General features: G+C 35.8%; 1 protein-coding gene across 1 annotated transcript; it reads right to left on the bottom strand.

The window, feature by feature from the left end:
* Positions 1–17,645: 17,645 nt before the first annotated feature.
* LOC133338849 (actin nucleation-promoting factor WASL) lies at positions 17,646–47,727 on the bottom strand. Its single transcript, XM_061546958.1, has 7 exons — positions 47,524–47,727; positions 27,143–27,370; positions 26,961–27,060; positions 22,406–22,923; positions 22,148–22,333; positions 21,884–22,075; positions 17,646–17,903 (listed from the first exon to the last, which is right to left on the bottom strand). The coding sequence occupies exons 1-7, from the start codon at positions 47,656–47,658 to the stop codon at positions 17,646–17,648; spliced, it is 1,617 nt and encodes a 538-aa protein (XP_061402942.1). The 5' UTR covers positions 47,659–47,727.
* Between the last annotated feature and the right edge of the window lie 24,362 nt (positions 47,728–72,089).

Below are 72,089 nucleotides of genomic sequence, written 5' to 3'. Positions count from 1 at the left end.
TGAATCCATTTAAATTGAAAACTTAATAATAATTTAAAGGGAAAGCCAAAAATATTTAATGCAATAATAACTTCCGAATATTGTTTTAATTTCAATATCCACAAGTAGTCGTGAAGTAATTACCCGAAACATGAAACATATGAAGGAAAAAGAAGCCAAGGAAGCTATCAAAGAAGATGCCAAGAAGGATACAATTGTCAAGGAAGAAAGGTAGGCTTAATTTTTTATAAGCGACTAAAGAACATTTCTGCAAAAGGTTTTTAGGATTTTTATTTGAGGTCTTAGTTCATATTTTCGTTTGCATTTAGAGTAGGGTATATAGATCGAAGAGGCGATTTATCTTATATGTAACCAATTTTTCGAATTTTATTATATAGCCGTGAAGTAATTACCCGAAAAATGAAACTTCTGAAGGAGAAAGAAGCAAAGGAAACGGTTAAAGAAGAAACAAAGGATACAGCTGTTAAAGAAGAAAGGTATATGCAACTTCCTATTTATTGTATTTTTATTGTTTAATATATAATTAATTCAGTTGATATTTAGCTGGGCATGAGATTTTGGATCATAGGGAACAAAGTTTTGTATATCTTCTACACAAACGAGCTTTAAATAACCGACCTGATTTTTCAGAAATTGTAGAAGCTTTGCTAGGGATATGTTTAGTTCGAACTGGTTCGATATTCTATGGGTAACTAACTTATTCGCAAACAAATATATTAATGGACCATGTTTTGATATGTTTTCCGTATACAGATTTCGCAAAACTTTAGATATTTTGACGGGTAAAAGTATGAAATGAGACATTTATGTTGAAAGAGGTTCAAGTCCATTTTAGGTTCTCCCAAAAAATTTTCCAGGAAAGTTTGCATGTTTAAGGGCACAAGGCTACAAACAAAATTAATACCACTTAACAATATTTTTGAAATAAATCAAACCCAAACGTTTGAATATATTAATATTTAAAAAAAGGACTTAAATTTTCAAAGGCATTGGGGACACCTTCTTGCAAAAATTGGCAATGTTGGTCCTAATTTGGGTATTTTGTAGTTTGAGAAGTTGAGCCCCCGAATTTTATAATTTTTTTTTTATTTATACAAAGTACGATAAAACATACAATTTAAAAATTTTTTCCAATCTCTTCTATGCAGCAAGGAAACAACGGCCACATCGAAAAAAGATAAAGAAAAATCTTTGCCGAAAAAAGATTACAAGGATAGTAGCAATAAGGATAAAGAACTTGCATGCACAAAGAAGGGAAAACATAAAGCCAAAGAGGCTAAAGAAGATGAGGTTGCTGTAAAAGATGAAATGTAAGGTTTGATTTTGTAGTTGTAGTACACCTCCAAAATATATTACTCAAATTCAAAATATGTATTTTTGTTTTCTCCATATATAGTAAAGAAGAAGTAAAAGAAGAGCCAACAGCATCAGCATCGACATCATCAACACCTACGGCAACCGGATCAAATGTTTCGAATATGGCAAATGCCACAGCAAAACTTAAACAAGGCTGTAACATTTGCTCAGAACGTTTTGCCACCAAAGGCAAGCTGGAGGCGCATTTACGTCTGCATCATATACCCAGGGTTGAGCGTTATGTCTGTACTGCCTGCAATGAAACCATAACGAAAAGTTTCGATATAAAAAATCATCAGCTGTGGCATAAACTTTCAAAGACACCCTATGTTTGTGGACTGTGTGGTGAATCGGTGGTCAGTACATATGCCTATGCAAGGTAGGTGTTTTTTTGTTGTTGTTACGAAGCGAATTTTGAAATAATTTCTCTTCTCCTCCCTCCAGACATTTACATGAACATAGCTTTGAAACACCACCAGCCTTTATGGTCTTTGATCGCGAATGTCCACAATGTCACATTACCTTTTCCACAAACTTCCTCTACAATACCCATTTGTGTGCTGTAAAAACAAGACGTTGTGCTGGTTGCAATCGTTTGCAGCGCTCTGAACATGAATATGTCAGACATTCCGCAATTTGTGCTAAAGCCTATCTCAACTATTCAAAACATATTGCACCGGCCGTTGAGGCCCAAGAAGATGAGGTGCGTATTAAAAATGAGAATGATGTTGAGGCGGCTGCTGAGGAAATGGCCCGTATCTCGGGTTTGCCATTGGAAATGTCGCCGGTGGTACAATTAACAAGGCTATCATCACCGTTATTATTGGCTGCTCATAATCATAGTATTAACGTGGCGAATTTCGAGGAATCGCCGACACCAAGTGGCAGTAAGAAATCGGGCAAAAAGGGCGTATCGAAGAAGGAATTGAAACGTGTAGATGAATTACTCAAATCAACATTGGATGCCTTGGTTAGTATAAAACATGAACCCGAAGTACATGTGGAATCTGAAACAGCTCCGGGTGTTGCCGCGACCAGTGATGATGATGGTGACGATGAAACAGCAGCCGGCGATCATCCAATGGATGATGATGGTGGAGGTTTTCAAAATGATTATCATCACAATGAGGATAGTGATGTGGATGGAAATGAAAGCAACGTTGCCGATGCGGGACACACGGTTCAAATTAAACAAGAAATTGAGGATAATATGGAATCTAGTGAATCCGCAGCAAACAAGTCCTCATGTGGGTTCGGTTTGAAGCTCAAAATACGCAAGGAACATGGCCAATTAAATTCCTCTATAATTGAACAAGAAGCTGTGGATAAGAAATCGGAAAAACGTAAAAAGAAAAAGAAACATAAAGACAAGGAAAAGGATAAACAAAAGGCACAGCAAAAGGAACACACGGCGGAGGAGCAAAATTCTCGTGATTCATTTAATACTCAAAATCATGCTGCTGATTTGGAGGTTGGTAAGGAAATGGCTGCAGTTCAAATTAAAACTGAACCTGTGGATGCCATGGAAACTGATGTAGCAACGACACCTGTGAATGCCCTGATGAATCGTCCCCAACCCGAGGCTACCATTATGACATCTATACCAATGATGCAGTTACAAATTTCCTGTATTTCCGAAGGTGTTGAATTTAGTGCGGCAAATGTTAGTAGTGGTAAAATTGAGGATCAACCGGCCACCACTATTAATGATCAGTCTCACAATTTATCGGAACCGGAAGATGTTAAACCCAATCGTGAAGAATTGGATCGAATGTTGAAAATATCACAAATTTCGGCTGGCAATGAAGATATGCCTACTTTACAAATTGCCAATGTTACGGGAGGCATTGCGATGGAAACTGATGATCCCAAAGATAATGAATCATCAGCCATGGAACATGATCACGATGAGAATGCCGAAGAAAATGAACATGGCGAAGAGGAAGAAAATGAACCGGACAATCAATTGCATAAGAAATTACATATAAAGAAAGTGATAACACCCAGTGAAAAATTACCCAATGTTAAGACAAAATTAACCCTTAAAGTGATCACTTCACCTTCGGTTAAAACATCAACACCGAATAAAAGTCGTAACAAAGCATGCAAGTCAACTGCCAAACCGAATAATCCTCCTCCTGCAATACCGCCAGTATTGCAAATATCTGCCGTACAAAGTGGTGTAGCAATGGCGGCGCCACCGCCAACAGCTGAACCCATGGAACAAAATGATTTTGTACCAATGTTTATAAAACCCGAACCACAGAATCGTGGCTATGCCGATGAAAATGTGGAAGAAGAAGAAGAGCAGATCGCATCTCCCGAGAGATCACCATCTCCAACGGCCTCGCCCGTTTCATCACCTGCCAGAGAACCAGTAGTCCAAACTTCTCAGCATTTTACGGCCGAAGAACAGGCCTATATATCAACTATAGATTTTAATAATATTACCATAAAACAAGAAAAGGATTTGGAAATTAATGATGTCCAAGTGAAACCCAAGAAATCATCGTCATCGTCCAGATCACGTAATTATTCTTCGGTGAATGGTATTAAGAAACGAAAGGTGAATGCAAATCGGGAAGAAGATGATGGACCGTCAGAGGAGGAAGAAGACCAAGAAGAAGAACCTGCAAGTGAAGCTGAGGAAGAGGATGCAGAAGACGAAGAGGAGGAGGAAGATGAAGAAGAAGAAGAGGAGGAGGACGAAGAAGAAGAACGAGAATATAGAGAACTTGAATATCCTCCCGAATTGGCACAAAAGAATGAGACACAAGAAGCCGAAGATGAAGACGAAACAGATATGAGTGATGATGATGACGAAAATAATACAAACATGGGTGAAGAAGAAGAACCAACATCTAATGAAACTCCAAGTAACATTGGGGACGATGAGGAGGATGCCGCCGAAGCTGAGGAGAATAGTAGGCATATAAGTGATAATGATGAGCCATCATCTACTAAAATTGGCAATAAACATCCTATTCCTTATATAAAAGAAGAAAAAGTAGAAACCAATGAAGAACCTGGAACTCAGCCTCCCTTTGTTATAGCAAATATATGCAGTAATATAACTGATCGGATCGTAAACGAAACATCAGATGCTACCGCACCCGAACCGATGATAACAATTAAACAAGAAATTGATAACGAAGATCCACAACAAAATGTTATGGAAGAGGCACACCAACATGGAGTAGCACCTATTTTAAAAATAGCTTCTATTGCGTCGGGATCATTAGATTTAAGTAAAATATTTCCTGTGGAAAGCACATCGGCAGCAGCAACAATAAATCCGAATAGCGTTGAAGCCCAAAGTCATGAACATGAACCTAATAATGACGTATTTAATGAAGGAGAAGAAGAGGAGGGAGTACAATACAATGCAATGGATACATCTACAACATCACATCAAGGTAACATAACAACAACAGCCATAAATCCTGATTTTAATCAACTACCAGGTGATGAATTCCATGCAACTCAATACTTTCCTCGCCAAGCTAGGGGAATTCCTATGGAAGTTTCGAATAATAGTATGCAAGTAGAATCAAATAATCATCATGCCATTCCTATGATTTTGGGAGATACAGCAGTGGCGATAAATGCCGACGATTTAAATCCTCCTCCATGTCAAAATTCCAATATGGAAATTAATGGTATTACACCTCAAAATTGTGATTTGAACAGAGGGACATCTATAGAAAATTCTCCACAAAATAAAAATTCATTAGCACATCTTCCCACCACTACGAAACAGGAAGGCGGTATTGAGATGGACTCGAACAAATCAATCCCTCAATATGCCGGAGAAGAGACGACGATTACAGGCGTGGTGGTTAGCCAAGGTGATAATCTGAAATTAGAAGCACGACCCACACCAGTTAATGTCTCATCCAACATAGCTTTAAATGAAATGGAAAGTAGTTCCACAACAGAGGTCGGAGGCGGCGAATACAATGAAACAAATATTGATGAGGAGGAGAGCACCGAAACCGATGACATGGAATTTGAAGATAACAACAGCTCACAACTTGCCACCAATATCGAAGAACAACAAAATCAACAAAATCTACAACAACAACAGCTTTCATCAACGTTGTCGTCAGCCGAATTGGAGACAGCAACAATGCGCCACACAGCAGCCTTAGCATTGCATCCCTATCTCGAAGACATTTCCTCAAGTAGTAATAGTTTTCTAAGTAATGCCCTATCCCAGACCCCGCCACCAGCTTCCAACAATTGTTCAGTGTTGGCCATGGACACGACAATGCCTGCAACACGTAATTTAAATACAACACTACAACAACAAAATAATGAAGAGACTGAAAATATTTTAAATGAATCAAATGATATGTTTAATCGTCGGGGTGGTGGTAGTGGCGGTGTCGGTTTAGGCTATGCTACTGCATCGACATCGTCGTTCCATCACCCACCACCAGCCGCCTTTAATTTTGATAATATTAATGAAATTGCTGAAAATAATAATAATGCCAATATTGAAAGAGAACAATTGCAAGACGATCAACAACAGCAACAAAGACACCAACAGCCACACACATTCGATGATGATGTGACGTAAAGCAATAAATTTACAATGTAAGACCTAACCCCTTAAAAACAGAAAGAGATAAACTCTGCAGCCGGTTTGTTTTTCTTTTAAAATAACACAGTTATTTTTTTTAAACGAGGTTCCGCCAACCCATCCCCAGCACATAACATACATATTTCAATACAACATAGATATAAGAAATTTAATGGCTAAACCATGATTGATTTTGCTATTTGTAAATTATTGTCCAACCATCGTATTTCTAAAGAAAAACTCAACAACACTCACACACACATACATTTACCTAATGTATAGATAAGTTATTTATATTAAAAAAATAAACACATACACAGCCTCTTCCCCATTTCATTTCATCACATCATTTTTGTTTTGTTAATAAATTTTGTTTTATAAAAAAAATACTTTAGAAGAAAAAAATCTCATTTCAGAAAAAAATCATGATTTTAAATTGTATAGTTTTTTTATATTAGAAATATTAATATATACGATTAGTTTACCCATCATCCCCATTTCGTAATATAGATTTCAATTCTATATATAAGTTTAAGTTTATATATCTGTAAATTGCATACAAAAAATGCATTATAATTCACACACACCCATAGATCTACCTAAATTAAACGTTTCATTTCATTATTAAATGAATTTCGAAAACAAAATCTTCTATATATAATTGCAATTTATATATTTAATTTTAAATTAAATTTTCACTATAAGATAAACATTTTTTTTATAAAAAAAGGAATCATTGTTCATATGAAAAAAAATATTTAAACAAAATATTTGTTAATAGAAAGTAAAAGAAAACAAAACTCTCGTAATATAGTACATGTGTAGAATATAAATAATAAAAAATACGAAAACAAATATATATATGAACACGATAATAAACCTAACAAATATATAAGGATACGGCTTAAATTTTAAACAACAAAAAATTTCCCTCAGATGTTTTATTTAAAGTTTGGTGGCGTGTGAATTTAACAATTATATTTTATAATAATTACAAACCAAATTAGTTTGTTTAGAGAATAGAACTTACTGAATAAGTGCTACTGCAAAAGTAACCAGGCCCAACTAATACCTGTCTCATCCTAATTGGTTTTTTTCTATATATTCGCTAATGAGAAATTTCCGTTTTTCACTTATACTACGGGGATGATGTGAGTTTTTTTACACTTCCCCTCAGAAGTTTCCTAATGTTCTGCTTCTCGCGTGAATTGAAAGTTTCGAACGAAAAATGACACTGCAATGTCTCACCCTAATTGGTCCTATTCTATATATTCGCTAATGAGGAATTTCCGCTTTTCACTTTCTCGACTTATACTATGCGTATGAGGTGAGTTACACTTCACACATACACTTCCCCTCAGAAGTTATCTCATGCTCTGCTTCTCAGGCGAATTGAAAGTTTCGAACGAAATATTACACTTTGTAATGTTTTTTTAGTATAAGTCGAAACCGGAGAGTGAGATAATTTTCGGGGAATTGACGTCAAGAATAATTCTGTGAATGTGTTGCAAAAAAAAAAAAAAAAATATTCATTCTTAAAGATCTTATAGAAGATATGCGAGCTGAGGTCGTCGTGAGAAGACTGACTGGCTCTTGGTGCAGTTGAAAAATAAATATATAAAAATCGAGAAAAGAAAAAGAAGATTCTTCAAACAATTTCAATGCAACCTCAACACCCCAACTCATCCAAGGAAAACTCTATAAACAACACCTGGAGTGAATACCAACTTTTGATCCTGACATTTTTATACCCTACACAACTATGTTGTCAGGGTATTATAGCTTTGTGCAGCCCCAAAAGTTTGTAACGCCGCGAAATATTGGTCCTAGACCCACCTTTAAGTATACCGATCGTCATATCTCGACTAGCTGAGTCGATCTAGACATGTGTGTCCGTCCGTCCGTCTGTCCATTATAATTTGTAAACACGATACAAGCCACAGTTATGGACCAATCTTCACGAAATTTTGCATGTAGGATGGGTTCTGGCCAATGAAGACCCCTATTGTTTTTGGAAAAGATCGGTTAATATTTAGGGGATGAAATGGACCAAAAACTTTATTTTGTTATGGCCCAAACACCGCGAATTTTTCATGGAGAAGGGGATCGGACCAAAGAATAAGCATGCCTGTTTTGATAAAGATCGGTCAATATTTAGCGGGTCAAATGGACCCTGACGTTTGTGTGAAAAATTACCAAATTTGTATTCTATAGCGTATATATTTATACCGAGAAGTAGACCCGAGAAGTTGATAGTATATCCAAGAGGAGTGGTTGACCTTTAAATTAATACCAATTATATTGTTGTATGTGCTCAGATGTGGGAGTTACACCTAAATATGTACATGTATATCCATATTCGTATATTATTTAGTAACCCATTATCACTCTAGAGAGCGGAACTATAGCGCTGATCGCTTTGAAATGTTCCATGAGGTTCTAGTTATGGTCAAGGTCAACGAATATAATTTTCGGTGATGATCAGATAATAATTTTGGAATGAAGTCGACCGAAAACTTAATTTTTTGTGTTACTTTCGAGTCGATCTATAGACCACAAGTTCGGTGAGTGTGAGGAAGAGGTGCTGTTTACCTCTAATCGGGCAAGAGGGTGCAAATATCACGAAATATTGCCCAAGCTCGGAATAAACATCCACAGAAAAATTGAGTTCCGTGGTAAATGTGTAGGGTATCGTATGGTCGGCCCCGTCCGACAACACCAGTTCCCTTGGTGTTGCCACCGTCCCTATGTACATGGCGAATCACTTTCTTTGTTATTGCTCGGGCGCCACTGTAGCCTAAGGGCAAACATATCGTTACGACATTTAGCGAATTTTCGCCTCGCAAACTGAGTCCCCTCCTAGATGGTTGGTCGAGTTTGTACATCCATCCACCAAAAGATCATTTGTTAGTTCGTTTACAACACCTCGAAATATTCACCGGAGTCATGTTAGTTATTTTATAGCTTCTCTTCCTATTCTATGGCTAGCACTCCGTCTAGCCATTCATCAAGTAGAATTCATTCTAGTGTTCCGACTAGTACTTCTTCATTTCAATTCCAACATCAAATGCTCAAAACTTCCCATCCAGACTACAGCGTTACAGGCAGGTTTTCTGTTCAATTTAATTGTAATGGTCTTAGGAATAAGGTAATTGAGATCACATTCCGACGATTCTGAAATTGAAATTGTCAATGTATATATTACGCCCGCCAACAGCATTTGGGCCAGTTATCATCCATCTGCTGCAGAGAGGTAATAAAATTGTTCTTGGCGATTTCAACGCTCACCATGAGAAAATCCCCGCTGACGACAGAAATCGCAGCTTAGCGCTAAAATAGATGCACTAGTCCTTGAAAACAAGCGCGATAAATGGTCAGAACACCTTCCACTGCATTATAAATTCTATGCTGTGGTCTACAATTAATAGTCTATCTGGTTCCAAAAGAAATAAAATCTCCCTGCTATTTCTTTCAATAACATCCAACATTCTGATGCCAAAACATGTGCATTGCAGTTCTGCCGCCAATTCATTGAGCATCCATCTTCGCAGAACAGAACCAAGCGAACAGCCACTATCATTTACATTCAGCGAGGTGGAGGCAATTATCTCCAAATCTAAGCCATCCAAAGTCATTGGTCCAGGCGGCATATCCATGTTAAAGAAGCTTGAAGCAATAAGGCTGGGCTATCTACTCGATGTCACAGTTGGTAATTCCAAGGTTCTAAAACCTGATACAAGTCGCTACAAATGGGAAATACTACCGCCCGATTTCTCTTCTGTCACCAGTAGCCAAGGTTTTAGAGTGTCTATTGCTTCCGTCCCCAAAGAAGCATTTCGTTCTTGCTACCGACCAACACGGTTTCAGGGAATCATATAGCACAACGAGGGAATCATAAAAAAAATTTACAACGATCGAAATGTTTCTCTATACGAAACAGAACACGATGACGAATTCGGTGATTTGACCCCTGATTTGGTACATAATTTGGTGTATCGACAATACTGGGATTATAAAAATACAGTGTTTTTTTGGTATATATCATTTTTCTTTATTTATTTTTTAATTTATTTTATATTACTATTACTATTTACTTACTATTTATTATACACCTAAATTTCCAAAAAATTAGGATATATATTTTTTATTTCATTTTTTTATTATTTAAATTTAATTATTCATTCATTACATTTGATTACAATTGAAAGAACATTTGTTATTATTATTAATAATTATAGTTAATTAATAAATAATACACTTTATACAATTGTATATCTACAAAACTTTTTTAAAAGACACACGCACACACAATTGTAAATTACGTTCTCAATTTTTTTTTTGCATAAAATTAACCAAAATTTATTATTTATTTTTTAATTCTTTGTAATGAGCACTAAAATTTAATAAATTTTTAATTTCTTTATGGAATCATATTTTTGTTTAGATTTATAATAATAATTTTGTTTAACATCACATAGGAGAGCGAAATTATTGTTTTTTTTTTAATTTTAGGTTAAATTATTTTTTTTGGTTTGCATTTAATGCACTTTCACTCGAAATGAAATATTTTGTTGTTGTTTTTTTTTTGTAAGGATGATTATGATGTTGATTGCAATGAAATGTTAAATGGAGATTAGAAAGACAGCGATTCCACTTATTTTAGATTTGTAATTGAATAAATAATTTTATGAAAATAAATATTTCTTTAATTTAGTTTTAATTTTTATATTTTTTCTTTATTTTATCTTTTTATAATTTGTTTCATTATAGAGTTGTGTTTTTTAATATAATTATTTTTAAAAATTGTTTCCACATGGTTTCCATCGAATAAATAGTTTCAACTCTATTTTTATTTTTCGTAATGATTCCCATTTATGTATGTATATATAAATTTGTATCATAAGATATTAAACATCCGAAATATACATATTTGTAAAAAACGAGTCTTTCATTTAAGAATTCTTTAATTTATTTTCCAAAAATACACATACCAAAGTCAATTTATTTACTCTCTCTCTCTCTCTCTTGTTTCAATATATATACTATATGTATGTAGGTCCATTATATTGTTTTATTTTCATTTATATTTCCAAAGAAAATTTTCGTATAGTTATTACTATATATAAAATGAATGGTCGTATTTATTTTTATAGGTTACTAGTTTTGTTTTTTTTTGGGGTTTTATTTTTATTTTCTGTAACAGTTTTAACAGTGAAAATGTTACATAGGCACATTTTCATACACACACACATATATATGAGTATATAGACATTTGATTTGCGGAATACAAAGTTTTATTAAGTACACGTTCAAAATTATTTAAAATGTCGTCAGGTTCGATAAGGCAGTACAAATTGACAGCTCCACGTTTTGCACGGTGAATGACGATGTCCCCACGGAATCACTATTGTGGTCTGATAAATGACGTAGTCTGGCAACCCGCCACTTCACTTGGTTCAGACCAACTCTCCATCATTGGGGAAATCGGGTACCACCCGATTTCATTAATCTGAGCGTCGAACTTTCCTGAACCATGTTAAATCTGATTGGCAAGGTTTCAGAGATGTAACCAATCGCCGCTTCAGAGCTGACCATTTCCTCAGATCTTCGGCTTGCTGCGAGGAATTTTCGTGCTGCAGCCGCTCGTCATATTCCTGCTTGTCGTATACCCGAAGTGAGACCAAACTTCCCAGCAGAGGCGACGGACATAAGTGGAAAAAGTGGCTAGACCACCTGAAGCTTTGCATCATTGGAGCAGCAACAAGTAAATTATGGGCAATGGTTAAGTCACTCTCAAATCCCATAAGGAAAGATGATAGAACGGCTGTCACGTTTAACGACGTAACGGTGACTGATCCGAAGAGGTGCGCGAATTTTTTCAATCAGCACTTCATAGAGCTCCACGAGAGTCACATGAGACACTTATAGAGCACCACGAGAGTGCCAAGGAGTGTGATTCGTCGTATTAAATCTTCCGAGCCGAGGGGGTGCCACCACAATTTACGAAGGATGATGTTGCAGATGTCATTCGAAAAGCTAAATCATCCAAAGCGTTGGGCCCGGATGGAATCTCAATGGTAATGCTGAAACAACAGGATGAACCTGGAGTAGAATACTTAACTGCTGTACTCAACCTGTCGTTAGCCACTCACATTATTCCTGAAGCCCGGAAAGTAGGCAGGGTGGGCCCGCTACTGAAGCCATGCAAGGATGCCAGCAGAGGTGAATCGTACATTCCGATTTTCCTTCTGTCTCCAGTACTTAACTGCTGTACTCAACCTGTCGTTAGCCAATCACATTGTTCCTGAAGCCTGGAAAGTAGGTAGGGTGGTCCCGCTACTGAAAGTCAGGCAAGGATGCCAGCAGAGGTGTATCGTACAGATCGATTTCCCTTCTGTCGCCAGTAGCAAAGATGCTTGAGTCACTACTCCTCCCTTTGATGAGAGGTAGGTTTCCAGTCACTCAACATCAGCATAAATTCCAGAGGATACACAGCATTACACGCCATAACCACACATCTAAGCAGAGGACTTAACCAGAACAGGCCGTTCGACAGAACAGTCTCAGTTGGCTCTTAAGTTATCGAATGCCTTCGATACTGTCAATAACGCCAAGCTTTTCGATGACATAGAGAAGACTAACCTTCGGCTTAGTTTGAAAGGTTGGATAATCAATTACATGTGTGGTCGCCAGTCATATGTGGAATTCAGAAACAAGAAGTCTAAAACCCGTGGAGTGAAACAGGCAGTTCCCCAAAATGGGGTCATATCTCCGGAACTATTTAACCTCTACCTTTCTGAAATTCCACAATCACCGGACGGCATGGAGATCGTAATGTATGCGGATGATCGTGCGATCATGACGTCGGGTACCGTTACCGATGACATTTTTGAAAGGTATCATATAAGAAAAATGGCATATAAGAAAGATTATTAAAAACACCGAGCTTATACTTTCTTATATCCGATAATTCTATATATGAAAAAAACGCATATAAGAATGAAATCTCCGTTTTTTTTTTGAGTTTCTTATATCCGATATCTACTGTATCTATATAGCAGATTTAGTAGTTCTTCCCTCTGAACATCATGGTCTTTGGTACATTAATTCCGATCACAAACTACCCCAAAATTGTGGGTGTATCGTTCGAAAGCTTATAAAAGTCGTCCGCGCAAGCCACCGCTATTTACGATAAGATGAGAAACAGGAACAAGGTCCTCAAGTTTTTTTTCCTGAAGCTTTTGGACTACTGATAAAGAGAACTTTTTGATCTCCTTCAAAGCAAAAGGTCGGTCGTTGGTAAGCTATGGGGCGCCAATGTGGTTCGCGATTGTAAGTGATACGCAGTGGATGAACATTTAAACATGTCAGAATGTTGCCCTGAGAACAGCGACAGGGTACTTCCTTAGGACACCAGAGGACCATTTACAAGAGAGGGCAATGATCTCATCCGTACATCGTCAAGACAGGATGTTGTTGAACCAGTACCTGCTTGGGTTTTATCAAAGGAATCATCCATGCCATCATCTTATGGTTAGATTTCCCACAACTCAGGCATGTAAGGAGAGACCTACATGATTTAGAGAGAGGTCCAACGGTATAAAAGAGAACGCCTAGATCAATAGGCTTATCGAGCAGGTATTACCAGGATTAAAACGGAAGCAGTAACCAGGCAATGGACCAATACCATGTGAATGAAGTACTTGAAGTCCACCCACCACCTATAGCAGCAAAAGAATGGCAGCTGCCTAGACAAACGAGAGTGTTTTTAGCCTAATTAAGATCAGGATGGTACAGGCGCCTCAATTCGTATTGGGCCCGAATTAACGGCGCCATACTAAACATATGCCTTGCGTGTGTACTTGGACCTCACGTTACGCTGCATATCTTTAATTGCCCTGCTAAACCACTAAGAAGGAGATTTAGATCTACTGAAAATTTAAGTCCAGTGGCAGAGTTGTGTAGGTTATCCAATGGTCGGCGGTCTCGTCTGAATAAATTGCTCCGGCTCACTGGTTTTTATTCTACATCGTTCTGACAAATTCAGAAGTTAAACAATTGTTCCAAAAACAGTATAAAAGTTCCATGTAAATTTGAAAAAAAAATTATCATTTCTTTATATAGTTTCTTCTTGCAATTTATTAATGTTAAAAATTGTTATTTTAAAAATAACATTATTATTATTATTATGTATGTTTTTTGTTGAAAAATACAATGAAAGGAATATTTATAGATTTTTTTTTTAAATACCTAATAAAACTTTGTTCCTATAACTTGTTAAGATATGAGTTTTAATAGTGGATTTTATTTGACTATTTTTTTATTTATACTATATAATATGATTCAAATTTTTATATATATGGACAAACTGTTACAATTAATCATATAATTTGTTGTTCCTTTGTTTCTCTTATATAAGATGTGATGTATAGTTGTTATAGTTTTTTTCTTTTAAATATATTGTTTTAGTAATGCTATAATTTTAATTTCTTTTGCTTAGTTATTTTAGTTTTTTTCTTTCTTTTGTATTTGGCACAATTGTTACTAATTTAAAATTAATAAAAAATATGGAAAGGAAAGAAACAGACATTATTATTTTAATTTGTATTCTGTATTATACATTTTACCTAAATATATATTGTAATTTTTGAAAATTGTATTATTTAAGTTTATTTTCTTTTATATTTTCTTTCAGATTTTTTTGAATTGCTGGGCAATGTTATAGTGATATATGTGTGTTATATATTTTTTGTCGTATTGTTTTCCATTTCGTATATTTTTTCCCTCATAATTGGTTTTTCTAATTGAGCCGAAGGAGGAAGTGGGGGGATATGCATGATTTTTTAATTTTGAAATTAATTAATTTCCAAAATCATATATACTCGGTATATATGAATGTTTATAAATTATTGGAGAATACAAGACCAATATTTTTAGGGTGTGTATATTTTCTTTTGTTGTTGTTGTTTTTTACACTATTACAATGAATACTTTATAAAAGACTAGAATTCTATTTAAAAAACTAATAAAACAAAATAGCGAAGAACAAGAAGAAGAAAAAATACATCAATTTTAAATACAATTATTAAAAAGCAAATTGATATAAAAAGTAATAAATATTTATTTATAGGCGGAACCACACAGTCAATGCCACAAATACTTCCAAAGAAATCTTGTCTCCAATGGAGGTGGTCTTTTTAAACCCTACACAACTCTGTTGCCAAGGAATATTGGTAATAGAACCACCCTTTAGTATACTGATCGTCATATCTCGACTCGGCTGAATTAATCAAGACATGTGTAACCGTCCTGCCACAAGTCCATTATAATTTGTAAACAAAGTAAAGGCCACAGGTATGAACCAATCTTCCCGAAATTGTGCATGTATATTCGGTTCTGGCCAAAGACGCTCGCAATTATTTTTGGTTGACGTTTAGGGGATCAAATGCACCACAAACTTTTTCCAGTTACTCTAGAGGTCAAAAATCGGGACATTACATTACGATATTTTACACGAAGAAGGAGATCCAACCAATGAATAAGTAATGCAGTTTTGATTCGGTTCTCGGCAAATGTCTTTGGTTAGGTTAGGCCAAATCACGAAATTTTACGCGGAAAAGGGGATCTGGCCAATGAATAAGTATGGCTATTTTGATGTGGTTAATGCCAATTTTTTTGGCAATAATCGGTTCATATTTAAGGGATCAAATGGACCAAAATAATATTTTTCTGATAGCTCTTGAGGCCGCAGTTATGACCCGAATGAATAAGTAATGCAGTTTTGATTCGGTTCTGGGCAAATGTTTTTGGTTAGGTTTTTAATGAATATCACCTTACGAAATTTTACACGGAAAAGGGTTATCTGGCCAATGAATAAGTATGGCTATTTTGTTCTGGATAAGGAAAATTTTTTTGGTAATGATCAGTTAATATTTATGGTATTAAATGGACCAAAAGAATTTTTTCCTCTGTTTTTCTGGTAGCTCTAGAGGCCCCAGTTATGACCCGAATATGACGAAATTTTTCACATAGAAGGGCATCTGACCAACCAGTATGGTGGTTTTGGTTCGATTCTGGGCAAATTTATTTGGGAATGATTGTTGAATATTTAGGGGATAAACCTTTTTTCACTTTTTTTGGTAGCCCTGTAGGCCATAATTATGATCTGTTTTTCTGGTAGCTTTAGAGGCCCCAGTTATGACCCGAACTAATGGTCTGTTGTTGTTTTGGGGATCAAAAAGGCCGCAAACTTTTTTCTGGTAGCTTGAGAGGCCACAATGACACGAACATAACATCATGAAATTTTACACGAAAAAGGAGATCGGACCAACGAATAACGATTGGTGTTTTGATTCGATTCTGGCTAAATTTTTGTATGTTTTTCTTGTAACTCTAGACGCCACAATTATGGCCCGAATTATACAACATTTTACACAGAGAACGGGATCTGACCAGAAGGAGTGAACTGATGGGTCCCATCTTCGGACATGGTTTAGACTTGGTAAAAGTATTACAATGTGTAAAGTTTGGGTCAAACCGGACATTGTATGCGCTTGGTACTTAATTAACAAATGTTCAAATGTTGTACAGTTATCATGCGCCCCAGCCAGATAGACGGACGGCCATTTGTAAATCGACTCCCAATTGTCTGAAACGGATTTGGTCTAAAGAAACATAGAGTCTAAAACCAAAATTTCGATGAGGCATATTTTGCCCTAAGGCTAAGTGTAGAAAGAGGGTTCTATTATTTCTAATATGTTTTTTTTTATTATTAGAAGTGAATCGAAATTTAGACCCACTCAAAATTTCAGTTCAGCTGTGGTTGTTTAGAATATCATATCGTCGTCCCTGTCCGTTGTTATTGCTCCTTTCACAGGTTATATTTGTAGCATTTTCTATATCAAATATGTGGTTCCACAAGTAAATAAATAATTTTTTCTTGTTATTTGGAAAATTTCTTAATTTTTGAATAATGAAATAAATTTCAAATAAATGCTTTGTCATTTAGGAAGTTGATGCGATATTAACTAAAGACTTTCGAATTATTTTAAATATTACATTTCATTTTCAGTACCATGGACTTTTTTAATTTAAATTGCATGCTCTTTATATAATTTTTTTCTTTTTGAATTTAAGATATTTAACATTGCTTTAACTTAAAAATATTAATATTAAATTAAATCCTCACAAAAGTGTAGAAGTTTGAAGAACATTTAAATCTTTTTCTGAGGGTAGACCTTCCACCCTTCTACACAAGAAATGCATTACAAAATTTACATGAAAATAATAAAAGAATAGTTTGTTTTTAGAATATCGAACTTAATTATGTATGTATATATGTCTTTGACGTACTCGCGCGCACTTATACAAAATTAAAATTGTAAAATATATATATAGTACACAAAAATATGTATTTATGTAATTAAATGAAATCATTTAATTTTTTTGTTGTTTTGTTTCATTTCTTATCATTGATTGATAGGAGGCAGCCATTTTTGTAAAATAATAATTTGGTATTAGTAATTTGGGGAAGAAAAAAAAAACATAATAAACGACATTATTACATTAAACACATACCCGACGACGAAGACTTACAAAAAAACCCCGTGTTTGCCCACCTTTGGTCATGCATTTTATTTTGTTGGTTTGTTTTGTTATTCCCTATAAAGTGGCTATGCCAAATAAAGATTATTATTATTAGAATTTAATCATCCCATTCATCATCATTGCCCGATGATTCGGATTCATCATCTGACGATTGCATAACACGACCACGATCTAATAATGCTCTTCTCAGAGCATCAGCTAAAGCATCAGTACCAGAAACAGGTTCATCGTTAGCACGACTTGAAGGAATTTCACGACTACTAGCCGGTTTAAGTTCAAAGCCCATACGAATTTCAGACATAAGATCACCATGGGAATCACCGCTGCCAGTGCTAAGGGCTGATGTATCCACTTTCTGTAAAGAAGGAAGAGAGAAAGAGAAAAATTAAAACAATTAAAAATATTGCTATAATAAGTGTTTGACAACGAAATGAAACATGGATCTGATTTTTTTTAAATATTTAACATAAAGCTTTTAAATTTTAAGCATAATTTCCTACTACACCTACGATGTTTGGTATTTGGGATATATGCCTCACAAAAAGGTATCTCGCAATATTTTGAATTTTGGGCTTCATTTCAATCCAATTGGCTGCAATTAGGTCTTTTGGGTTCTCGTCGGAAAGCAACCAAACCCTTTTTATTAAAAATGATCAAAATTGGTCCACTTTTTTGACACGATTTTATTTTAAAATTTGGATTTTCATTGATCCAAAAATTATCCACTTTTCGGGGTAGCCACAAATTAACTGAACTTCACAATACTTGTTCTTTTCTACATTTTTCAATCAAATAGGCTGCAATTAGGAATTTTGGGTTCTCATCGGATAACCAATTTTTTTATATCTTCGCTGAATTCCGAACACCATATAACGGTACCGATTTTTGTCGCATTTTCCAAACTAAACAATTTTTAATTTAAAAAAAAGTACCCTTGCAGAAAATCGATATGGTTATAAGTAGACCTCGGATTTTTGCATATTTTTTATGCTTTATCCGATTGGACTCAAATTTTGTATTTAGGCGTTTCATGCTTTAATTGATCGATATTTGGGGTAATGTCAAAAATATGCAAAATTTATGCAAAAAATATGCAAAATATATGCAAAAATATGCAAAATATGCAAAAAATATGCAAAATATGCAAAAATATGCAAAATATGCATAAAATATGCACGGTATGCTAGGTCGATATGCGATAAATATATGCAAAAAATATACAAAATATGCATTGTCGATATGCAAAATATGCAAAAAATGCAAAAATATGCAAAATATGCAAAAATATGCAAAATATGCAGACATATGCAAAATATATGCAAAATATGCAAACATATGCAAAATATGCAAAAATATGCAAAATATGCAAAAATATGCAAAATATGCAAACATATGCAAAAATATGCAAAATATGCAAAAATATGCAAAATATGCAAAAATATGCAAAATATGCAAAATATATGCAAAATATGCAAATATGCAAAAATATGCACGGTATGCTAGGTCGCAATATTAAAGATAGAACTTTGAAATTTTGCACATATATTATTATTACTCCTAGGATGTTTGGTATTGGAAATGGGATATATCGGTCCACGTTTTAGTATATCGCCATATAACGGTTATATATGTTTGCATGTTTTATACATATATTTAGCAAATTTTTCATAATGCCAAAAATCTAACAGTTGAACCATGAAACGCATACATACACAATTAGATATCTATAGGTTAAAAATAAAGAAAGCACACAAATTCGAAAACTACCATGAAAAAACTTTTTTTTTGATTAAAATGATTGCATATGTGAAATGTGTTGCTCATATTTGCACATATTTTGCATATTTTTGCCTATATTTTTCATATTTTTGCATATTTTGCTTATATATTGCATATTTTGCATATATTTTGCATATTTATTGCATATCGACCTAGCATACCGTGCATATTTTTGCATATATTTTGCATATTTATCGCATATCGACCTAGCATACCGTGCATATTTTTTGCATATTTTAGCATATATTTTGCATATTTTGCCTATATTTTGCATATATTTTGCATATTTATTGCATATCGACCTAGCATATTTTGCATATTTTTTGCATATCTCGTGCATATGCAAAATATGCAAATATGCAAAAAATTAAAAAATATGAACCCTTCAAATAATTCTAAATCCTTTGAAACGAATTTGTGTCCAATCAGAATTTCGATATCTTCATTATTAAAAAATATGCAAATATGCAAAATCCGAGGTCTAGTTATAAGGGTCCTGTTAAATTTTCGAAATTGTTAAATCCGGCATTTTCCAGTCGAAGTGGCTGTAATTGGTATTCGAAGTTCTTGGAAGGAGAACAAAATCTTTGCAGATAATAATAATGGGTCTATTTTTGGACATAGTTTCCATATGAGGGTCCTGCCCAAATTTTCGGAATTTTGCAAGTTTTCAGCAGTTTTCCTACGAAAGGTTCTGTAGTTTGGCTATCTGGATTCTTGGAGGGTAAAAAAATATTCGATATGGGTCCATATTTGGACATAGTTCGGCTTAAGTCTAGTTTAGGGCCTCCTCACTGATCGTTTTGAAATTTTTACCACATGTAGTCCTTGGGGCCCTGATTTCAGCAGTATACTTTTTTTCTTGTGGAAATCGGTATTTCCGGAGATATGGGCATCCAAGGTTCCGTTGGGACACTTGTATTTTCTCATAATTTTTTAAAATTCACTAAGACAATATGGGTATCATTTCAAAGCATTTGAAGCCCTGATTACAAAAATTTGATATTCCTATCAAATATGTCCATACTTTCTGAGATATGGGTCTCCAAATTTCGGTAAGTACTTTCCGTGTGTAATATTGGTCAAGGCAGTATGGGTATCATTTTAAAAGAAGGTGATACAATATTTATTAAGAGGAAATTAAGTAGCGTAGTCAGAGTAGCCATCTCTCCATAGGAGAAAGTCTTAAATCCCCGGCCGAAGGCCGGCTACCACCAAAAACTATTCCAATTAAAAGGAGATTCTGACGCGTAGCCGTAGTTACATTTTTGCAATTTGTGTTTCAGCCGCTTTTAATTGATACCCATGTTGTTTTTCAGAAGGATCGCGCGGAATTTTGGAGACCCATATCTCAGAAAATTTGGACTTATTTGATATGAATATTATATTCAAATGCTTTAAAATGATAACCATATTGCCTTAGTGGATTTTAAAAATTTATGAGAAAATACAAAGGGGGTCCCAACGGAACTTTGGAGGCCCTTATCTCCGGAAATACCGATTTCCGCAAGAAAAAAATTATACTGTTATAATCAGGGTCCCAAGGACTACGATCCGGGAGGGGGCCCTAGACTTGTTCCCATAGTTCATAAGGATTTAAGGTTTGCATTGATTTTTTTCGACTGAAGTTTCTGTAATTTGGCATTTTGGGTAATTGAAGGATTACAAACATATTTGCAAAAATTGCGATATAAACCGAAGTTTAGACATAGCGGTTCCGCACCATTTTGGAAATATTTAAGGTATTTGTCGCTTTTTCCGATCGAATGTACCTTGAGATTCTGGGTTCTTGAAGGGAGACAAACAGGTTTGCAACAAAAATTCCGATAAAGAAATAGACTCCATTCTTGGAGATTGAAAAACATATTTGGCATTTCGGGATCTTTGTGGTCGAAAAACATATATGGCCTCATGTTCAGACATAGCTCCGCCACAATTTCGGGATTTATCTCCGAAAGTGTCGTAAAAGTTGTCGTAGACCAATTCATTTAACTATGCAAAATTTCGGAAAGCACACGTCACTTCGGACAAAATTCAGTACTCTGTGAAAAATTGTTTATTATTCGGACAAACGGTGGTTGTTTGCGTATCATTAACCAGAGACAGTATTTGAATAAAACTTAGTTTAATCTCAATTCGGTACGCGGTGCAAAATTGCAGGTCAAGCGGGCAAACTGTGGGGGTTTGGTACATCATTAAAATGAAATCAGACAAAAATATGTATATGGCATCTATATCTAAATCATAACCGATTGAACAAAACATAACAAACAACATTATAGATTCAATGCTGCTTAAAATTCCATGTCAATCGCTTGAACTCCTTGTGTTAGGTGCAGCTTTGCGGGTAACCCCTTTTAATGGCAAATCAACACGGCTATATTAAATTTTCACGCCTGTTTTTCATTAAATATTTAGCCATTTATAGATGATTTATATATATGAAAGATGTAATAATTTACTTATTTGACAAATTTTTGACGGCCTCACAGTGATATATCGAATGTTATAGAAAAATATTTCACAATCAACTCGCGTTCACTGATAAGAACTTACCTTAAGTTGTACGCCTTTACGTATACTATCCATAAGTTCATTACGCGTATCTGATATTGGCGGTAGACTTGATGGAGCCTTAGTTTCAGTTTTAACATGGGTTGTTGTAATTGAGGGTACTTCTCCCATAGCCGGAGGTGGAGGCGGTGGTGGAGGTGCAAATGAAGCCGCTGGTGGTGGAGGAGGTGGTGGCTATGAAGTAAATAAGAAATAAAGATCAGTATATCACCATTAATTGCAATGTGGAAGCAATTGTTAACTTACCGGTGCTGTACTAGGAGCTGGAGGTGGTGGTGGTCTAGAGGGTGGCGCAGGAGCTCTTGATAGACCAGGCACTGTTGTAGGTACTGGTGGTGGAGGTTGTCTAGCTGGTGGAGGTGGTGCAGATCTTGGGGCTGATGGTGTTGTTGTTGCTGTCGTCGTAGTCGTGGTTGTATTGCCATTTTGGGCCTGTGAAACATTTGCAGATAAACAACAAATTAAATATTTTTCTTTTATTGCCTTTGTTAATCAGTAACTTACATGATGATGATGTCTGGTTGGTGGCGGTGGTGGTGGTGGAGCAGCTAACGTAGTTTTTGGTTTTTCCACATTTTCCTGTTTCACAATATCCAAAACATTTTTATTCTGTATAAAGTCATAGATGAACGCCCTTGTATCACGATCACTTAACTGATGTTTCGATACACCAGCCTTGGCGAAGAATTGCGTTAGAACTTCATCGTTTTCATCGCCCTGACAATCGAAGCCCTTATCATCATCCCAGCCGACATGTGAAACATGGCGGAAATTGGTTGGTGCACCAATATCACATTTATTGAATTTTCCCTTTTGTTTTTTATTATTGGAAGACGATGACAGCGAAGAGAATAGATGTTTCGATGTTGGCTGCTGAACCGGTGCAGGGGCTGGGGTAAAATTGATAGTGCCAATTTTGGAGGCATTATTACGTAACTGTACAGTGTTGGAATCAGGTTCTTTGGGCAATGGAGCTAATGGGGCGGATGGAGCCATTTGCGATTTTCGTTTATTGCGTTTTTCTGTAATGCGGAGGAGGAAGAAGAGAAAATCCAAAAGTAGAAATTAGAAAATTATTGTTTATACCTTAATTGCGACACAACTATAGCTATGATAAAAAAATGAGGCATCTAATATATGTATATTGCGATAATGGCTATGAACTTCATTAGACACACTAACAAACGATGTTTACAAGACACAAGTGATGTGGACTTAACTTTAAATGTTTTTTTTTAATGTTGTTCGCATTAATAATTTACATAACAAATTAACACATAGAGTAAAGCATTGCAGACGATACATACACACATATTTGTACTCACATGCATTATAACATAATGCGATGTATAATGACAGAATGGGGGGCGGGCATTCACAGCAGTTATAGCCTAATTTTTGGAAACATGAAATTCAATTTAATGTGAAACATGACATAAAATATTGGATTATGGCTATTCGAGCTATAATCAAATAGTTTAAAAATAATTTTTAAGCATACCAAAAATTTCAATATACAATTTTGTCAATGATAACCCGGTAAATACTTTTTAAGGGATTTATATAGGCGAGCAGAAGAGGCTCTATTTGAATTTTTAATGAATATTTTTTAACAACTATTATAACTGTGACATTTTAAAGAAAGTTTTGGAATTCGTTGGACAATTAGAATTCTCTATATACGTATTTATTTACAGAAGACTATCTGAAAGAGTGAATCTTTATAGAAATGCTAAAGATTTAATGTTGCTCATGTAACAATGTGGCTGTTCCTTTTAAAATATATTGATATAAAATGAATGAAACAATATGGAAAATCTATTAGCTTATGTATGAACGGAATTAGGCTTCGATGGACATGGATCCACATTTTCGGATTTTTACCAACAGTGTCGTAAAATTTGGTATTTATGATGATGTCTTTAAGTGTGAAAAGAATCGAATATGTCCACGTATAGACATATTTACCCTACAATATTCCCTCTTAATTTTCGGTATTTTTGGAAAGTTTTGTCGCTTTTTCCATATGGCGTTGTGGGTTTGTTTTAATTGAACAAACGTCCTATTTACATGATATCGAACAAAAATGTATATGGGATCTAAATCATGATACACAACACTCTAGACCGATTCTAGATACACATCATTCTGGACAATATGGAAAATCTATTAGCTTATGTATGAACGGAATCAAGCTTCGATATGGGTATCCGGAGAAATTGAATATGTGATGTGTAGAGGGGCATCTATTTAGGATTCAGGGAACAATGCACACTCGATAAGAATTAAGAACAACATGGAGTTTAATGCCCAATGGAATGACGTTTTAGATGCCTTCACGATAGCAAATGATGTCCTGGCGGTTATGTTGCAGAGTTGCATTAGCCATTAATGTATGATTGTTGTGATCTCACAGCAGATAACACGCCAGCAGGTCAAAAACACATTACGAGTTTACGCAGTTTGGAAAGTTCTTAGCCTAGTACAAAGTTAGCTGTTTCCATCTCTGTTATCTTCCATCTCTGTTATGAACACATGTTAATTTTTGTATTGATCTGGCAACTCCTTAAACAAAACAGCATTCAACTGTGTGGCTCTTCGAAGACATGTCTAATCCAATGAAAGTTGTCGCATTTTTTCTCGTTTCGTCAAAACTTGTCTTGTGATCGTAGGGCAGTCAATTCTGTAGGGCAGTCAAATCTGAGTGGGTGGCGTAGGGGATGATAGATACCAAGCAACGGCTCTGATTGGCTTTAACATGACGAAGTCCAGGCTTATCTTGGTCCCTCTTAGCTATTTCATTGGCAGAATCCGCGCGTTCCATTGCGAGGTAGTCGGCAACAGATGGCTGAGAGAACCTGCTTGCAGAATCTCTAAATCTATCTGGCCAGAATTCTCTCGTAAAAGAACGTCTTCACAGCAAAAGGGAGATCAAAATCGTTGTGGTGATCATTACTGGTCACTGCAAAGTTAGACCTCTCACTTCTAAGTGGGACTCCAGTGGAGAGGATTACTGTCGTCTATGTGAGGACGAAGAAGAAGTGGAAACAATTGAGCACATCCTCTGCAAATGTCCATCGCTGATCAGCAGAAGACATAAACAGTTTGGATGTTATGAAATTGATAATCTAGTCTTCTTCTCCAAAATAGACCCTAACCAAATTCTAGGCTTTGTCAAAAAATTGACTTGGCTAAAATAATGTCTTTTCCGCTCCCTTTTTTTCTCACTATTTCTCTCTCTACTCTTCCACTATATTTTTTCTTCTCTTTATAGGTATACCTATACATAAAGGATGATCACAATGGACATAGTTTCCGAGTGGACGGTTGTTATAACAGCCGTACATCCCTAACCTAACCTAACCTTGGTCCCTCTTTCATCTCAATTGTGGACACTGACCTCCCCGCGGTGCCACCTGGGGTAGCTATTTTTATCATCCGTTGAAATAGTGAGCTGATATGTGCGAGAGTTTACCCATAAGATCTACAAAAAAATGGGTTGAGGCGTCGGGTTAGTTGTCCACGCCCGGAAACCCAACCTGCATGAAAAAGCAAAGAAAGAGAAACCCCCCTAATGTTGACAACCCCCGCAAACGTATAAAGGACTACGATCTGCGAATCTGCACATGGAATGTGCGCACGTTGTACAGAACAGGCGCAGTTTTCGCTTTGGCGGATGTACTCAAGAAGTACAATGCCTATATTATTACCTTACAGGAAATGCGATGGAAAGGGACAGGCATAAGTAAATCAGAGGATTACGCACTGTATTATAGCTGCCATGAAACGAGAAATGAATTTGGCTGCGGATTTATGGTTGACAGGAGAATAAAAGACCTCGTCCCCAGATTCACTCCAGTAGATGAGCGAATTGCTATAATCCGTATAAATGCGAAGTTCTTCTACATTAGTATCATTTGCGCCCATTCTCCGACGGAAGACAAAGATGAACAGATCAAAGATATTTTTACGAGCGCGTAGAAACAGCATATGACCGCAGCCCTGGCCATGACATTCTACTAGGGATTTTAATGCACAAATCACAAGGGAAAATATTTTTGGTCCCACCGTCGGGAAATTGAGCCTCCATGAAGAACAACGGCATGAGGTTTATTAAATTCGCGGCAGCAAAAAATGGTAGTTAGCAGCACCAGATCTAAGCATCTCGATATACACAAGGCCAACTGGATTTCTCCTGATCAAGCAACGAGATCACACGGAAACACAACAGGTAGCAGAAGCCTACTCAGCTCAACTTACATACCTGCTTGACGAAAGCAAAGAATTGCCCACTCCCTACAAACTGCAGCAAAAGCAACACTTGGGTACCAAAAACTACGATCAGGAGTGTCGTAATGCTACCGAAGTGAAAAACGCAGCGTATAGGGCAACCCTGCAGACAATAGCAACACGCAGTTCGATGGAGAATTATCGGGAGAAAAGGAGAGAGGAGAAACGTATTTTCAGAAAAAAGAAGAAAGAACAAGAAAAACCACAATTAGTTTGCCAGAACTCTTCGAAGGAATTCGAAGATAGAAGAAGGGAAGACGGATTATTGTGTACTATGACAATGCGAGCATTAACACGTCGGATCAAACCAGCGCCTTTTATAACGGTAAAATCGTAAATTGATTGGACATTCTCAGTATAGTCATAACGTGGCACCAAAGACGCACACATCAAGCAAAAGTACGGGATTAATAATCGGCAGATGATCCAGTTGAAGCGTCCAAAAACTATGCTAAGTAGGTATCTCCAACGGTGAGAAAAAAGTGCTTCGACAATTGGTTTGAGTACATGGAAAAGTATATAAATCATGCTATACAGAGGCCAGCGCTTAAAATCCACAATATTTCAATAAATTAATATATCCGCGAATTAACATATAATCCGCGAATTGGACTCATTTTCAATTGTGTACTTTCTGAAAGTTTTTTTTTTCACGATGAGCGCCTTAGGTTGGACCCCTCAACATAACACATGTATATTTTAATTAAAGTGGTGGGAAGTTAATGACGGGCACATACAAACAAAAAGCAGAGCATAAACAAAAGCTAACCTAATTTCTTACGGTTTCTTGTTTCAATGGTTTTATCCACAGCACGGTAAAATGAGTCACATTCATCCTCTGAGACAAAATTCAATGCGATATGACCATCCTGGAAACAAACAAAATGAAACAAAAACATGAATTAATAATAATGTTCCGCATTCAAGTGAAAAAATATGGTGTTCTCTTACCTGACCCTCAAATGTCAATAGAAATGATCGGGCCTTATTGATTTTCATCGCATCGTACAGTTCATGTTCCCATATCAGTTCATGTTTGATTAGGCAATAGGCGCGTAAAAAATAGGAACGTAAATCCCAATCTTTGACAAAACATACAACGCCGGTATGTTTCTTTTTCCAATGGGAATGAGCGGAAGCTTCGGTTTTGTAAATTTGTACAACGGCTGTGTTGAGAGTCTGTAAGGAATGCAAAGAAGAAAAAAAATTTATTACAATAATTTTTTAATGGAATTTAATAAGGTGTACATGTATAAAGAAAATTTTGAAATTAAATCCCCGGAAGAACGAACCTTCTCAAATGCTAGTCTGCAATAAACTAAACAGAACAATGACACTGCTTCTGGTGTCCCTTTGAATTGTTGGGCTTCAAACAATTTATTTTTAAACCAAGCACCAGCATGATGTGTAATTTCCTTGACAAACAACGCCTAGCTAGAATGTCCGTGTGGACAGTGGTTAAGTATTTCCTAACGATGCTTTAAATAACTTTGTATGCTTGATGGGAATTTCCCATTAATAAAAAATATTCATATACAAATCTTCTTTTTTACTATATAGAGGAAAGATTTGCAAATATATGCGGACTATTGGAGAGGTTGACAACAATTCAAGATTCAAGTTTGAAAGCTTTTGAGAGGAATGAGCAGAATTTGAGGATACATTCGTATGAGAAGAACTGATAGAAAACTGTAAAATAAATGGTTGCAGAATTTAGGGGATGGACAACGGCCCAAGGATCCATTTCAAGATTATGGAGGTTTTTGACAGAACAGTCTTAGTGTGGCTCTTGACTTATCGAAAGCCTTCTATAATGTCAATAACGCCAAACTGTTCGAGGACATAGAGAAGACCTGTCTTCGGCCTAGTTTGAAACGTTGGATAATCATTTACATGTGTGGTCGTCAGTCATATGTGGAATTTAGAAACAAGAAATGTAAAACCCATAGAGTGAAACAGGGAGTTCCCCAAGGTGGGGTCATATCACCGGAACTGTTTGACCTCTACCTTTCTGAAATTCCACAATAACAGGACGGCATAGATAATGTAATGTATCATGCCATCGTGCCCCATTATCGATGGCATTTGTGAAAAGTTAGTAAAGTTCTTCCATCTGAGGCATATGAAGATATCCGCCGCTAAACCCACCGCCACTCTGTTCACCACATGGATGGCTGAAATGAAGCCACATCTGAACATCATGATCGATGGTGCACTAGTTGCAACCATGAATATTTTGTGTGTAACATTCGCGCAAGCCATCGATATTTACGATAAGATGGATGAATCAGGAACAAGGTCCTCAAATCGTTTGCCGGCAGCTCTTGGGGTGCTGACCTTTTACAAAGCAATATGTTGGTCGGTGGTAAGCTATACGGCGTTAGTGTGGTTCGCGAAGGTAAGCGAAACACAGTGGCAGAACATTCCAACCTGTCAGACTCCCCTCAGCTCGTCTATAAAGACTTCCTTCAGCTCGTCTATAAATACTTCCTTCAGCTCTCTATAAAGTCTCCCTCTTCAGCTCGTCTATAAAGACTCTCTTCATCTCGTCCATAAAAACCCCCTTCAGCTCGTCTATAAAGACTCCCTCTTCAGCTCGTCTATAAAGACTCTGCTCAGCTCGTCTATAAAGACTCTGCTCAGCTCGTCTATAAAGACTCTGCTCAGCTCGTCTATAAAGACTCTGCTCAGCTCGTCTATAAAGACTCTCCTCAGCTCGTCTATAAAGACTCTCCTTAGCTCGTCTATAAAGACTCTCCTCAGCTCGTCTATAAAGACTCTCCTCAGCTCGTCCATAAAAACCCCTTCAGCTCGTCTATAAAGACTTCCTTCAGCTCTCTATAAAGACTCCCTCTTCAGCTCGTCCATAAAAAACTCCTTCAGCTCGTCTATTAAGACTCCCTCTTCAGCTCGTCTATAAAGACTGTCTCCTTCTCTTCTATAAGACTGTCTACAACTTCAAAGAGTCGACTCGGTTCATCTGTAACGACGGTCTTCAGCTCGTCTATAAAGACTCCCGCCAACTTGCCTATAAAGATTCCCTCCAACGGGATTTTAAAGACTCCCTACCTTTTATCCCATCGATAAAAACTCCCTTCCAGAGATTATTTTGTCATTTGAAATCTCTGGCATTTGTTCATTTTAATTCACTGTTTCGATACTGAACAACAACAATAAATTAGCTAAATGTAGTCATTTCGTTATTGTTGCTGCTAAAGTAACATCATTTCATTTCGTATCAATTCATATGCGTGAATATTTACTGCATACAAATGAACTGCTGGCGAAGTCCGAGTAGATTTTTGTTTGCTGCTGCAATCACTTCCATTCAAACACACGCCAAGCTGTACGACGATACGTAGTTGGGTTGATGATATTTTTGAATATGGCTTGTTGGATAGATGTTTATGGCTAATAGACAAATGATTGGACGTGGTGGTAACAAACTGCTGCAGCAGTAGTGCCGATGGCGGCAGCTGTTTGCAGCAGACACTAATAATAATAGCAAAAAAGAAGAAGAAGAAAATAAGGGTTATGCCAATCCGCCAGCAAAAACGAAAGCAAAAAAATGGGTATTGCGTTTTGTTTTCTGTTCAGCCATTGGTATGTCAGTCACGTTTAAATAATATCAACTATTGTCGTCAAGTGTGTTGGTGACAGATAGCTAAAGAGAGTCAAGCAGGCAGACAGCCAGGCAGTTAGCCAATAAACCAACCAACAAACAACTGCAGCAGAGGCAGAAGCAGCAGCAGTTATAATGCAAAATATTTGAAAATTTATTTTTATAAGATTTGAATTGGCCCCATCATCTGTAGGTATACATGCATGTGTGTGTGTGTGTTTGGAAGACAGTAGCTGCAGCGGCATGTTTTCTTATCAGAAATTGGTAGCCAAGAATTGAAATGTATTTTATTTGGTTCGGCTTATGTGGACGATTTGTAAATTTGTGGATCTATTTATTATCCCAGAATGAGTCAAAGGTATGATTATGAAGGATATAAATATCATGAATTAATGATACCAACATTTCCAGATTTTGTAAGAAGAGAACCTACGACTTCTTAATGGCATACCAAAATTTCTTCGACTGAGCATACTACCCCGGTGTTAAATATACACATTGTTTTGCATGGACAAACAAGGTTTTGTCAGGACATTGGTGGTATAAATGATGACAACAATGAGGATAAAGAATTTCGACAAGTAGGAAGTACATAGTAGTGGCGGTCAGTACTGCTGCAGAAGATAGGCGAATGTGTGTGTGTGCGTCTGCCGACGACGAAAAGAATGGCTGGCATTCAGTGCTGGTGTAATTACAAGCAAAGAAAGGAAATCATAAAACAATGACAGTGACAATGGTTTAAAGAGGAACAAATAGAAAAAACAATCACATTTAAGTACGACATTGGTGGATTTAAAATTCAATAATAATCTTTAAAATGTTAGCCAAGAAAGTTTTTCAAATAAATGTTTTTATATAAACGAAGATATTTGCTAATTAAAAAAAAAAAAATAAAATAAAAAAAAATCGACCATAAAGATGCCCTTCAGTAAGCCAATAAATACTCTTTTCAGGTCGTCTAAAAAGTCGTCCTTCAGATTGTATCTAAAAACGCCCTTCAGCTCGTCCGTAAAGACGCATTCGACAGGTCGACTATAAAGACGTCTTTCAGTTAGTCAATACAGTCGTATTATTAGCTTTTTTACAAAGATACCCTCATCGATGCCATTCCGGTCGTCTATAAAGACGCCCTTCAGTTTTTCTTTAAAGACACCCTTCAGCTTGGCTATTAAGCCGACCTTTGATTTGGCTATTAAGCCGACCTTTAGTTTGGCTATAAGGACGACCCTTAGCTTGGCTATAAAGACCAATTGGTCTATATAGAGACCACAGGTCTTTATAAAGACCAATTGGTCTATATAGAGACCACAGGTCTTTATAAAGACCAATTGGTCTATATAGAGACCACAGGTCTTTATAAAGACCAATTGGTCTATATAGAGACCACAGGTCTTTATAAAGACCAATTGGTCTATATAGAGACCACAGGTCTTTATAAAGACCAATTGGTCTATATAGAGACCATAGGTCTTTATAAAGACCAATTGGTCTATATAGAGACCACGGGTCTTTATAAAGACCAATTGGTCTATATAGAGACCACAGGTCTTTATAAAGACCAATTGGTCTATATAGAGACCACAGGTCTTTATAAAGACCAATTGGTCTATATAGAGACCACAGGTCTTCATAAAGACCAATTGGTCTATATAGAGACCACAGGTCTTTATAAAGACCAATTGGTCTATATAGAGACCACAGGTCTTTATAAAGACCAATTGGTCTATATAGAGACCACAGGTCTTTATTAAGACCAATTGGTCTATATAGAGACCACAGGTCTTTATAAAGACCAATTGGTCTACATGGAGACTACAGGTCTTTATAAAAACCAATTGGTCTACATGGAGACCACAGGTCTTTATAAAGACCAATTGTTCTATATAGAGACCACAGGTCTTTATAAAGACCAATTGGTCTACATGGAGACTACAGGTCTTTATAAAAACCAATTGGTCTACATGGAGACCACAGGTCTTTATAAAGACCAATTGTTCTATATAGAGACCACAGGTCTTTATAAAGATCAATAGAAACCCCAAGCATTTATAAAGACCAATTGGAGCATATATAGAGGTCTTTATATAGACTATTAAGCTTTAAACCTTCCACCATAGGGTATAATTATTTCGGAGAACTTACTCTATATATAAGATAAATGATAATTATTCACGAACACTCTTTATGAAGGTGGAAATGCGTAACAACGTCATTTTTTAAATCTATTCATGTCGACTTAATTAAACAGACGCCTAACATTTACAGCAGACCACCTTCATTAACACCAAAGTCAAAGGCAGCATCACTGACAATCATAGGCCGTTCGTTCAATAATTTCTCACAGCATGTCTATAAAATAGACTACAAAGTAAAATAACTTATCTACCAGCAATCAACCTACGCGCCTGATCAATTAACCAACGGTCGACTGCTGGTCAGTTTATTAACGCTTCAGTTCAACACTTCAACTTGACGTCTCTTGACAGCATCTCTGCCGCTGTCGTTGTTCGCACTTTCTAAGCAGAAATAGAAAGAAAAAATCGAACATGTGTGCAAATTTATTTAAAGATTATGTTAAATAGTTTTTTATTCACTGCATTAACTTTTGAAACAAAAAAAAATATTTATAAAATATTTCTTTTTTTGTTTACATTAAAAAAAATACACATGTATCAGACGTGTGATGTATTTATTTATCGCACAAATGGTAATTTTCTTGTTTTTGTTTTGTTGCTATTAAATGTTTTCCTATTTCGTCATTAGCAACTTCACCGAAAACAACAACAACAAATGTAAACTATTTTGATTCACGCTTTACAATATCGCTGCGTTGAAAAAAAAAAACATTAAATTCAGCTTTTATTCGACAGATTTTAATTTGTCCTCAGATATATTCCGACATTTGTAATCTATATATATAAAAATGGAGCAAGAAAAATGTATACTAACGCATCAATTGAGAACGGCTGGATCGATTTGACTCAAAATTTCTTTCAGTTGTCGGTAATTACAGTGGGAAGGTTTTTATGGAATAAAATTTTGAGAAAAATCCGCGAAAATCTTACGAAAATTATTTTAAAGAAACGGATGGACCGATTTGACTTAAATGTTCTGTTAGTAGTCAGTAATTGAAGTGGAAAGGTTTTAATGAAAGAACATTTTGAGAAAAATCCGCGAAAATGTTGCAAAATATATTTTCAAAGATATTAGCATTACCACACATTTTATATCGAACCTTTATGGTATCATCTCTTCGTAGTTCAATTTGGACATATTTTGGGCGAAAATGGGCAGCGTATATCTGTAAGTAATTGTCAATTATGTAAAATTCTCAAAATATGTTTATTTTCTACAATTAATTGGATTGTCATTGCCTTGAAAAAACTATCTACACATATTCTTCAATATACATATGTACATACATATGTATATAATAAAAATGAATTGCTAAAAAATCGCAAATCGCGGAAAAATTGCAAAAATTATTACGCAGCATATTTGCATTTCCACGAAATTAGTAATCAAAATAGATTGCACCATGTCGTTGTTATTTTGGGCGAAAATTGGTAGCGAATCATTCCTTTAGGACTATATTTGCCAATTATTGAAAGAAATTTCAAAATATTTTTTTTCAATTAGATTGACATTGTATTGAAACTATTTTATGTGAAAATAGAAAAAAGAATTGAAAAGTATGTACAAGTGATCATTGCATGCACACGTTTTCCATAGAATGCACGTAATTTGGGGCAAATGCAAGGATGGAAAATCAGAAGACATTCAGTGAATTCTGATTCTAAGATTCATTCCCTGGATTATTATATTTGAAAATATGTAATAATAATATTTCCATAGGAACATGGTGTTCCTTAAAGTACCAAATCAGGTGGTACAATTATATGATGATGTATAATCGTTTGTCAATATATTTGAACTTATAATCGTATATATGCGATCTGTTCTGCATATATCCGATATCAAAAATGTGCATCAAAGAGAAAACTAATATACGAGATATATTATTCGCAAAAATATATCATTAAGCTAAACTGGAAAGAGAACAACTAACAAAAAACCAGTATTTTTACATAGCCAAGGCATAATATGTAATGTGAATTTTATATCAAAATCTCTCCAAATTTATTATAACAAAGATTCTCATGATGTTACGTATTCGTGTCGGGAAATATTTATGGCGATTTTTTAAAACGTTAAGCTATAGTGCATAATTTTTGGGATAATGTTATTTATTCGCAGGAATCCCTTATGCTTAATTATAGCCAACACTATGAGAAAATTTTGTCTTTTTTCAAATACCGAAAATGGGGCGGGGCCTGTATGTCAAAACTTGGACCTAATAGAGAATTGTTTGCAAAAATGTACCAGAATGAAATATTACAGCTACTACAATTGGAATGGATATGTATTAGTTTTTTGTAGAAAGATTTGATACCACATGAGTAATTATGGGGTATGGGTACTACCCGGACCAGATCCCCAAGGGATCGTATAATGTGGAGGGAAGCTTAAGCAACATTTTTAAGAACATTTTCTACTCAATGATCATCCAAAATATAAAATTACAGCCAAATACCGGATATTAAGGCATGTCGTTATTAGAGGGATACCGGTTACTTGGGCCAATATTGATATTTTTGAGTAGAGATATTTTCTGCACAATAAGTATCCCTTATATTAATATTAATTAAATTAGAAGCAATTCTGTTGATGGCTGTGCTCAAGTTCTCCAAATTCCGAATATTGAGAGCTACCATTATATGGGCGGTACCCCGAAACATGGGCCAATATTAATAATTATTTGTACGGAGACTTTCTGCTCAATACAAATTCAAAATATAAAATTACAACCAATTCTGTAAAATTGGTCGTAAAAATTCCTCATGTTACGAAGTACCGTTATATGAGGGCTACCCCAAAAAGTGAACTTATATTGAGTATTTTCAATACCAAATATCCTTGAAGTAGTAGTCATGTATGCAAATTTCAAAGCTCCACATTTATAAAATTATTAAATATATAAATATATAAATTTATTAAATTATTTTTTTTCAAGATATAAAATATTAATAAACTAATATCCACCGAGACTTTAGAAGGCAAAAATATTGCAAAGATCTTTACACTCCGCCTTATGGTGTAGGTTATAAAACAAATCTAAAATGGCAAAAATTATACATCAACAATATTGTTAGGCAAGACAACGTTTGCCGGGCCCGCTAGTTGATTTTATTTTTATGGAAACCAATGTTTGAATTGTATTGAGAAAGTATTTTGTTGTTGTTTTTTTTCCTGAAGGTCCTTGAAATATTGAAATCAATCCCCCTCTAATGTATAAATATAAATTTTTATTTCGAAAACGTTTTTAATTCTAGAGAAATTATGTAGAATAAATATACTTAAAATATAAATTACAGCCCTCTTAAGGGAACCCCCCCCCCCCCATTCTCGATTGTAATTTTTCAAGATTTTAAATGGGCTGGTAAATCAATACTAATGCTTGTGGAGGTTTGTAACTTTGCACATATATAATTGAAGATTTAAAAGAGAAGAAAAATAATTTACAAAAAAATTTTGTTATTGTTTTGTTGTTGTTTTTTGTAATTAAAGAAAAGTCCTTATTTTTGAACATCGGAATCCGAAAATTCCAACGGTGTTAGAAAGAGTACATGTCTGGCTCTCGTATGAACTAGGATTATAGACTTCGCTCTAAAATTAACAAAATGGTGGACCTTTGAAAAAATATTTTTGGAAAATCGCCGATTTTTTACCAAAAACCAAGTTAAAAAATAAGGAAGATCTTCACCGATTGGCTTTATCCTAGTTCATACGAGAGCTATACACTCCCAGAGAAGCCTTGCAAAATTTGGAACCGATTGGATTATTAGTTTTTGAGTTATCGTGCCCGCCATTCGCAAAAAAATGTTTAGAGAAAAACTCGTTTAAGGGAACCCCACCCATTCTCGATTTTATTTTTTAAGATTTTCAATGGGCTGGTAAATCAATACCAATGCTTGTTAAGGTTTGTAACTTTGCACATATATATTTGAAGATTTAAAAAAGAAGAAAAATAATTTACAAAAAATTTTTGTTATTGCTTTGTTGTTGTTTTTTGTAATTAAAGAAAAGTCCTTATTTTTGATGGCGGGCATGATAACTCCTCACTGGATGATCGGAATCCGAAAATTCCAACGGTGTTAGAAAGAGTACATATATGGCTCTCGTATGAACAAGGATTATTGACTTCGCTCTAAAATTAACAAAATGGCGGACCTTTGAAAAAATATTTTTGGAAAATCGCCGATTTTTTACCAAAAACCAAGTTAAAAAATAAGGAAGATCTTCACCGATTGGCTTTATCCTAGTTCATACGAGAGCTATACACTCCCAGAGAAGCCTTGCAAAATTTGGAACCGATTGGATTATTAGTTTTTGAGTTATCGTGCCCGCCATTCGCAAAAAAATGTTTAGAGAAAAACTCGTTTAAGGGAACCCCACCCATTTTCGATTTTAATTTTTCAAGATTTTCAATGGGCTGGTAAATCAATACCAATGCTTGTTAAGGTTTGTAACTTTGCACATATATATTTGAAGATTTAAAAAAGAAGAAAAATAATTTACAAAAAATTTTTGTTATTGCTTTGTTGTTGTTTTTTGTAATTAAAGAAAAGTCCTTATTTTTGATGGCGGGCATGATAACTCCTCACTGGATGATCGGAATCCGAAAATTCCAACGGTGTTAGAAAGAGTACATATATGGCTCTCGTATGAACTAGGATTATTGACTTCGCTCTAAAATTAACAAAATGGCGGACCTTTGAAGAAATATTTTTGAAAAATCGCCGAATTTTGACCAAAAACCAAGTTAGAAAATAAGGAAGATCTTCACCGATTGGCTTTTTCCTAGTTCATACGATAGCTATACACTCACAGAGAAACGTGTAAAAATTTGAAATCGATTGGGTTATTAGTTTTTGAGTTATCGTGCCCGCCATTCGCAAAAGAGAAAAACGCGTCTAAAGTTTGAGAATGCCTTTAGCTGTCACCTGATGCTGACACAATAAATCGGCAATATTTTCAAGAGTTCTTGAGATTTTCACTTGAAATTTTGTAGGGACATTCTTGAATGAGTGTAGAATCGAATTAAATCAAAAAAAATTTTGACCCCGAGAATGGGGGGGGGGTCCCCTTAAAGTTTAAGAAGCCCTTCAGTCGTCACTTGATGTTAACACAATAAATCGGCTATATCTTCAAGAGTTCTTGAGATTTTCACTTGAAATTTTGTAGGAACATTGTTTAATTAGTGTAGATTCGAATTATATCAACAACAATTTTGACCCCGAGAATGGGGGGGGGTCCCCTTAAATAAAAAATTAAACACTTTAAAAGAATATATGTCACAAATTTCACATGTAAGTCAACCCAAAAAAACTTACAACGCTCTGAACACGCTCACGATGCATGTTTGGTAAATGATTCTGTCGGTTTTGTTGTTTTTGGCATTTTAATGTTGGTCATTTAGGCTTTAGCATTATGTTGCCACATTATTGTGTTTTTGTCTAAGCCAAAAATGGGCAATAACACAATAATACTGGCCAATGAATGAATGTGCGTTTAGACAAAGCAACAACGAATTTGTTTACAAAACATCAATTTACAAAATTGGTATTTAGAAAGTTGAGTTGTAAGCAGTTAACTCGGAATTACAATTTTTATACCCCTACATAATAGGAGGTATATTAATTTTGTTTTTCCGTTTGTAACTAATCGAATTAATCATTTCCGACCCTGTAAAATATATAAATTATTGATCAGCGTAAAATTCTATGAAAATTTATCTATGTCCGTCTGTCTGTTGTAATAACTCTTGCGTCCAATCGAAATGAGATAGCCAAGATTTTGCATAGAGCCGTCTTTTGTCTGTAGACTGAAGATGGACTATATAGGTCCACGTTTAGGCATAGCTCCCATATAAGGGTACCACCCAATTTTCGGTAATTCGTTGAAATTTGGTACATTGGGTTCGTATTGGGTACCACATTTCGCCACTAAAAATTATAAGTATAGGTCCAGATGTACGGTACGCCCAATTTTCAGCATTTTAGGGTGTTTTGAACGTATTTTTCGACTGAATTGGCTGTAATTTAGTACTTTGAGTTCTTATTGGGTAGCAAATCTTTCCACAAGAAAATTATAAATATAGGTTAATTTTTTTCGGCTAGCCCCCATATAAGGATACCCTCCAATTTTCGTTATTTTGGTTTCTTGAGCGCGTTTTTCAACCGGATTCACTGTAATTTGGTATTTTGTAGTCGTATAAGGTAACAAATCTTCCTACCAAAAATTATTAATATTCGCCCCTTTTATGGGTGGCACTACCCCATATAAATCCCTTTTTTATATTAAAATAGTTATCTGATTTGTTCCGAGATTTGGGGTTGTCCCCATATAGGCGTATTCTAACATTGTATGGGTCTTTATAAAGACCAATTGGTCTATATAGAGACCACAGGTCTTTATAAAGACCAATTGGTCTATATAGAGACCACAGGTCTTTATAAAGACCAATTGGTCTGTATAGAGACCACATGTCTTTATAAAGACCAATTGGTCTATATAGAGACCACAGGTCTTTATAAAGACCAATTGGTCTATAAAGAGACCACAGGTCTTTATAAAGAACAATTGGGCTATATAGAGACCATAGGTTTTATAAAGAGTTATGGTCTGTATATAAACCAATTGGTCTTTATAAACACCTGTGGTCTCAATAAAAACTTGCGGTCATTATATAGACCAATTGGTCTTTATAAAAACCTGAGGTCTCTATATAGATCAATTGGTTTTCATAAATACCTGTGGTCTCTATATAGACCAAATGGTCTTTATAAAGGCCTGTGGTCCCTATATAGACCAATTGGTCTTTATAAAGACCTGTGTTCTCTATATGGACCAACTGGTATTTATAAAGACCTGTGGTCTCTTTGTAGACCAATTGGTCTTTATAAACCCCTGTGGTATCTATATAGATAGTCTTTATAAACCCCTGTTGTATCTATATAGACCAATTGGTCTTTATAAAGACCTGCGGTCTGTATATAGACCAATTGGACTTTATAAAAACCCACGGTATCTATATAAACCAATTGGCCTTTATAAAGACCTGTGGACCAATCGGGTTTTATGGAGACCTGTGATCACTTTCAATATAAAAAAAATCTATCAACATGATCTTAAAAATTATGTTAACCTTTCAAGAGCATGTGTGAAATTGCAATTAGTTTACCTTGACAAATAAATAAACTCCTCATTTCCCATTTTTTATATTTCATACAACAAGCAAGACTGCATTAAAAAAATACAAGAAAAATAATCCGCCAAATACAAGCAAGGGTTGGTTATTTTTTTGCCAATGATCATAATAGATTTTTTTTATAAAACTTGTTGGCTGTTGCCCTAAATTCCTCTACAAAAAATGATAACAAATTGTAGAGCCCAAGGCCCACAATGGTAAAGTCAGCGGGATTTACCTTACGCACAACACAACATAAAATTTGATAAGAAATTGTTATCTTCAGAAAAAAGTACCCTCTAATCAAGATAACAAATAAATACTGGCGATTTTAAATAGGAAAAATGGTATGCCAAAAATTGGTTAGACAAACAAAGACATGCACAAAAATAGAGGTCGGGGCATTGGAATAAATAAATAAAATATTAAAAATAATAACCAAGAAAATGAAATAAAAAATACAGCAAATATTCATAACAATGATGTAAGAAGAAATAGCGTTATTTTGTGTGGGTGTGCGGCCGAGGTTTAAAAATACTTCCACGATACATTTGTGAATTTTCTGTATTTTTTATTCTAAATAAAAAATAGATAATAATTTCGTTATCATTTTCAACACAAATATGTGATTTATATATCGAAAACAGTTTGCACCTTGGGAATTATTTGCTGAAATGAGTTCATAATAGATTTTAACAATTTCGTATGGGAATGTGAAAAAATGAAAAACACCTTTAGTTTTAAAAATATATTTTACGCTTTAGAGTCATTCAATTTGAATTGTTTCGTATCTTATCTTATCAAACATTTGTTTTTGTTGTTGGGATCGATAAATGGTAAATTATATTTAAACACATTTAAATTTCCAACAAAAAACTTCGCTCTTTTACCATTCCCTTAACCCTCACTTAATTATGGATCCATATCCTAAACAGATCCTATTTGAACCTAGAATCAAAAGCTTAATCAGTAGAGGAAAAACAGAAGTTAAAGCCGTAAATAGTTGGTGTCACTGCCTCAATTCTTATTTGGCTCGTATTCCCATCACCAACTACCCCAAAATACTCGGGGTCACATTCGACAGCATGTTCAAAGCTATCTGCGATAAGTTGAAAAGTAGGAACACGGCCCTCAAGTCCTTCGCCGACAGTACTAGGAGCGCAAATAAGGAAACATTGTTGACCTCTTACAAATCAATATGTCGATCAGTAGCTAGCTATGCGGTACCAGTGTGTTCTGCGAATACTAATGTTACGCAATGGCAAAATATTTAGACCAATTAGAACGTCGCTCTGAGAACTGCGAAAGGGTGCCTTCTCATGGGACCATCTTCATGAGTAGATGAAGATCCTTCTCTTACCTCAGAATAGCATTATGTTTTCGTTGCAGTACCTGCTTGGGTGCTTCAGGGACAATCATTCTAACCTTTATATGGTGAATAAGACTTACCCACCCAGGCGTGTCAGGAAGGATCTGGATGATCTACAGAGAAAAGTCCAACGTTTAAAGGCAGCCTCTAGATCAAATTGTATAGATGCAGTTGCCGCTGCGCTGAACGAATACAGAGTGAATACCTTCGCAGCTGAAGAACATCAGCTTTCCAGACAAACCAAAGTATTTTTGGGACAGTTATGTTCAGGATGGTGCAGTCGTCTCAATGCGAATTGGGCACAGAAGCTTATTGCAGGCATTTGCCGACACAGGACCTGTTGGAGTCAGACTTGAATTCGGCCAATCAACAGGGTCAACACATCCTTCATTGATGGTACAACAATCCTCCTGTCTAGACTTGGCCGGTCAGTCGGGTACGATTTAGTAGCAGTTCATCCTTAAGTGTATTCACACTTTGCTCTTCCTGTACAATCCAGTTGGCCGAAGAGTTCCCTACTCTGTTCCTTTAGACTATCGTGGATAGCACTAAGGGTACCATGTAGGTCGTCCCCTCTCAGAACTACAGTCCTGTCAGTCGTGGACTGATGCACATCAGTCTAGTATCCAGTGTACAAGCCTGTCCAGTTGGTCGAAGAGTTCCCTACTCTGTTCCTCTAGACTATCGCGGATAGCACTAAGAGTCCCATGTAGGTCGTCCCTTTCCCGAACTACAGTTCTGTCAGTCGTAGACTGATTTGCACCAGTCTAGACTAGCTCGGCACAAGTTTTGGGTGTTGATGAAGCCGACCCCACCTTGGGCGCCAATAAAGCAGCTCGTGAACGGAGCTGGTATGGCTTCATCCGAAACAACAAGATTTACAATATTAATTTTTTACTCCTTGTTTAGGAATTGATTTCAGGATAAGGAAGGAAGTCTATTCATTTGAAGGTCTTCTGCTAGGAACTTTTTCAACGGAGGAGAAAACTGTGAGTAGCTTGAGTAAAAACGGAAAAATTATGCCCTGTCTTATCAATCTGGACCTTCGAAATGTTGAGTAGTCCTCGACAACGTCATCCATAGCTGTAAAACAACAACGAAAAACGATGTCAGGGACTTCTGAAAAATCAGGTCTTTCGAAGGGGTTTCTCGATGTTGAAAAGTCCTTGACATCATTTTCCATTGCGAAAGAGGGTGAGGACAACCGCGAAAATTATTGTCTTTATTGAAATAAAATTCAGCTTAGGTAGTACTTTTGAGAAAAACAAAATTTAAATAAAACCAGTAAGGAAAGTAGTAAAGTCGGACGGGGCCGACTATATGATACCCTTCACCACTATGGGTATATCAAACAGGACTATTAACATGAAATTGGATGAAATAAAATATGTGATATTTATCTAAATGTGAATCTACCCAGATATATCCATAAAGTATGTAAATCGACTTCAAACAAATATAAATAGGTCATCCGTTGGGCTATGTCTGTTCTTCTAGAAAACGCAACTACGTAATTCTATGCTCAATTTTGTAAGTTGTGCAAAATTTGATGTCAATCTGACTAACATGAGGAGTTTGATGCCCAATTTACTTGAAACCGGGGAAAAATATATATGGAAGCTCTATCCAAATATTAAGCGATTTGAAACAAACTTGTCACAGGTTAGGTTGTTCTAATTTCAGAAAGTTTTGTTCCTATCAGCCTATTGATTCCTTGGTGCGTCAATTACTTAAAATCAATCTATAATAAAAGGGAGCTATATCTAAATCTGGACCGATTTTCACGAAAAAAAGCAGACATCACTCTAGGCTCAATTCGGTACGTTATGCCAAATCTCGTGCAAATCGAAGGATATATAGGGACTTTGGCGCACTATTTACATGAAATCGGACGAAACTATATATGGGAGCTATATAGAAATCTGGACCGATTTTCTCGAAACTTGGCAGACATCACTCTAGGTTTAATTCAGTACGTTATGCCAAATTTTGTGCAAATCGAGAGATACATAGCGACTTTAGTGCACCATTTACATGAAATCGGACGCAACTGTATATGGGGGCTATATCTAAATCTGGGCCGATTTTTTCGAAACTTGGCAGACATAATTCTAGGCTCAATTCAGTACGTTATGCCAAATTTCGTGCAAATCGAAAGATATATAGGGATTTTGGTGCACCATTTACATGAAATCGGACGAAACTATATATGGGAGGTATATCTAAATCTGGACCGATTTTCACGAAACTTGGCAGACATCATTCTAGACCTAAATGATTAAGCTGTACCAAATTTCGTGCAAATCGAAATATATATAGGGACCGTTTACATTAAATCGGTTAAATATATATATGGGAGCTATATCTAAATCTGAACCGATTTTTCCCAATTTCAATAGGGTTCGTCCTTGGGCCGAATAAGTGACCTATGCCAAATTTCATCCAATTCGGATAATAAATGCGACCTGTACTTTGTTTACAATTTAACATGGACAGACGGACGGACGGACAGACGGACGGACGGACGGACGGACGGACATGCATAAATCGACTTAGAAAGTGATTCTATGCATATTCTCAAAAGGAACCATGTGTCTATCTCGATTATTTTTGCCTGTTACAAACATATGCACAAAGACATAATACCCTGTACCACAGTGTGGTGAAGGGTATAAATAGAGTTGATCAGCTTCACTATATTATTATATTTTGAACACTCATTGCATAGAAAATCTCCCTACAAAAATTATTAATACTGGATAAATTTTTAAGTATTCCGTATACAACGGAACCCCACAATTTTTCTGCAGAATCGTTGTTCGACTGATCGATTTTAGTTATTTTGAATATTGTGGACGATGCAAAGTGTTCGTCCAGCCAGCCAAACTTTATATTTTCACTATTTTTATTTAATCTAATCACTTCAAATGTGAAATGTAGTTTTTATATGGGTTTTAAAATTGACGATCAAAACCGAAATCTAATTATTAATTACGAAATCAATTTCAGTGTTAGGGCACCACTAAAACCCCGAGCATGTATTCAATTTGTTTATTATGTATTTTTTTTCTTAATAGTCAATGGATATTTATTACCAGCCATGGTTATGTGTGGTAATTTGAGAATTATGTCAACTAGTTTGACATTATTTTGTAGTGGTGCGGTGTCCCCGTAATACAAGTAAATGAAATTGTTAGTTTAATATTTGTTTGTAAGTCGCATAAGAACCATCACAAAAAATAGTTCCACAGATTTGGACATGTAATTTCCTTGCTAAATGTTCAATGTTCTTGGAACATGTGTTGTTGCCAAAAAGGAAGGTTTTTGGTGTAGTTTTTTTTCAACTAGTTTTATTTTTTGGTGGCATCCTTTCATTTTTTTTTTTTGTTAAAAGCCGTTGATGGATGATAAATGATGTTGCACGTTGTTTTCAAGACATCTTTGTTGCCCATCTCCTTTTCTCCCTTGTCTTTTTGTTTATATGCTCTACTACTGCAATGAATTCTAATCTATAATAGCAAAGGAGTCCCTACTTCTCTATATAAATATTTGTTGCAGTCACATGAGTTGTGTTGATAAAGTTGCAATGTGATGTCTATCGGTGTGTGTTTGTGTGAGTGCATTTTTCTTTTTCTTGGCATGCCTCATGTCGTCTATTAGTGTTATTCACATGGCCATAAGGAACGGACGGATGTTACCCAGTGTGTATGTCCTTTTCAAAGAGATATGTTTATTTTTCTACTAGAATCGTTGGCACACGTTGTTATAGTACAAGTAAAAAAAGGAGGAGGACCTGCCAATGCTTGCCCATCCCTCCCATCCTTGTATGCAATGGACAACAAATAATAGAGATGTCATTTGAGTTTGCTTTTGGTTGTTGGCTTGCACATTGAGTGTATTATGAAAATTTCACTTTTTTAGTCTCCTGCAAATAGTTGAGCAGATGAGATGAAAATAATTTCAGCGTCTGAATGTCTACGAAATATGGGTTATTTGTTTTGAAGGTTTACACAATTCAGGTTTATTTATGTTATTTTCATATTTTTGTAGTATTTTTATTAGGACAAAAAAAAAGTTATTTGGAAAATGGGTGTATAAACGACGGCTTATCGGAAGAAAACAAAATTAGTAACAAAAGAAAAAATTGCGAAGTTCGATCGAATCAAACCTTTACAATCCACCATAATGTAGACATTCAAAGTCGGACGGGACCCTTTTGTGGAACATTATTTATGATAAATTGTCTGCCAGGAGATTTTCACGAATGGTTGGTTTGGTTTTTAAAAATACTTTTGGTTGAAAATTCGGCTAGGAAATTCAACATACCGAACCTGATGGAGTGGGGCTAATCAAACAAATACATGTGAAATGCATCTCTGTCGAGTTCTAATTCATAGGCGATCTATATATATTTGCGAAACAGCATAGAACGAACAGTTATTCGTAGGCACAACTAATCTTTAAGGAGACTTTTTTATTCACATCGGGGGAAGAAGAGGTATATCAAATTAATCCATGAGTTGTACAATATTCTGAAACTAATCCTTGCTCAAAAGGTAATTCTAGATATTCCCTTCACTTCTTCATTTCCCCTCTCTTCTATCGTCTCCTTTAATTAGGATGAGTACAACAGATCGAAGGTCTCTTATTGAATTTAGTTTAAATAACATAACCTAAACATTTTGACACAACTAAGTACCGGGTATCCTAAATAGGAGGTGGTCTTATGGTCTTTAAAGCTCTTATGACAAACTTCATTTAGTCAAAATTTAATATATCGATCCAAGATTTAGAATAGCCTCCCTTATGACACACTTCATCTAGTTAAAATTAAATATATCGATCCAAGTTTTGGCATAGGCTCCATCATGATACCATATTATTTTCAGTAAATTGAAAGTTTTAGCCGAATTTCGTCCTATTTTCCTAATTATTAAGGGAAGGGGAATTTCGTCAACGAAGATGCTGTGATTGGGCACTCAAAAATTATGGAACTAACCGTTTCTTATTTGAAGATTGTTCAGTGAGGCCGAATGCTACTAATATCGATTGAAAAATGCGGTACTTATCGGCACCAAATCGGTGATGCAGTGAATGTGTCGCAGACCTCAGAACCTACCTCCTGAAGCCGGGCAAGGATTCCGGCAAAGGTGAATCTTACAGGCCGATTTCACTTTTGTCGCCAGTAGCGAATACCCTTGTGGCATTACTTCTCCCCAGCATTAGAGATACATACCCAGTTGCGGATCATCAACATGGATTCCGTAAGCAACACAGTACAACAGCAACAACATACAAGTCGTGGACTTAACCAGAACCGGTCCTGCGATAGAACAGTGTTGGTAGCGCTTGACCTATTAAAAGCGTTTGATACTGTCAACCATACCATGCTATTTGAGGACATTGAGAGCACTTCCCTCCGGAGATTGAGACCACTAACCTCTACCATTTCCGGTCGTTTCTACGACAAAGGGGTCAACGATCCGAAACGACCCGAGTATTCCACGCCCTCCGGACGGCATAGAAATCGTTACATATGCAGATGATTGTGCGATCATGGCATCGGGTCCCATTGTTGAGGACATATGTGAGAGGTTGAACGCCTATCTCGTCAAATTAGCAGCCTTCTTTAAAGCGAGGAATATGAAAATATGCGTCACGAAGTCGTCAGCCACATCATTCACCACATGCACTGCGGAGATGTGAATGCTCGGGTGCTTCAGGGATAATCATACCAACCATCATATGGTAGATAGGACTCCCCCACCCAGGCGTGTCAGGAAGATCTGCATGATCTAGAGAGAGGTTCAACGTTACAAAAGGGAGCCTCTAGATCAAGTTGCCTATCGAGCAGGTCTGAATAGCTTTCATACTGATGCAGTAGCCGCAGCGCTGAACGGATACAGATTGAATGCCGTACTCGGAGCTCCAGACAAAACCAGAGTAGTTTTGGCCCAATTACGTTCAGGATGGTGCAGTCGTCTCAATTCGTATTGGGCACGAATTGATGACCAGGTGCAGGATGTCTGCCCAGCATGTGGTACGGGCCCTCATACCACACTGCACTTATTAAATTGCCCAGCCAAATCTACTCATCTTACTCCAGAAGATCTGTGGTAACAGCCAGTGGAGGCAGCTGCATTTCTAAATTTGAAGACAGAACCAGATGGAATTTAAACAGAAAAAATATAATTCATATAAACTGCTACAACAACAACAGCAACAACAACCTCCTGAGCGTCTTACAGTTCAATGTGGTCAAAATCTAACTTCGATGCAATTGGCTCCCAACTGATCAGGGATAATCAATGTCAATTCATATCTGTGAAGGGATTTAGTTCGACTCAAGTAATACATATGGACATACAAACCTCTAAAACCATAGGCCGTTGTATGACCCAAGTCCTTCGTTCAGTAGGCCCAGCAGGAAGAAGACCTCTCACCGTCCAATATGGTAGAAAATTATAACAGAAATATAAACTATTGGATTTCGAATTTCACATTAGACCGTCATCCCAAACATCATTTGGTGGATATAGCTATACCCTTACGAAAAATTTTGAAGAGTATTCAAATTTTGAAGAGTATTCAATGAATACAGAGTGAATATTGTCATCAGAGTTTAGGCTCAAGCAGTTCCGTCGACTCAAAATCTTTTTGCCCCATCAACAACATGGAATGGTGAAGGGTATAAAAATGTAAGCCATTGTAATTAAGGCCCCAAAAGGACTTCTTGTCTACAGACTACATATTCGTTATTACATTGTTCCGCTTAATCATCCACTTTCTCAATTAAGGCATTTATGTATCTTTAGAAATTTATCTGCAAGCAGAAGGGCGTCGTGCATACCAAATGCATATTAAATTAAAAAAAATCCGTACTTCCATACAACTATTTCCGTAAACTTAATGAATAGTTAATGTTTATGGTTGTTCCCTTTTGCGAATTCCTAAATAACTCTAAGGTTTTACCCTTAAATAACAAACAAAGTGAATAAATTTTAAATTCTAACTTTAAAAAACAAACTCACCTGACATTTCTCACCGACCATACGAAAAACAGCTTCATTTTCCTCTTGGGTCAATAAAGAACTTGCTGCATTGGCTTTGCGTCGCATGACTGGCGCGCCATGACCCCCATCCTGTTGTCGCATATTTCTGCTCATTTGAGCTTTTGTTTTGCTGATGTTCTTGTGTCGTTGTTGATATTATTATTAAATTAGAATTAGGCGCTCACAAACTGTCACACACACGAACCTTGGGTGGAATATATAATTTATTTTTTTTATTTATGGTGATAAACAACACTTAACATATATTATGCCAAAATCGTGAGGGTTTCTCGCATAGACTTCTTTATTTATTTTTGAAGAGGAAGGCAAATTTTGTTGTTATTATTTAATTAAATAAAAAACTGTTTTATTGTTGGTGTTGTTTTTGGTTTTTCACACACTGCCGTAGGCCAAGCCAAGCTTTGCAAATAATTCCATAAATGTGATGCATATGAATATGATGTTTTGAAATAATGACCGCTTTTCCGTTTCAATAATGGATGGATATGTTCAATTTTAAAGGTTTTATTTTATTTATTTTTTTTTTTTTGAGGCTATTCTTGCTTCTTCATGCCACCCATCCATCAATTGCAAAATATAGAGCAGCTCTCTTTTCTACGCCAATACATGATGATGAGGATGATGCTGCTGCTGATTATTGCATTTGACATTTCCATGTAAATTAGCTATGAGAGTGAGAGAAAGGTAATCAAATGCCGTAAGATAAAGAGTGTGTATGTGAGAGAGAGAGTGGGCTCCAATGTATGCAAAATGCACTCTCACCATATATGTTTATGCAGGGCAAGCAATGAAGAGAACAAGAGTACTAGGGTTTTGGGGCTTGGTTGTTTTTTCGTGCTTGCTTTTTTGTGAATGAATTTGTAAAAGTAGCCACAAGATGACAATGACAACGACAACAACAACAAAAGCAATAATATGGCTGAAGCTTGATGAGTTTTGTTTGACTTTTTGCAGAGTGGTAGAGTAGCAGCGACTACAGCAACAAACAGAAAACAGCTGTTGTTGTAGTTGATGGGCGGCTAAGGCAAATGTAAAGTAGCAGTGCCTAATGACAGTTCCACTGTCACAACGTCACTCAACTAATGTTAAGCTCTTCTCCACAACAGCAGGCTGGCAGACAGACACCTAGCCAGTAGCAGCAAAAGAGTACAACAAAAACCTTTTCTTTTTTTGTTTTTAATTCACTTAATTGATTTTTTGTTTTGTCTGCTAATTTTTTTTTTTTTGCAAAATTTCACTTTTGTGCCATATTTCCAAGAGTTGGTTATTTTTGTTCAAATTGTTGTTGCTTCTTATTGCCAAAAAACTTTTTTTATTGCTGTTTTGTTTTCACACTACAAAAATTTTCGTTTCGAACTTTTGCCAACTTTATTTCCGTACAATTATGCTTTTCTGTAATCTTCACTTCTTATCAGTTGCCAATTTCATTGGCTTCTAATATTTAATCGAATTTGGCTTCTGGTTTTCTTAGTTTTGTATAATAAAATCAATATTTCTATTGATTTTTTCATACACCTTTGAAAAGTTTCTCACTCACTTTTTTCTTTGACCAAATGAATATGAATTAGGGATCAGTAAATCGACTTTCGACTAATCGATTAATAGACTTTCTGTATTGAAAAGTCTAAGGGTTGTACCTAAATGCAGGCGTATGCGTATGAATTTATTCACCTCAAAAGTTAAGCGGTGTACACACTATCATTTTTGAGTGACAGTTTCGATAACTTATCGGTTCTTACAGTTTTGTTGTGTTGTTTGTAGTGGCCATATTATAAACGCCCGCTAATAAAACGCTCTAAATTATTACAAGTTAGGGCACAGCTACCAACTGATTATAATTTTTTCTCAAGGTGGCTTGTTTCATCAAATCAAAATACATATTTTGTGTATGTGTGTGTAATGTTTTGAATACTATGTCAAATAAATTCAAAATAAATTGAAATATATTCAAATTTAATTGAAATTAGTAGGACCCGTGACGCTTCGCTGCCCCTGAATCTTTAATTTTAATATGATTTGTATAGAAGTTATTGAATTTTCCTGTTAAATGGATTATGCGTACTTACGCCAACGTTACTTAGACATATTTTGATGTCGGTATCTGTAACCTTTCTTAAAATATACACAAATTACATGTTCATAATTTCTGAGGCATGAGTACGTTCAATGCTATAACTCCGCATATACGCCGAATCTTAGAGGTTTATATAACCTATGTTATTCCCAGGACATGCCATGACATTCTGTGAAAGTCTCAGTAAAATCTGTCCAGCGATGTTTGAGTCTACAAACGAAATGTTTTCTGTTTTCAATATGCAGATTTTGAAAATGCAGCAGAAATTGTATTTTCCGTTGATCATACCAAGCTCGTTTTTGTATGGATGGTGTGTATTTACACCTACGTTATTCACACAAATTTTGAAGACGGTATCTGTAACCGTTCTAAAGATATACGCATATTACATGTTCCGAAATATTGAGGTTTGTTTACTATTGACGCTATAACTCTGCATCCACGCGGAATTTTAGAAGTTTAGCTAGCCTATGTTACTTTCAGGGCATGTCATGACATACAGTGTAAATATTCCCTACTGGATTTTGGAAAGAAATCATAACCTTTCATTCATTTTTCGCGTTTTTAGTTTTGTGTTGAAAAAATGTGAAATAAATACAAACACTTGTTGCGTATATTTATTTTATTTTTTGCAGAAGAAGCCACACGTGCATAGTTGTTTTTTTGTTATTCGCCTCAAGCTGCCGTACCTTCTATTATTGTACCATGGAAGGGGCAATGTTGATATGCTATCGCTTGGTTTCTCATAGCTCTGGAGAAACTCAAACCACCAAATCTTCGGCTGGTAAATATTGTCCGTACCAGCTCCAGAAGTGTCAGACTGCTTTATTTTTCGGAGATCCGTTCCGTAAAACGAACGTATTGTGCTTATTTTCTTTTTCACGTCGTCCACAGTACAATTTTTTAATACTTTTCCATTATATGTAGCAGTTCTCCATAGGATTTAATTGTAATGTCGCGTGAAATGTACACTGGGCTTGTTAAGTCCAGGAGACACCGTTGCATTACATAGTAACATAGGTATTCTTGCAGTACGGGATCATACCAAAAGTAAACATTTATCGATCAATTAAAATTATGTTTTCATCCATTTTCACCGTTTCCAAATGACACGGATGCAAATAAAGTCCTTGCGTATATAAAGGTGAGAAGGAGATTATTTTTGTACCTACCGGTCGCAATAAATTAGGTACCAGCCATGCCACAATGAATAGATAGTCCATTTAGAGCAGCTGATGTCTCGATTAACTGTCAAAGTGCGTAATTTTTACTTGAATTCGATGTGCAATGTTGCCAACCATGTCATATATTATATGGAAAAAATTGGCAGACAATCGAGAGAAAAACAAATGTTTTTGTTTTGATACATCACCTTATTATTGCATCATGGTACGATCCTTAACCCTCAATAGCCTGACTTTTTCTTTTTCAATGAAAAAATGTTATATGATGTATTTTAGGACCCTTAACAATGTTTGTTCTACGACTTTTCACAATTTTGAGTTTTGGACATTTTAGGGGAGGTTTTGTGTGTTGGTTCTTTGAAGAACCACCAGGCACTCCTTTGACAAGTAAAATGCATATGGTCTATATATGATTTTTTTTTATTTTCATTTAAATTATATATATTTCAGTTCATTTATTCAATGTTTTGTATGATATTCTAGAAAGCAGTTTTTTGTTGATTGGAAACATAATTCTACCTCACATTTAATGCAATACACTGTTGTTCTAGATGTGCAATTGGGCATTTTACAGCGAGGTTTGCCTGTTGTTAGGTATTTCGGGAAGTGCCCAACATTATCAAACCGCACGTCACTAGGCGGCATTACTACCCGAACTCGTTTTGGCACATTTTCAGGGGTCTCACATTCTCCAGTGCTTCATGGACGTCCTTTCCTTATAGATAGTGTGCCAGATTTGACTAAAACTTTGCTGACGTCTACGATAAATTCGTGCAAAGTCAGCATGTTATTTGTACGAGGAGATGAAGAGAATTGGCGTTTATATAAAATCCATGCATTTATCATGGCCATGTCCATCATATGGTATATAAGACGATTTGTCCATTTGCGTGTCTTTATTCTTATGCGGCTTCTACCAAAGCACGAATCCATAAGATCAACACCTCCCATGTACTTGTTGTACTCGTGGATTATCGCAGGGCACTGAATATTTACGTTACACTTATTTTTTTGTCAAATCTAAAGAAAAAATTATATTCAGTAAGTATTTGTTGAAAGTATAAAATACCTGGCAATCGTAGGCGCGTCATCAGTGTCGTTTGCATTTGTCGATTTCAATTGCTTGATGCCAAGCAAAGTCGATGCCATATTTACAACTTTGTTGTCCCTCCATGCTATAGTAGTTATATCTATACCATGAATACTGGTCATATATTCTTCGCAGTCTCCTCGATTGGGTAATTTTTCTGGCAATTTGCAGCCAGGAATTCGGTTACGTCGAACTGTTCCAAGCCCATAGATTCCCTGGGTGCGTAAATAAGCCAATAAAGGAATAGTTGTGTAATAGTTATCGAAGAAAATTCTGTAGTTCTTGAAACGCGGAACTCTACGAGCAAGCCGCACCACAACATTTGCTGCTGCTCCCAAATCTGGTTCATTTTCCAAAACATGGTCTTCATTGCCAGAATAAATTTCAAAATTATAGCAGAATCCCATATCGTCACACATCAAAAATAACTTATTGCCCCACGGGTGAGGCTTGTCTGGCAAGTATTGTTTCAAATAGTGCTTAATTTTTGTGGCACAAATTTGTTCATCCACACACAAACGACTTCTTTTTGGAACAGAGTCAAAGTTTCTATTTAAAGCATCAATAAGCGGACGAATTTTATATAAACGATCAATGTTTGAGGAATCAGTGTTTTGTGGACGCAATCCTCGTCGACGTGAAGGAGCTGGTTCTTGAGCTAACGGACGTGGCATCTTACTGTTGTCATTTAGATGCAAAAACTGGCGTACCTTGTCATATCGATTTCTCGTCATGGTATTCATAATAGCCGGTATGCCAAATTCACCCCAATATGTCCTGATACTTGGGTACTTGAAGACGGACATAAAATATGTAATGCCAAAAAAGCGTTTTATTTCGTTGTATTTAGAGGTTTCAATGAATCCTTTTGAATTGCGTACAAATTGCTTTGGCCTACAATATTAGAAATTATATCTTCATTTACAAAGTAAGAAAAAAATTTGAAAGGTGTATCTAGTGCCATTATTTCTGTTGTCAATTCAGAATCGCTGCCAAACTGAACCCAACTAGCATGATTCTGCATATGGTTTTTCTTCCAGATACATTTTTTAAACTCGGAAGAGTCCTTGTCAATTGTGATATCCTTGTAAAATGTTGCAATTTGATGCCAGCGTGTGCTATCTCCAGTAACAACTATATCTTCATTTTGAACACTCTCAACAGCAGTTGGTTCCACACTCACAACTTGTTCAGCATCTAATTCGTTCCCATTTTCGAACACATCATCTTCCAACTGATCAGTGATATTCACATCATTATTTGTCACTATATTGAAATCGGGATCGTCTAGACTGTCGTCGTCATAATCTGATATATCGCCAATTTCACTTTCTGACCATTCAAAATCATTGACGAATGCTTCAAACTCTTCAGCCGTGGTAAAATCTTTGTATTTACGTGGCATTTTTCTATGAAAAATTAAAAATTAACACTAAAATAAGAAAAAGACGCTAAAGCACTAACGAATTTCACTTCTCTAATGAGTGCCTACTGGTTCTTTGAAGGACCAAAGGACTTTTACATGAAAAACACAAATAAAAAAAAATTATATTGTTAAAAAGATATTTACATGGTTTGAATATAGTGCACAAATAATAAAAATTAATTTTATTTGGTTCTTTTGGATCAAAAGTTTTGATTTCAATCAATTTGAAAAAGCACGATTTGTTCACTTTGAAGCTTTTGTGTGTTTTTCTGATAAACGTCAAAAATCAGCTGTTCAGCACCGAAAAGCATATGATTTTCTTTTCCGCTAGATGGCATACATTATAAAGAGAATATTTTCTGAATAAACATTGCGCAAAAAAGTAACATTTTTGAAAAACAAGTCTCTAAAGTTGAGGTTCCTGAAGGGACCACCAGGCTATTAAGGGTTAAAGGTACAATCACAAGTCGATCTTTGAGAAAATCGAAAAGTCAACTTTTCAAGATCGACTTTCGATTTTCTTCATAAATACTTGATGTATTGTCAAAAAGAATAAATTTCCCAAAAATTGCATATTTCACATCTTAATTTCGTCTGATGACAACAATTCATATAAAAAATAGAATTTTTAGTCGATTTTGCACTAGTCGGTAAAAGCCGAAAATCGATTTTAAGCGGGTCGATAAAATCAAAAGAGTTCAAACCAAGGTAGATATACAAGGTAGCCGCATCGGCGAATTTCTACAACAAACATCGGTTGTTGTATTTTGATATGTCAAAAATATTTTGCCAAAACAAACAGATTGGCAAGATTTTTTTACACAAATTCTTGTAGAAAATTTTAATAAAAGTATTGCCAAAAAAGCTCTTCGAAATTCGGATATTTTCATTCATAATTTTGTTTTTTAATTTTTTGGTTCAACATTACAACAACATTTTTGACATTTATTTGTCCAACAGCTGGGCCGATGCGGCTACCTTATTAAATATACCTTGGTTCAAACAAATTTGAATAAAGGGCTAAGCAGAATGCTCGCGTTGAGCCATCCGTTGCGTTATGTGTTATCGAAAATACAACAACCACAAGGAAACGATAACACTAATGCCATGTTCTGACGGGCATTCGAACAACGTAGTTCGCTCTCAGAATTACGTACATGAATTAACCCGTTCATACAATACTATTCTTAATTTATGTCATCAGAGTTTTTTTATTTCAAACATTTTGTTTCTTGTTTTACTCCAAAATTGTAAAATATTTGCGTGTATCACGTATGGATCTAAATAGAAAAAATAATTGTCATTCTCCTGACTATAATACCAACACCTATCTGTTTACTTTTAATTCATGTTTTCCATTTTTCTGAAAATATTGTTGTTTTCAATACATTTTTATATTTTCTCAGCTCAAATGTCACATTTAAAAAATTGGAGAATTTTGGTTTGGGTTTCCCCACTTTTGTTTCTCGTTTTGTACGCTAATTAGAACCAAGACTAATGAAATGCATATTGTATTCTGTAGACAACAAATTTTACATTCTTCTGCATATATAAAAACTAGAATTTTGGTTGCTTTTCATTCATCATTTTCCACTTTACTGAAAAAGTTTGAAAAATTTAAAAATTTGTTCATGCTGTCAAAATTAATTTATTTTCGATAAATTCTCTCAATTGTTAGAGATGGGACAAAGTTCTTGGTAATTCAGAGAGTGATTCGAATTGAACAACGTACAAAAGTCGGTGTTCGCTCAGACAATTTTGTATGGGGAACTAAGTAATTACTTCATAATTAAGGGTCGAACAACGAATGAGAGAGCGAACAACGTTCAATATATTTGAACTTTTTGCGTGCGTTAACGCGATAACAAAAAACGCTCAACGCGAACATTCTGTTTAGCCCTTAATAATTTATACACCATTCGATGAACACAACCTTCTTGCTAGATTTTAAAAATATTTTTTATCGCCAATTTACTCTTAGAAATTAGTGCAACAAACTTGATTTTCTTCTGCACTTTTCATCGGTTGAGAGTCTAAACACAACCAGAGAGTCTGGAGCCAGTGACGGTCGTTTACCGTATGTTTCATATTGGCAACGGGAAATCCCGACGACTGACGTTCGCGTCTAGCGGCTTCACGTTAGAATATATTTTATCAATTTTTGTGCTGCGTCATACTCAAATTGTCTCCCTTGTTCTCAATTGAGTTGCCATATTTTAGATGAAAATCAGCAGTGCTACCAACATTTTTGGCAACACTGCACATCGAATTCAAGTAGAAATTACCCACTTTGACAGTTAATCAAGACATCAGCTGCGCTAAATGGACTACCTATTATATTATATGGAAAAATTTATGCCGATGAACCTTCAAGTCCTTAGAATTAAAAAAAATAACAATATTCAACAAGTTATGGCTGAGATGCGGCCCAATATGTCTCAAAAAGTGGTCAAAAATTAACAAAACGAGTAAAAACGTCGTACCCTCCACTACGTGGGGCGATTTCAAAATTCTTAAGGTCGGTCGGGACATTGGGACCATGTTATCGTGTTATGTGATTGTAGGTTGTCTATGCTCCGAAATACAGACACTTGGTCTGTTCCCGTACTGCAAGAATATACTAGATTTTACTATTTTCTTCGATAACATAAAGGAAATTTCGTTACCGTAGTAAAAAGTAGTAGATTCTTGCACTACGGGAACAGACCAACTCTTTTTGGAAAACTTATACGGGACTTTTTTATATTTATTTTTTATTCGCCAGGAATCCAATATGTCAAATTATAGCCAATTCCATGAGAGAATTCGGTTTAAATTCAAATAATTCCGGAAAAGTAGCGGAAATTATTAGGTATGGTTATATACAAACTTGTACCTATATATGCACAGCACAAATTTCCATATAATTCTGCTTTCCAGAACCCCTTATACCAAATTACGGCCTCATCAATTGGAATTTGATAAATCAAATTAAAGCGAATTCGTTTGAAAATATGCCTAAACCCGGGTCTATATTGATTATTTTTTGTAGGGGGATTTTCTAATCAATAAGAATCCAAAATATAAAATTACACCTAATTGGGTTAAAGCATGTGTCTAAGCTCCTCCAAATTCCAAAATATGGGATGTATCGTTGTATGGGGGACTCCCTAAAAAGTAAAAAGGAAGATTTGACATCTCATGATAACCCTTCAAAATCAAGTAAGAGCCAAGTCGGTAAAAAACCTGCCCATAACCCCAAAACACCAAATAATGGAGGTTACCTTTATAAGGTTTATGCTTTATTTGCTATCCTCAATTATATTTGTTGTATTTTGTCCTAGGTTTGAACTTAACCAGTTAAGGCACTCTGTTATAACTTGAACCTGCGCCTGTAGGATCACGCTGTGATCTGTAAGGCGAAGAAAAAGTTCGGTACCCGATTCTTCATTAAAAAGTCCAGTCCTTCTTCCTAGTCGATAGCCATCTGTGTAGCAACAGTTACTAGAAGGCATCTAAACTAGTGTTCCGTGTTATAGATCCAGTTTATCATCTTAGGATTAAAACCCCATTTCCGCAGAAAAACCAGCATCTATGGCCCTTTAAATTTGAGTTTCCTGTCTAGGATTACTCCCAGATACTTAACTTTATTTGATATGGCTATCAATTTGTTTTGGAAAATGAGCTCTTCATACTGCTCTATTTTTTGGTCTGTTCCCGTACTACAAGAATGTACTGGATTTTACTATTTTCTTCGATATCATAAAGGAAAATTCGTTATCGTAGTAAAAACTAGTCGATTATTGCAGTGCGGGAACACACAATTTGTCTTTCTGGTGAAAAAATATATCTCCGTTTTGTCTTGATTTACGTATAAGCCCCTCAGTTTAGGCGATGTTTAGCACCGTTTCGGCATTTCTGCAAAGTAAGTTAGGATTCTTCCCCTAAGAAGTATTATATCGTCATCTCCTTAAGAGTTCATTTATGATAGTTACCCATAGGAGCGATGACAAAATTCCTCCCTGTGGTGTTCCCTGACCTACTTTGTCTCTGATTGTAATGTCCTGTATGCTACAACTAACCTATCTATTCATTACCATATAGTTAACCCAGTCTACGATTGGCTGGTCAACTTGGAAGATATCTAAGGCTTGAATAAGCTACCACTTGTAAAGCGTTTTCCATTGATCTTTCAGTGGATCGGTTGGTATGCTGCTCTTTATGATGGTGGCGATTGTACGTTCCATGGTTTTGCGTAGGAATGAAGTTAGGCTTATTGACTGGTAAGATTTAAATGTTGCGTAGTTTGTCTTGCCGTATTTGGGTATAGAAATTACCCTGGCTTCATGCTAGGCTTTCGAAGGATACGCAAACCTTAAGGGGGAAACACATAAAAGGACTTTCAGGCTTAGCATTTTAAGTTAGCGCATTTGAAGTTATTGTAAAAGAATAAAGGAGAACGGCGACCAAATTCATGTTTGACTCTGATATTCCTTTAAAAAATTGACATTTCCTACAAAGCCAACTTAACATGCCAGGCCTGAATGCTCGTATGTGTTTTCCCATTTATAGATGTGTTAAAGAGTGCGGCTAGATTTGGTGATAAATATACCGCTTCTTTTTGTAGTAAAGCGGGGAAGACGATGTACTCAATTGTTTCTTTTCTGTTATCCTCACCATCTAACATTGTTTCGGTTTGGGAGTGGGTTTTAGATAGAAACTCTTGTTTTTGGAACGTCGTTTACGCTGCCTACCTGTTCGCAAAACAACTTCTGGGAGTTGTGTTTGGAGGTTCTAGTCATTTGATTGTATTCTTTACGTTTATCGTGGAATTTGTTCCAGACTAGTGTTGTTTTTTCTGGTGTACTCTGTTGTAAAACCTTCGGACCTCTTTTCCTTTATTACGAATCTCCCCTTTCACCCAGGGTTTTTTCAAACACAGATTTCCTTTCCTTTCGAAGAGGACAACTTTCTTCGAAAGACTTTACAATTATTTCCGTTAATTTGTTGACGTATTTGGCTATGCCATTCGTGTCTAGTCATTCATAATTGGGTTGTCCTCACCTCTCCTTGCCTAGTTCCTCGAACTTTATCCAGTTAGTTTTGGATTTGTTTCGGATGATTTCCATACAACACGTCCGGATGATTTCCATAAAACACATCCACTTTAAATGGAGTATCACTAATCCGTTGTTGATTTCAAATTGTTTAAATTGTAACTGAACTTTAAAAAGCTCTCTCATTGTTATTATCAATTCCTATTGGCAACAATCAGATTAGCCATGGTGTTGCCAACAACAAACTTAACAGCAGACAGCTTCAATTAACAGCTCTCTGTTATGAATGCTTAGCAGGTGACTGTTATCACCAGCACAACGTTAAACAGGCAAATGTTTTAATTGTAGGAAATACTACAACAATTATTACAATGTTGTTGTTAATAGAGCTTTACGTCTAAATATTTATACTTTAAGAGGATTATTATTGCGCTTAAATTAAAAATATTAATCCTGCTAAAATTCTAAATATGTACATAGACAAAGCTTAGCAGCATATTAAATTTAATTGCGGATTAGTTCACAGAAAACTTGCCTCAGTGTTTTGAGTGGACAAAGAACTCGTATTAGCTGGTTAATTACCTATGGATAATTTATTCTTATTGGAATCGGATTTTATTCTAGGAAATATGAAAACTGAAAAGTGGAAAAGAAAACAAAGGAGTCAAATGGATTCATATTGACATTTAGTTAAGTGACACTTTGACAGATTAGGGGAATAGAAATTTCAGAGAGAAAGCTTAGTAATATAGAGAGAGCTTAGTTTACTAACAAGTAGATTAGAAAGTACCAAGCTGAACAAAAGGAATATAATCGAAAGATTTTACATTTAGAGGGAAAATAATACATCTAAAGTGGTCCTATTATTATACACAGAGGCACTAGAGGAATTGAGTATGTCATGCACTATTTTTTCGTGCAAATCGAAAGAAATATAAGGGCTTTTTACATAAAATCGGACGAAAATATATATGGGAGCTATATCTAAATCTGAACCGATTTTCACGAAACTTAGCACACATCGTTCAGAATTTAATTCAGTACGCTATGCCAAATTTCGTGCAAATTGAAAGATATATAGGTACCAAAGTACCTACACAATTTACCTAAAATCGGAAGAAAATATTTATGAGAGCTATATCTAAATCTGAACCGATTTTCACGAAACTTAGCAAACATCATTCTAGACTTAATTCAGTACGCTGAGCACAATTTCGTGCAAATCGAAAGTAATATAGGGTCTTTGGTGTAACATTTACATAAAATCGGATGAAAATATATATGGGATCTATATCTAAATCTGAACTGATTTTCACGAAACTTAGCACACATCATTTCAGACTCAATTCAGTACGCCGTGTATAATTTCTTGCAAATCGAAAGATATGTAGAGTCTTTGGTGCACCATTTACTCAAAATCGGACGAATATATATATATATATATGGGAGTTATATTTAAATCTGAACCGATTTTCACGAAACTTAGTACACATAATTCTAGACTGAATTCAGTACGCTGTGCAAAACTTTGTGTAAATTGAAAGAAATATAGGGTCTTTGCTGCGGAAGAAAATATATATGTGAGCTTTCTAAATCTGAACCGATTTTGAATAGGGTCGTCCTTGGGCCATATAAATGAGCTGTTCCATCTTTCGTCTCATTCGTATCATATATACGACCTGTACTTTGTTTACAACTTAACATGGACATGAACGGACATGCATAAATCGACTCAGAAAGTGATTCTATGCATATTATCAAAAGGAACCATGTGTTCATTTCGTTTCCTTTTGCCTGACAAAGACATAATATCCTGTATCTCAGTGTGGTGGAGGGTATAAAAGTCCACGCCTATTATTTCAAACCCCATTTAATACTTATTTACTTAGCTGGCTTGTTACAGAACGGTTGTTCCATAAGCCGAGCTTAAAAAAGATTTACAAGCGCGTCGGTTTTGTGCGCAAATCCACCAATTTCGAAGACCACGTTCCAAAATGTTGTTTTCTACTTGGTCTTTCCATCTAATTCGTGGCCTTCCCCATTCTACGGGAACCATCAGTAGGCTCGCTTTTATATGCCTTTTGAGCTGGGGCATTCTCGTTCATTCGCACAACATGGCCTAGACACCGTAGTCGCTGCAGCTCAATACGACTGACTATGTCGATGACCGCGTATAAATTGTAAAGCTCGTGGTTCATTCGACGCCGATATTCACCGTCGAAGCATTTTTTCTTTCAAACACCCCAAGAGCAGTCTCATCTGTTTGCGCAAGTACCCATGCTTCAGATCCATATAATATCACGGGTAGTATCAGCGTCTTGTAAAGTGTGCGTTTGGTCTGGCGGGAGGTGGCTCTGTTTCTAAACTGCTTACTTAGACCATAGTATCATCTGTTGGCCATCACAACCCTTCTCCGAATTTCAAAACTGATGTCATTCGTTTTATTTATGGCGGTACCAAGGTATATAAAATCTTTAACTATCTCGAAGCTGTAGTTCTCAAGTTCCACAGTTGTTCCGAGTCTACTGGACGTCTTGCACGTTGGTCTTCTCGCCGTTTACTGCCAGACCCACTTTGGCAGACTCCTTCTCAATTTGTTCAAATGTGGTTGTTACCGCTCTCAGTGTTCGGCCCATTATATTGATGTCATCGGTGTAGGCGAGTAACATGTGTTTTTTGGTGTACAGAGTGCCATTTCTGTTCACCTTTGCGTCTCGTATGACCTTTTCCAGCAGGATGTTAAAATGATCACACGACAAACTTTCACCTTGTCTGAATCCTCGTTCGGTATTTAATAATAAAACAATGTGTCCTAAATATTGAAAAAATATTTATTTTCTTTTTTAAGATTCTTTAAAAAAAATCCAAAATATTCCTTAAAAATCCATGCTTTTGTGGAGCTGCAGGTCTTGCCTAAAATCTCTTCTCGTTGATAAATTAATTTGTCAAGAAAATTCAATTTCAAAATTTGTTGATTTTCCATTTCTGGCCAAAAATTGGACATACATGCCATATACAGCAGTCAGTCTGACTTCCAGACAGACAGTCCAAAAGGCAATGAAAAAAAACGTGTACGGCCTAAAGGTGTAAATTTTAAAGATTGGCAGGCGGCAGCATGCAGCCAGTCAGTCAATAAATTTAACGTTTACATTTACCAGTCGATTTGAAACGACAACAACAAAAAAAAATCTGAATTTTAAATTAAATGAAAAAAAAAAATTGAAAACGTCAAAAAAAACTGGGCACACGCAACGTCAACTTGGGTCCATTGAAGTTGCAAAGAATCAGAACCAGTTTGTGCATGCGCAAATGGCAAACGGCAACGACAATATGTCCTAATGGACAAAAGATATGCGTAAAGTGTGTAGAATAGGCATACGGATAGACAGACAGACAAATAGGCGGAAAATGTGGGCCTTGGTAGGCAAAAAAAAAAAAAAAAAAACGTTGATACAGGTTGTTTCGGTTCGATATCTTGGCTGACAACTACAACAAATTCAAATATGTTTTCATAGTCATGGTCAAGGTCATAGTGATTTGTGATTTGTATTTTTAGACACACCTTAGAATCAATGATCGATTATTGTGTGACTAAACAATTGCACACACAAACACATATATATGTATTTGTGCACATATGTACATACGAGTATATGTATGTGTATGTGCGTATTATTAACAACACCTGTTGGTTGACTTTCTTATTCAAAAAAAAAGAACAGATGCGGAACTGTGTTCGGTGTTCCGTGTTAATAACGGTTTTTAATGTCACGTTTTGCGGTGTTGTTGTTGTTAGTGTTCTGTATAACTTACATACAATTAATTTATATAATTTTCCCACAATTATTAATAATATTAATAGCATAATGTTATGTTAACGTTTAGAAAACAAATTAACTACAACAATGTCGAGATAGAGGCTATAGTTCGACAATGTGACCATGTGATACCTTTCAACATTAAACATGTGGGTTTTTGTTGTAGTTACCAAAGGTGGCCTCAACATTAGGCGTGGATTTTTTTCAAGAATATTTTTATAAAACCAGTGAGCGGAGCAGTATAGTCGGACGGGGCCGACCATATGATACCCTACACAACATCCACGAAAATCCAACATTCTATGGTTCCACATTCTGAGCTTGCCCAATATTTCGCGATATTTTCACCCTCTTGGCGGACTAAAGGTCGATAAATGTTAATAATATTCAGTACAGCACTTCTAATTAGCCCTTCTAATTACTTGTCCAGATTCCATTCACCGTGGGTTGTGTTGTGATGTTTGGCTTTCAATTGTGACCTATAGATCGACTTGAAAAAACAAAAAAAAAATAAGTTTTAGGTCCACTTTATCCCAAAATTATTATCTGATCATCACCGAAAATTATAGGCGTTGTCCTTGGCAATACCTGGATCCTCATGGAAAATTTCAAAGCGATCAGCGCTATATTTAACTTCTCGGGTCTATATTCTTCAAGGGTAAATATATACGCTATAGAATACAAAATTTTCCATTTTTCACACAAAAGTCAGGGTCCATTTGACCCGCTTAATATTGACCGATCTTTATCAAAAGAGGCATGCTTATTTTTTGGCCCGATCCCCTTCTCCATGTAAAAATTCGCGATGTTTGGGTAATAATTGTGGCCCCTGGAGCGACCAGAAAAACTGACAAAAATTAAGTATTTGGTCCATTTCATCCCCTAAATATTAACCGATCTTTATCAAAACCAATAGGGGTCTTCATTGGCCAGAACCCGTCGCACTATGTCGCGAGTTCATATAAACAGCGGCCAAAAATAGTAGGAGTTATCGTAAGTTAATGAAATTTGGTACATGTGCTTATTATTGGTCTAAATAGCAACTGACAAAAAATTGGATAGGTCGGACCAAGATTTGATATACCTCCCATACAAAGGGTCTTGAAAATTTTACTATTTTGGGCTATAAAATCTTTAATATTCAACTAAATTCAATGAAAATTGGCAATTTACATTTACTTATGCCTATAAAGCAACGGACCAAAAACCGGTAGACCGGACCAAGATTTGACATACCTCCCATACAAAGGGTCTTGAAAAATCCGATTTTTGGACCTATAAATTGTTTATATTCATCCAAATTCCACGAAAATTTTCATGTCTTCGTCCAATCCATCCATCAGAAAAACACACCCATTTTTCGAAAATATGGTAAAAATCAGTTTATAAATAATTATCAGATTTGACCCTTGTAGAGACAAAAACAAAAACAAAATTCGACATATCGATGTAAAATTTCATATTTATTCTAATTGGAGTATTTTCTATTGATCCTCATCAAAAAATTTGTCCTCCGTGGTACTTGGTTTTGACCATTTTTGGCCGCGGTGGTGACACTGTGCGTCCTACATGTAAAATTGAAGATTTTAAGTAAATCGTGCACCAATTCCCCTATATATCTTTCGATTTGCACAAAATTTGGCATAGAGTACTGAATTGAGTCTAGAATGATGTGTGCTAAGTTTCATGAAAATCTGTTCAGATTTAGATATAGCTTCCATATATATTTTCATCCGATTTTATGTAAATGGTGTACAAAAGTCCGTATATATCTTTCGATTTGCACGAAATTTGGCATAGCGCACTGAATAGAGACTAGAATTATGTGTGTTAAGTTTCGTAAAAATTGGTTCAGGATTAGATATAGCTCCCATATATATTTTTGTCCGATTTTAAGTAAATGGTGCATAAAAGTCCCTATATGTCTTTCGATTAGCACGAAATTTGGCATGGCGTAGTGAATTGTGTCTAGAATGATGTGTGCTAAGTTCCGTGAAAATAGGTTCCGATTTAGATATAGCTCCCTTATATATTTTTGTCCGATTTTAAGTAAATGGTGCATAAAAGTCCCTATATGTCTTTCGATTAGCACGAAATTTGGCATAGTGTACTGAATTGAATCTAGAATGATGTGTGCTAAGTTTCCTGAAAATCGTTTCAGATTTAGATAGAGCTTCCATATATATTTTCTTCCGATTTTAAGTAAATGGTGCACCAAAGCCTCTATATTTCTTTCGATTTGCACCAAATTTGGCATAGCGTACTTAATTGAGCTTGTAATAATGTGTGCTAAGTTTCGTGAAAATCGGCTCTAATTTAGATATAGCTCACATATATATTTTCGCCCGATTTAATGTAAATTTTGCAACTAAGACCCTATATTACTTTCGATTTGCACGAAATTTGGCATAGCGTATTGAATAAGGTGTGTTAAGTTTCGTGAAAATCGGTTCAAATTTTGATATAGCTCTTATATATATTTTCGTCCGATTTTAAGTAAATATTGCACCAAAGACCCTGTATAACTTTCGATTTGCACGAAATTTGGCATAGCGCATTGAATCAAGTCTAGAATGATGTGTGTTAAGTTTCGTGAAAATCGGTTCAAATTTAAATATAGCTCCCATATATATATATATATTCGTCCGATTTTAAGTAAGCGGTGCACCAAAGCCTCTATATATCTTTCGATTTGCATGAAATTTGGCATAACGTATTGAATCAAGTCTGGAATAATGTGTGCTAAGTTTCCTGGAAATCGCTTCAGGTTTAGATATAGCTCCCATATATATTTTCGTCCGATTTAATGTAAATGACGCACCAAAAACCCAATGTTAGGTCGATTGACACGAAATTTTGCATAACGTACTGTAGTTAGTATAGCCTAACGCGTGTCAAGTTTTATTGGAATCGGTTCCGATTCGAATATGGCTCCCAAATATAGCTTCGTCCGATTTAATGTAAATGTTGCACTAATGACCCAAAGTTAGGCCGATTGCCTTAACATTTTGCACAACATACTGACGTTAGCATAGCCCAATGTGTGTCAAGTTTTGTTTAAATCGGTTCAGATTTTGATATAGCTCCTTTATATATATTTCCGTTCGATTTTAAGTAAATCGTGCATCAAGGATCCAAAATATGGCCGTTTCCAAATCGTGGATTTTTTTTAGAAACAAATTTTCAAAATACCAACCAGTTTGATTTTCTAAATATATTTCTACATTGTGTAGTTGTTGTTGTTATCTTTATATTTATAAACGTTAATTAAAATAAAGTGTATATTTTGTTGCTAACGACTTCCTATTTTTAGCCTTTGAATAAAATTAGAGTGGAAAAAGAATTAATTGATTGCTGTTTATTAATTAATCACACAGCTGGCGGGCAAATATTGAATCGGAATTAATTTAATAGATAATCGATTATTTATCGCCGTTATTTTATTGTTGTTCTATTATGTCGTGTCAAAGGCAAAGCTATGACCTTTTAATGATACGGATATTAACTTCAAGTGGGGATTTAATTACCAAACGAAATAATAGGGAATGTGTACGGAGGAATTAATTAACCTCCGTGGCTTTTGGAAGATCTGTGGGCTCCATATATTACAATTGGGCTGTCTGTAATAAAGATCTGTTGGTCTCATTACTGTCCAATTGGTCTATATAAAAAAAGACCTGTGGTCTCTAAGAGCCAAATTGGTCTGCAATAATGACATTTGGTTTTTAACTGGTCTCTCTATCCAATTGGATTTTATGAAGATTTGTGGTCACTGTAGAAGTCCATTGGGGACATGAAAGGTATTTTCTGTCTTAATAAAACTTCAATGAAAATTATTGCAATTGATACCAATATCGTTAAATATTTGTAATACCGGATGCCCATAAATATTGCAAATAATTTCATCAGTGCAGCACCCTTCAAAAGTCTTTGGAAGAACCTCGAGTAATATAAAAATTAAACTTTATTGAAATCGGTGAACAAATTTTGAAAGTTTTTCAAAATTTCTGGCCAACAGTTGTTCGTACGCCGTACATAACTGGTCAATAACCGTAACGAAACAAAGTGTAACAAAAATATTAAACATCTGACTAATGCGAATGATTAATGCCAGTGTTAATGGCATTGTTCCGGGAGTTCCGAAATAAAATTTATTTTTTTTTCATACAAAACGTCAAAAAGGAGAGCAATTTGAACGTGATACATGAAACAAATATAAACAAACCTGTTTGTAAAAAAAAAACAACAACAAAATAAAGAAATTATAATAAAACCAGTACGGAGAGGACTAAGTGTGGACGACTGGGATGACTATATGATACCCTACACCAATCTGGTTAAAGTATGAAAAAGATGATCCTAAGAATTTATATACCGATAGAAATGCATATACCTACTAAATTTTTCTAAATGTGAATTTACCTAGATCTATCCATAAACATGTCATTAGTTTGTTACAATGGGACAAAAGTATGTAAATCGACTTCAAACAAATATAAATAGGTCATCCCTGGGCTATGACTGTACTTCTAGAAAACGCAACTACGTTATTCTATGCTCAATTTTGTACGTTGTGCAAAATGTGATGTCAATCTGACTGACATGAGGAATTTGATGCACAATTTACTTGAAATCGTTCGAAAATATATATGGAAGCTTAGGTTATACTAATTTCAGAACGTTCTTGGTTCCCTGGTGCGTCAATTATTTAAAATCAATCTATAATAAAAGGGAGCAATATCAAAATCTGGACCGATTTTCTTGAAACTTGGCAGACACCACTGTAGGCTTAATTCAAATCGAAGGATACATAGGGACTTTGGTGCACCACTTACATAAAATCGGACGAAACTATATATGGGAGCTATATCTAAATCAGGACCGATTTTCACGAAACTTGGCAGACATCATTCTAGGCTCAATTCAGTACGTTATGCCAAATTTGGTGCAAATCGAAGGCTCAATTCAGTACGTTATGCCAAATTTGGTGCAAATCGAAGGATATATAAGGACATTGGTGCACCATTTACATGATATCGGACGAAACTATATATCGGAGCTATATCTAAATCTGGACCAATTTTCACGAAACTTGGCAGACATCATTCTAGGCTCAATTCAGTACGATATGCAAAATTTGGTGCAAATCGAAGGATATATAAGGACATTGGTGCACCATTTACATGATATCGGACGAAACTATATATCGGAGCTATATCTAAATCTGGACCAATTTTCACGAAACTTGGCAGACATCATTCTAGGCTCAATTCAGTACGATATGCAAAATTTCGTGCAAATCGAAAGATATATGGGGACTTTGGGGCATCATTTACATGAAATCGGACGAAACTATATATGGAAGCTATATCTAAATCTGGACCAATTTTCACGCAACTTGGCAGACATCATTCTAGGCTCAATTCAGTACGTTATGCAAAATTTCGTGTAAATCAAGATATATGGGGACTTTGGGGCACCATTTACATGAAATCGGACGAAACTATATATGGGAGCTATATCTAAATCTGGACCAATTTTCACGAAACTTTGGCAGACATCATTCTAGGCTCAATTCAGTACGTTATGCAAAATTTCGGGCAAATCGAAAGATATACAGGGACTTTGGGGCACCATTTACATGAAATCGGACGAAACTATATATGGGAGCTATATCTAAATCTGGACCGATTTTCACGAAACTTGGCAGGCATCATTCTAGACCTAAATGATTAGGCTGTACCAAATTTCGTGCAAATCGAAAGATATATAGGGACCGTTTACATTAAATCGGTTAAATATATATATGGGAGCTATATCTAAATCTGAACCGATTTTTCCCAATTTCAATAGGGTTCGTCCTTGGGCCGAATAAGTGACCTGTGCCCAATTTCATCCAATTCGGATCATAAATGCGACCTGTACTTTGTTTACAATTTAACATGCACAGACAGACGGACGGACATGTATAAATCGACTTAAAAAGTGATTCTATGCATATTCTCAAAAGGAACCATGTGTCTATCACGTTTCCTTTTGCCTGTTACAAACATATGCACAAAGACATAATACCCTGCACCACAGTGTGGTGAAGGGTATAAAAAATATATTTTTCTCTAATAAAATTTTGATTGTATGTTTACCATAACCTGCCGATCGGACAGATATAGCATTTTTGTACGGTCATTGATATGAAATCGGATGAAATAAAATAGGTGATTTATATATTTATATACGAATCGATTTCAATCAAACCATACAATTGTCTTTCAGCAATCTATGCAAAATTTTATGTCGATTTGGTAGACTTCGGATTTTTGGTGTAACATAGTTATGAAGTCGAGTGCTATGTGTAAATATGAACCGATTTTACAGAAACTCAGCACCCCGTTTACTATAAACAATTCGGGACCCTCGGTAAAATTACGTCTCAATCCGAGAAACTTTTTTGAGTTTGGTGCAGCATTTCCATAAAATCGGATCAACATATATATGTGGAAGCTATATATAAATCTAAATCGATTTCAATAAAACTTAAAAGACACCATTCTAGTATCAGTTCAATACGCTGCGCAAAAAAGTAGTGTCAATCAAACAAATCTAGGGTCTTTGGTGCATCATTTACTGGAAATCGGACGAAGTTATATATAGGAGCTATATCTAAACTTGAATCGATTTCAATTAAACTTGACACACGTCATTATAGGTATACGTAGGTACGTTGTGTGAAATTTAGTGTCGATCGAACATATGTAGGGACTTTTAAATCGGTTGAAAATATATATGGGAGTTATATCTAAACCTGGAACGAACTTAAGATAATTCGATACAATTTATTCTAGGCTAAATTTGGTAAGTTGTGCTAAATTTCGTCTCAATCGGAGCAAATTTGGGTATTTTGTGCGACATTTACCTGAAATCGAACGAAAATATGTATGGGAGCTATATCGAAATCTGAAGCGATTTCAACAAAACTTAACACACTTTATTCTATAATCAATTCAGTCGTCTGTACAAAATTTCGTCTCAATGGGACCAAATTTTGGAAGTTTGGCGCACCATTTACTACAAATCGAACTGCATTATATGGGGGAGCTATATGCAAATCTGAACCGATTTTAATGAAACTTATCGTCATTCCAAGCTTGATCCAGTATAGTTGGTGTATCATTTAAAGGGAATCGGATGAAGCTATATATGGGAGCTATATCGAAATCTGAAGCGATTTTAACTAAACTTATAACACATCATTATACCCTCCACCATAGTATGGAGGGTATATTATTAATCATTTCCGACCCTATAAAGTACATATATTCTTGATCAGCGTAAAATTCTAAGACGATTTAAGCATGAAATTTGGTACATTGGGTTCTTATTGGGTACTAAATGTCTCCACAAAAAATTATAGATATAGGTCCACTTTTCCAGGTAGCCAACATATAACGGTACCTCCTAATTTTCAGTATTTTGGGGGGTTTTGATCGTATTTTTCCGCCGAATTAGCTGTAATTTAGTATTTTGAGTTCTTAATAGGTCTCGACAATCTCTCGACAAAAAATTATAAATATAGGTCCATTCGCCCCATTTTTGGGGTAGCCCCTATATAACCCCCCTTTTTATATTTGCTCCGCGTTTTGAGTTTGGTTCTAAGACTCTGTTGTAATCATTCACCTGCGGAGGATAGCGAGATAAACAATTAGAACGTAAGGTTCGATAATTAACTATATCAGCATTTAGACCTAGCCCCTGTGTGGAGGTTCCAGAATGAGTGGACCGATATTCCCCATCTTCAAATTTGAACTAAGTTTGGAAGAAATAATAAGATGGGCAAAGTTTGGTCCAAAGAAACATGGGGTCTAGCACCAATATTTCGATGAGTGAAGGGGGTCAGTGACCCTTAATCCAAGGTCAATGGCCCTTAATCCGTATTAAGCCTTAATCCGTATTAAGCCTTAATCCGTATTAAGCCTTAATCCGGATTAAGCCTTAATCCGGATTAAGCCTTAATCCGTGGCCAATGACCCTTAATCCGGGATAAATGACTTTTAATCCGGGATAAATGACTCTTAATCCGGATTTAACTTTAATCCGGGGTCAATGGACCTTAATCCATATTAAGGCTTAATCAGGGTTCAATGGTCCCTAATCCGGAATCCGGGGTCAGTGACCCTTAATCCGGGTTCAATGACCATTAATACGGATTAAGGCTTAATCTGGGGTCAATGACCCTTAATACGGGGTCAATGACCAATAAATCGAATTAAGCCTTAATCCGGGGTCACTCTTAATCCGGGATAAATTACTCTTAATCCGGATTAAACCTTAATCCGGGGTCAGTGACCCTTAATCCGGGTTCAATGATCATTAATCCGGATTAAGGCTTAAACCGGGGTCAGTGACCCTTAATCCGGATTAAGCATGAATCCAAGGTCAATGACCCTTAATCCGTATTAAGCCTTAATCCGTGGTCAATGACCTTTAATCCGCGATAAATGACTCTTAATCCGGGATAAATGACTCTTAATCCGGATTTAACTTTAATCCGGGGTCAATGACCCTTAATCCATATTAAGCTTTAATCAGGGTTCAATGAACCTTAATCCGGATTAAGCCCTAATCCCGGGTCGATGCCCCTTAATCCGGGGTCAATGGCCATTAATTCGGATTAAGCATTAATCCGGGGTCAATGACACTTAATCCATATAAAGCCTTAATCAGGGTTCAATGACCCTTAATCGGGGTCGATGCCCGGGGTGACCCTTAATCCGCGTAAACATTAATCCGGGGCCAATGAACCTTAATCCGGATTAAGCCTTAAACCGCGGTCAATGACCCTTAATCCGGATTAAGCCTTAATCCGGTAAAAATGACCCTTAATCCGGGATAAATGATTCTTAATCCGGATTAAACCTTAATCCGGGGTCAATGACCCTTAATCCATATTATGCCTTAATCCGGGGTCAATGACCCTTAATCCATATTAAGCTTTAATCAGGGTTCAATGAACCTTAATCCGGATTAAGCCCTAATCCCGGGTCGATGCCCCTTAATCCGGGGTCAATGGCCCTTAATCCGGATTAAACCTTAATCCTTAATGACCCTTAATTCGGGGTCAATGACAACTAAATCGAATTAAGCCTAAACTTCCCTACCAACAATTATTACAATTCGCCCCCTTTTGGGGGTAGTCCCCATATAACCCCCTTTTTATACCCTCCACCATAGTATGGAGGGTCCACTTTTTCTGGTAGCTCCATATAAAGGTACCCCCCCATTCTTAGTTTTAGTTTCGGGGTCAATGACCTTTAATCCGGATTAAGCCTTAATCCGGGATAAATGACTCTTAATCCGTGATAAACGATTCTTAATCCGCATTAAACCTTAATCTGGATTCAATGGCCCTTAATCATTATTATTAAGTATTAAGCCTTAATCAGGGTTCAATGACCCTTAATCCGGATTAAGCCTTAATCCGGGATGAATGACCCTTAATCCGGATTAAACCTTAATCCGAGGTCAATGGCCCTTAGACCTAGCCCCTGTGTGGAGGTTCCAGAAGGAGTGGACCGATATGCCCCATCTTCGAATTTGAACTAAGTTTGGAAGAAATAATAAGATGGGCAAAGTTTGGTTTGGTTTTAAAGTGTATACACCCTCATTAGACTTAAGGTTGAGGGTACAATTATACATTAAAAATTTCTGACATTTTTATTATGATTTACATTATTGTTTACATAGTCCGTTTTTAGAAACGTTTGTATTGGTCCACTTTTTCGCATGTTCCCTATATTTTCATCAGTATATCTATGGAGGAGGTCGAACTTACCGCTTTTTCGCTTGTTTTAGACTCAAATTGGCAAGCTATGCAAAATTTCGTGTCAGTCGGACGAACT

Source organism: Musca vetustissima, unplaced genomic scaffold, assembly GCF_032173495.1.
Source record: "Musca vetustissima isolate MV318-11 ecotype Yass unplaced genomic scaffold, APGP_CSIRO_Mvet_v1 utg22193, whole genome shotgun sequence".
NCBI classification, from domain to species: Eukaryota; Metazoa; Arthropoda; class Insecta; order Diptera; family Muscidae; genus Musca; species Musca vetustissima.
Note: the sequence above shows the minus strand (reverse complement) of the source record. Positions and strands in the feature narration are given on the sequence as shown.

Coding starts and splice junctions, on each gene's coding strand:
- LOC133338849 (XM_061546958.1), bottom strand. CDS start 47,658: ATGAGCAGAAATATGCGACAACAGGATGGGGGTCATGGCGCGCCAGTC. Junction 22,924..26,960: donor AAGAAACCGTAAGAAATTAG/GTTAGCTTTTGT, acceptor TCCGCATTACAG/AAAAACGCAATAAACGAAAA. Junction 17,904..21,883: donor GTAAAGGCGTACAACTTAAG/GTAAGTTCTTAT, acceptor CCTTCTTTACAG/AAAGTGGATACATCAGCCCT.